A 62247-nucleotide genomic window follows, 5' to 3' on the forward strand; every position below is an offset into this window, starting at 1 on the left:
GTATCATGATGCCTTCAAAAACTTTTTTGCAATGTATAATGACATTAGCAAAAATCTCATACTTTTAATGGCTACCTCACATATACTGCAATCTACCTTGCCTATCAAAATGTTCTGGACACTGCCAAACACACGTGCTTCCAATCTCATCTCTGATCAGACTTCTAATGCCAAACGCCAATTTAATATATTAAAATATCTTCTCAACCTTTCTACACCAGCCCGGCCAACTACCATTAATGCCCAAGATCTTGCTTCCTACTTCAAGGACAAGATTGATAAGGTCCAACATGAAATGGTATCCTTTGCCTCAAAAAACAACCTGTCAATTCCTTATAGAAACACTAAATAACAGCGCTGGTTGCAAAATTACCCCAAATTAAAAAAAGGTAAGAGTTCATGAATATATAAAAACAATATTTATTAAAACATATCAAAAAATGTATAACAACATATCACCTGCCACATAACAGTGAGATGTTAACTCCTAGTAAATACCAATGAGTAAATTAGATATAAATAAACAAAATATGATAGATATCAAGAGTGCTCTAAAATGCAGAATACAGATAATATCCATAAATAGATCCACACATCAATCAATAGAAATCGGAATTGAAAACATATATCATCCGAAATCACTATATATTGAAGATGGGATATACCCAACATATGTGTCCCGATAAAAATGAAATCTGTGGTTAAACCTAAATATGCTCAATTCCAGCTCAAGCCCTCAGAGGTAAGCAATGATGATGAAAATTATCCAATGGAACCTCTGTGAATGGTAAAGAATAAACGTGTTAGTAAATGAAATCAAATGCAGAATTCAAAACAGTCTCGTAATGAACAGGGGTTGATGGAATTTCTGAAGCTTTTGGAAGAGACACTATGATGCACATTTGCCACCACTAGTATCGAGACATGGAGCAAACAAAGAGCTAGAAACCCAAGGAGCAGCGTGCAAAAAAGCCATGGTGAATATAAAGTATCTATGTAAGTCCACACCAAAGGGTTTATGGCATGATATATCTGTAATACCATATGTCAATGTCACTCACAGTTCTGTGGATCATGAATGTAGCGCTCTCCGGAGAAATAATCCAGTACGTAATGCAGGCGGAAAAGCAGAGGTACAAACTTCGAGGACAGAGAAGGAATGAAAACAGTTGCAGCTGTAGTAATTAGACGACACCTGGACTGGCAAGTTTCCCATAAGTGAAAATGAAGGGCGTTGATGAAGAGGGAGACCCGCTGTTATTTATAATTCTATTTAGCAAAACCAGTTTCTTTGGCTTTGAAATATGATCTATACAGACCTGTGCTAGGTTGGTTTTGTTTGGCAGTGGTCAAGTTAATTAACATCTTAAAAGTATACCAAGGCAACGATACAGGGACCGCCCACCTTCAAGAGTATGGGAGAAACACATGTTCATTCTCACATTCACTCTCTTGCAAATAGGAATCAGAAGGAAAAACATCTTTAAACATTATTTGGAGACTTGGCGTGGATTTTATATGGGACCAACCGGCAGCAATAAATTGTTTGAACATGAGGAAATAGACTTAAATATGAGTAATAGTATAACCTGTTTATTGCTAGTGTTTTGATGGTAAAATTATAAATGATAGGAGTTACATTGGGACAGCATGGAGAGCTGATATATATGGAGAGATCACATTTGGTTCCCATCCCCAATGTGTAGGACATTCTCTGAGTACACTGTTTGTGAGAGCATAGATTATCAAGACAATGGGCCTGATTCATCAAGGAATGCATTTTGCGCATCTTGCGGATAATACGATAATCATCTCTGCGCATGCCCAGAAACAGGAGATGCGAAGTAGAAACCATTAGAATGTGATGCGCAAACTGAGTAACTCCGTTGCGTAAGGGAAGCGTCTCTCAAATTTAAGTGAAACATCATCGCAACTGCATTTGCGAAGTTGGCTGCCCACTTGAGAAAAAAAGGGATGGGAATGGGAGGAGAGTGGGCGTGGAGTGGGCGGAGATCGTAAATAAGTTGAGAAGAGTATGCGCTATTTGCTAGGACTTGAGAATAGTAGGCGTTCCCTTCTGTCCGGGTAGGATAGTTAAATAGAATGGTGTCTGAACTCCTTGCTCAAACTTAATGCAGCTCAGGGTCATGTTTAAATCCAAAACAGCTAGCTAAAACAACAATTTAAACTGTTCAAAAAGCTTTGTTTGTTTAAAACACTCACAACTAATTATGCACAATATACAAACATCTTAATATACGTCACATTTTGTTTTTTGGGGTTTTCAACTTTATTTGTGATATATATCAAACATTAAACATTGTCCTACAATTTTTTAAAAACCCACCCTCTTTTAACTCACAACCAACATTGTAACAAATTATAATGTAAAGTGGTTGATGTGTCAACAGGTAAGTGCTGAGATTTGGGGTTTTGGTTAAAGATGGAACTGCGCCAGAATGCCGGAATGAGTCATCTTACTATAGCGCCTTCTGCTGCTTGGTGTGTCTTGAGTAAAGCTTGCTGTGTTTTATATGCCTGTATAGTGCATTTTGTTCTGCTACACAGATATGTTCTTTGGAATATGTGGAACAACTAGGACACATATTATAATATTGCATATATATATATATATATATATATATATATATATATATATATATATTAGGGATGAGCGCATTCGGATTTCTGAAATCCGAACCCACCCGAACGTTGCGGATCCGGGTATTCCCGCCAATTGCAAAACTGAAACCGAGGCTCTGAGTCATAATCCCGCTGTCGGATCTCGCGATACTCGGATCCTATAAATTCCCCGCTAGTCGCCGCCATCTTCACTCGGGCATTGATCAGGGTAGAGGGAGGGGGTGTTAGGTGGTCCTCTGTCCTGCTATATCTCGTGCTGTTCAGTTCTGTGCTGTGCTCTGTGTTCTGCTCAGTCCAGTGGTGCTGTGTCCTGTGCTCTGTCCTTCTGAGTTCAGTGGTGCTGCTGGGTCCTGTGCTGTGTCCTGTTCAGTCCAGTGGTGCTGTGTCCTGTGCTCTGTCCTTCTAAGGGCATTGTTATTTCCCCATTATTCCCAAATTATAAAAAATTTCAAAAAAAGTTATAAATTTTTTTACAAAAAAAGTAATTATAAAAAAAAAAAAATATCCCTAAACAATCCTGCAGTATAAGTCCATTGGTACTGCTATATTACAAAGTTCACTGATTCAGCAGTATAAGTCTAGTGGTACTGCTATATTACAAAGTTCACTGATTTTCAAGTATAAGTCCATTGGTACTGCTATATTACAAAGTTCACTCATTCTGCAGTATAAGTCCATTGGTACTGCAATATTACAAAGTTCACTCATTCTGCAGTATAAGTCCAGTGGTACTGCAATATTACAAAGTTCACACATTCTGCAGTATAAGTCCAGTGGTACTGCAATATTACAAAGTTCACTCATTCTGCAGTATAAGTCCATTGGTACTGCAATATTACAAAGTTCACTAATTTTGCAGTATAAGTCCATTGGTACTGCCATATTACAAAGTTCACTCATTCTGCAGTATAAATCCAGTGGTACTGCAATATTACAAAGTTCACTCATTCTGCAGTATAAGTCCATTGGTACTGCAATATTACAAAGTTCACACATTCTGCAGTATAAGTCCATTGGTACTGCTATATTACAAAGTTCACTCATTCTGCAGTATAAGTCCATTGGTACTGCAATATTACAAAGTTCACTGATTTTGCAGTATAAGTCAATTGTTACTGCCATATTACAAATTTCACTGATTCTGCAGTATAAGTCCAGTGGTACTGCTGTATAACTCCAGTCCAGTGGTACTCTCCTGTGTCGCATATAATTTTTAAAGGCTTTGCCGAGTGTGTGTGGCTTAGGGGTACACTCTCTTGTGCTACATATAATGCAGAACAAAAATTTGGAGTATAAAGTAGGGAAAGACCAAGACCCACTTCCTCCTAATGCTGAAGCTGCTGCCACTAGTCATGACATAGACGATGAAATGCCATCAACGTCGTATGGCAAGCTCGATGCCCAATCTCCTAGTACAGGGCATGTAAAATCCAAAAAGCCCAAGTTCAGTAAAAGTAGCAAAAAGAGAAACTTAAAATCATCTGAGGAGAAACGTAAAGTTGCCAATATGCCATTTACGACACGCAGTGGCAAGGAACGGATTAGGCCCTGGCCCGTGTTCATGACTAGTGGTTCAGCTTCACCCAAGGAACTAAGCCCTCCTCCCCCCCCTACAAAAAATTTAAGAGCGTTATGCTGTCAACAACAACACAGCAAACAACTCTGCCTTCTAAAGTGAAATTATCGCGGAAAGGTGTATCCAGGGATACGACCGTTAATTTAAAATAAAGGATAGTAGTGGATATAGGGTAAAAATTGGATTGCAATTGTGAGTCTGGGGGGATTTTCAAAATTGAAACAGATTGGCGGTTGCTTACTCTGGATTAATTTCAAATATAAGTGCAGGATCACAGGAGATCCAAAATAGGTTGAACTTGATGGACTGGTGTCTTTTTTCAACCTCATCAACTATGTTACTATGTTACAAATCCCCAAGGCGAGTCCAAGGGTGTGGTGGTTGCGAAGCCTGACCTTCCCATCACTGTACGGGAAGAGGTGGCTCCTTCCACCATTTGCAGCACGCCCTCTGCATATGCTGGAAGGATCCCCCACAGTCCAGTTACAGATTTGGCTAATGAAGGTGTGAATGTTGTACACCGGGAGGAGGATATTGATGTAGCTGGCGCTGAGGAGGATGTTGATGATTATGATGCAGACAGATACCAAATTGCCTTTCTCAATTTCTATTTATATTCTAGATTATATAACGGCTGAATAGTTTTCTATTTTACTCCTAGTGGAGAGGGGATCTGATGCAGACAGATACCAAACTGCCTTTGTCCATTTCTTTGTATATTTGAATTTCTAGTTCTACAGTCTATGCAGGCTGCTTTTTTTTATATTCAACTACAAGTGTAGGGCGGGGGGGCATAGATAGCCACCAAAGTAACGTAGTCCATTTAATTTCACTTTCTAGCTCCACAGTCTGTGCAGCCTGCTTTTTTTTATCTTCAAAGTATTTACAAGCCTTGCAATCTAAATTAACAAGAGGTAGTGACGTGCTATAAAAATAAAATAACTGCCATTTCTATTACTACCTTCTTTCTTTCTCTATTTAAAAAAAATAAATAAATAACTGCCATTTCTAGTACTACCTTCTTTCTTTCTATATTTAAAAAAACAAAAAACTGTCATTTCTATTACAACGTTAATTGTTTGTGCAGTCACAAAAAAGAGGAACTGCGCCCTTAACTCCTATGTTGGTTTTAGATGTCCATCTGGTGTCCGCCATCTGTGCACTGGAATTCAGACCAGTTGAGGGTTTTATTATTATATTGTGGCCCCGGTACCAAATTGGGTACCGAAGCCACTCCACTACGCAGTCCAGATACTTGTTTGGTGGAATTCAGAACAATTGAGGTTTTTTTATTATATTGTGGGGACCACTCCACTACGCAGTCCAGATACTTTTTTGGTGGAATTCAGACCAGTTGAGGGATTTTTTATTATATTGTGGGGACCACTCCACTACACAGTCCAGATACTTTTTTGGTGGAATTCAGACCAGTTGAGGGTTTTTTTATTATATTGTGGGGACCACTCCACTACGCAGTCCAGATACTTTTTTGGTGGAATTCAGAACAATTGAGGTTTTTTTTATTATATTGTAGCCCCGGTATCAAATTGGGTACCGGGGCCACTCCACTACGCAGTCTAGATACTTGTTTGGTGGAATTCAGAACAATTGTTTTTTTTTTTATTATATTGTGGGGACCACTCCACTACGCAGTTCAGATACTTTTTTGGTGGAATTCAGACCAGTTGAGGGTTTTTTTATATTGTGGGGACCACTCCACTGCGCAGTCCAGATACTTTTTTGGTGGAATTCAGAACAATTGTTTTTTTTTTATTATATTGTGGGGACCACTCCACTACGCAGTCCAGATACTTTTTTGGTGGAATTGAGACCAGTTGAGGGTGATATATTGTGGCCCCGGTACCAAATTGGGTACCAGGACAACTCCACTATGCAGTCCAGAAAGCTACCTCGGTGAAACGTTTTGGACTAAAAACAATATTGTGAGGTGTGAGGGTGTTCAGAATAGACTGGAAATTAGTGGAAATGATTGTTATTGAATGTTATTGAGGTTAATAATAGCGTAGGAGTGAAAAATAAGCCCAAAAACTTGATTTTGGAACTTTTTATGCTTTTTTCAAAATAAATCCGAATCCAAAACCTTAAATCCGAACCAAAACCTTTCGACAGGTGTTTTGCGAAACAAATCCGAACCCAAAACCTCAAGCAAATCCGAACCCAAAACACAAAACACGAGACACCAAAAGTGGCCGGTGCACATCTCTAATATATATATATATATATATATACATATATATATATATATATATATATATATATATATATATATATATATATATACACACACATATATATATATATATATATATATATATATATATATATATAGATAGATAGATAGTTATATATATATTTTGGACATCCCACCTATGTATTACAGTTATCTGTTCTACTGCCTCAATGTATGCTGGAATAGATTGCTCAGTGCATTCCCTATCCATTCCGGCAGCCAGAATGGATTGCTGAGTGCATTCCCCATCCATTCCAGCTGCCAAAATGGATTGCTGAGTACATTCCCCATCCATTGCGGCAGCCAAAATGGATTGCTGAGTGCCTTTCCCATCCATTCCGGCAGCCAAAATGGATTGCTGAGTACATTCCCCATCCATTCTGGCAGCCAAAATGGATTGCTGAGTGAATTTCCCATCCATTCCAGCAGCCAAACGGGATTGTTGAGTGCATTCCCCATCCATTCGGCAGCCAAAATGGATTGCTGAGTGCATTCCCCATCCATTCTGGCAGCCAAAATAGATTGCCGAGTGCATTCCCCATCCATTTCGGCAGCCAAAATGGATTGCTGAGTACATTCCCCATCCATTCCAGTAGCCGGAATGGATTGCTGAGTGCATTCCCCATCTATTCCGGTAGCCAAAATGGATGGGGAATGCACTCAGTGCTATATTCCGGCTGCAGAATTGGGGCTTAGAATACCCTACCCATCCATTCCGGGTGCCGGAATAAACCCCTCAAAATTCTTATATGGAGCTCCAACATTTTATATTTAGGTATAAACCTAAAAACCCATCTTTTTTTTTTTTTCAACAAAATATTATAATTATTCGCTATCTCAATTGACTGATGTGTCAACAGTTCTTTGCTAGTGTTTGTAACCAAACATCTAACAAACGCTACTAATAATAATCAAAAATAATTTAAATGTTCACGGATGATTGATGCCAACTTACAGCAAGCATACTTTTACACCCGAGACACTTTGGACCTCAATACATATATGGAAAGAATCAGGGGCGGATTGGTAACTTAAAGTGGCCCTGGAAAAAAGTCTGAAAGTGGCCTCATGTGGGTGGGGCCAAAAATGGTAGGCGAGGCCCAATATGAGTGTGTACCCACTGTGTCTGTCCCTCTGTGTGTGTGCGCTCAGTGTCTGTGCGCCCACTGTATGAACCCGAGTATATGTGTTCTGTTCTTGTCGCTTTCCCTACCTGTAGCTGCTGTGTCTTTAGCTCAGTTGCTGCTTGTCTAGATCTTGTAATGTTGAGAGTCCTATCTAGAAAAAAAATGGGTACATTAAATTAAGAAAACTCCAACCAGCCCCGGCGTTAAATCATTCGCATACTAGTTTAATAATTAGGCCTCCCTCCAGCCCCATTCAAATAAGAGTATTCCCATTTAATAAATTAACCAATTTCCCTACCTCCAAACAGGCCAGCAATAAATAGCATTTATGTTTATTAAATATAACCATTTCCCAAAACCACCCCTGTCATTAAATTATTCGTATTCACATTTAATAAATAGCCCTCCTCTCCAAACTCAGCCCCACATTCAGTTAGTAGCCCCAAACCAGCAATAAATGAAAAGTCCTGCCTCCACATCTTAAATTAATAGGCCCCCACTCTTAAACTAAATTGCCCCACCATCACTCTGTAGTCATCACCTACCTCACACCCCCATTCCATTGCCCTAAGCCCCCCTGCCCTCACTTCCATTACAGTGACATAAGCCCCCCTGCCCTCACCCCCAATACAGTGACATAAGCCCCCCTGCCCTCACCCCCATTACAGTGACATAAGCCCCCCTGCCCTCACTCCCATTACAGTGACATAAGCCCCCCTGTGCACACACACACAAACTACTGACATAAGCCCCCCTGTGCACACACACAAACACACACTATACTGACATAAGCCCCCCTGCACACGCAGACACACACACACACTATACTGACATAAGCCCCCCTGCACACGCAAGACACACACACACTATGCTGACATAAGCCCCCCTGCACACACAGACACACACACACACACTATACTGACATAAGCCCCCCTGCACACGCAGACACACACACACACACTATACTGACATAAACCCCCCTGCACACGCAGACACACACACACTATACTGACATAAGTCCCCCTGCACAGACACACTATACTGCCAGAAGTCCCCCTGCACACACACACTATACTGACATAAGCCTCCCTGCACACGCAGACACACACACACACTATACTGACATAAGCCCCCTGCACACGCAGACACACACACACTATACTGACATAAGCCCCCCTGCAAACACACACACACACACACACACACACACTACATTAACCCCCATTACATTGACATAAAACACCGTCACACTTACACTTACATTATTGCAGCCGCGCTTCCAGCACTGTACACATGGGATGGCACCTGTCACATGGTGCGCGTCCCATGTGACCTGTATTTAATACTGGATAGGAGAAGGAGGCCGATAGGAGAAGGAGGCCACGCAAGGAGGGGGGGGGGCGGGGTTCTGCGGCCACAACGATGCTGCCCATCCTATCCGGGGGGCCTCTGCTGCACCCCTTAATTTCCTCCTACTCTGCCAATGTTAGGATGGCCCTGATTGCGGACAGTATCCGCTGAAGGAAAAACAAAAAAGTCATGAAAAAATAAAACCTATCAAGCACCTCACAGTCGGCCTCATTAGACCCCCGGCCTCCCGGTAAAATTCCCGGTAAGCCCAATGGCCAATCCGCCCCTGGGAAGAATATTATTGATCCCACAGAGACAAGAGTGTTGGTGAGGATTAGAAGGTGGATTGTCTAACCGCTACGCCAATGTTCAAGTGGCAAAAACAATATGTGAATCAAATTGCGTAGAATGAAATGCTGAGCAGCAACTTTTCTCATAACAATGTTTATGTTATTTCCTTAATAAGTTTAAATTACTGTCAATAATTGGAAATATTACATACAGAAAGCATTCATACATGCACATTTTATATTTTGGGATATGGAAATGCAGTTATGTATCCTAATAAATAAAAATTTGCTACAAATAAGATTAGGGCCTCAAATTGATTGTCTTTTTTTTTTTTTTTGGGGCCCACTTAGTTTTTTTGGATGTTCATCTGGGGATATTTCCAAAGTGTTTGCAAACGAGTTATTTAGAACAGCTGCTTCTCTGTGTTGTAGCTGCACACAAGTTTAAACCAATTAGCCATAATCCACGAAATGTTGCAAGCATCAAACGCAGGAACCCACTGATGAAAAGTGTATTCTTTAAATACTACGCCAATAGAAGGAAAGCATCAATGTTTCTTATAACAAACAATGCAATATTTGAGCCTCTGCTACATGCACATTTTAAATGTTTGGATATTGAAGTTCCCAACACAACACATCCAGGGCCATCTTAACAACATTATGGGCCCCCGGGCAAAGCAGTGCACCGGGGTCCCTAGATATAGATATAGATATATAGATGTATACAGATACAGATATAGATATATAGAGATAGAGATAGATAGATGTACTTGCTCTGTGACCCTTGTAGGTTTTTTTTCTTTTTTTTTTCTTTTGCAGGATTATTTATTCTCATTAAGAGCCGTGCCTATGGGGCCCCCTTACCCGTGGGGCCCCCGGGCAGCTGCCCATCATGCCCAATGGAAAAGATGGACCTGAACACATCCATTACTGGCAACATGAAGGTTTAAGGAAAAAGTAATAAAGTAAGACAGACACACATTTTCTATTTTACAAACACAACAAAGATGTGATAGAAAAGTAAGATCAGTAAATAAATGCATGCGGATGTAACAGGGAATAATTATCATGCGTACTTTTCTATACATGGTAGAAATTTACTTGGAAGTCATATTAAAGCCAGATTGGGGATTAATAATAAAAGCATACTGGGGAATTGGAACTCATGAGCTTACTATTGCCAGATGAAATGCCTAACCACCACACTACCATCTAGCCTGAATGTTACATATGTTAGATAGAATACATTAAAACCAAAGATTAAGCAATACATCTACAATCAAGCAACCAGGATCTTTACATACCAGAAAAATGTAAGTATATTTGTCAAATATGTAATGAAACAAAACACATACACTGACTTCAATTTGTATCCAATTCAAAAAATATGCATGATGGGTTTCATACGCCAAAATAAACGCACCTGTGTCTGACGGCGGCCTCGGCTTTGGTGAGTACAAGGCAGACAGGCAAATGCTGTTTATAGGAGTTTAGACCACTAGCTTCCACAACCTGAAGTATGTTTTAATTAGGGATGGGCAGGCTCGGTTCCCCGAGAACCGAACCTGCCCGAACTTGAGGTATCCGAGTACCGAGCCGGGCTAGCGCCTATTCGGAATCGAAATGGAGGCAAAACGTCATTGTGACGTCGTCGGATCTCGGAGCTCGGTTCTCGCGATGTTTGAAATACATAAATATCCGCCTCCACAACAATCCAGCGCCATTTGACAGAGGAAGAGAGAAGGGTTAGGTGAAAGGCACGATTAGAGCAGGGTGAGAGCACTTATTAGTCACAGCACTTCTTACAGCAGGAAGAGAGGAGGATAGAGGAGGCATGTTTGCAAACATTACCAACTGTTTGGGGTGTCATATTCCCTCCTCAAGAAACTATTTTCTGCCTGCAGAAATGGTAATATACCAGCAGTATATGTTTTGGAATTTGCACTACAAGTGCTTGGTGTGTGACATATTGCCCAGTACTAAAAAAGCCATTTTCTGGTGTTGAAAATACTATACACCAGCAGTAAATAATTCTGAATTTGCACTACAAGTGTTTGGGGGTGTCAGATATTCCCCTCTGTGAAACACAATGTTTCTGGTGCTGAAAGTATTATCTAGCAGCACTATATATTTCTGAATTTACACTACAAGTGTTTTGGGGTGTAAGATTTCCCCCTCTGTGAAAAACAACTTTTCTGGTGCTGAAAGTATTATCCAGCAGCACTATATATTTCTGAATTTGCACTACAAGTGTTTGGGGGTGTCAGACATTCCCCTCTGTGAAAAACAATTTTTTCTGGTGCTGAAAGTATTATCTAGCAGCACTATATATTTCTGAATTTACACTACAAGTGTTTGGGGGTGTCAGATATTCCCTTCTGTGAAAAACAATTTTTCTGGTGCTGAAAGTGTTATCTAGCAGCACTATATATTTCTCAATTTGCACTACAAGTACTTTGGGTCTCATTTAAATGGATCACAGCAGTCCACATTTGAGCAGGATCAGCAAGCAGCTGCTGGCACTAGTCCTGATGGTAGTCTTCCCTATATGTCATCTGGTAATCCTATGTAAAAGTACATAGTCTTTTTAACTGTGGGAAAAAAACAGACCCAAAAAAAACTTTTACCGTGTAGAAGAGAAAAAGAGCTGTAACTGATGAAGAGTTAACTGCCGATAAAAAAAAAACTGCCAACATGTCATTCTACGCACGCAGTGGCAAAGAAAGAATGATGCCTTCGTCTTTCTCTATTAGTGCGAGATCTATAATTGTTACTGAGCCTTCTTCTTGTAAGGTCACTCGTGACCAAGCAAGACCAAGTAATTTGGAGTCCAAAAGTGGTGCGCAACTACTGTTACGCGTGAAAGCCGAGTTGCAAGAAAACAGTAAGGCATTATAGGAAAATGTATGCTCAGAATCAGAAATGACACCAATCCCTGTGGAGAGTCCATCCACCAGTGGTATGTGTAATCATTAGCATTCTTATAGTGTACCCATAAAGAAGGGCCCTTTCAGCATGTCTGCTGATGTGTGCCTGAACAACCCGAGTGTAGCCGGTGATACACCAATTGAGGATGCACTTTGGAATTGGAAGAGGATGAGGGGGAGATTTGTGTAGCCGACGAGGGCGTTAATGAGGATGTTAATGAGGATGAGGTTGTTTGTGTAAGTCCTGCACCAGTGGCAGCAGTTCTGGCACGTGACAAGAAAAAGGCCATTGTCATACCTGGGCATAAAGCAAAAAATCCACTACTTATGTGTGGAATTATTTCTACCCAAATCCTGATAACAGTTGTAACAGTTGTATAGCCATTTATAGTGTATGTCAAGCCACAGTCAGTCGAGGGAGGGACCTTAACCATCTTGGAACCTCATCCATGTTATGCCATTTGACGAGAGTTCATGGCAAGGTTTTGGGAAAAGCTGAAAGTTATGGCAAAAAAATAACAAGTACTCTGTCATCAGCTAGGACCCTTCTGTCACCTACATCCCGACGGCTGCAATCTACACCCACAACACCGTCCTCATCAATATCCTCAGTAGCGCTTGGAGTTAGCCCTGCATCTCACTTAGTAAGGCTGGATGCACTATAATTGATTCCTCTGAAGAATGTTTAAGCGTTAGTCCCACTGCTGCTGCTGGGGGTGAATTTTCCTCCCATAAGAAGGCCAAGAAAAGAGCAGTCCTACATTACAACAGTTAACTGTGAAACAATCTTTTGCTAGAGGAAGCAAATATGACAGCAGTCACCCAGTCACCAAGCGGATCACAGACGCCATGGCTACTATGCTAGTGTTAGATCTGCATCCAATATCCACAATAAATGCAGCTGCTTTTTCACAGTTAAATGATGTTTTGTGTCCACGTTACAAAATTCCATCGCGACACCATTTTTCCTGTAAAGCTAGTCCGCAACTATACCAAAAAGTTTGTAAAAATGTAGTACTTGGGCTCAAAAATGCCATTCTGTCCACTGTCCACTTAACCACAGATATGTGGACAAGTGGAGGTGGGCAAACCAAAGACTATATGACTGTAACAGCCCACTGGGTTGGTCATTCGCCTGCACCAGCAGGAACAGCAGCAGCATGTACACCACTACGTAATATTTGTCACAGGCAGGCTACTCTTTGTATCACCGGCTTCACTAACAGGCATACAGCTGATAATTTGTTGCAAAAATTAAGGGATGTTATTGATACATGGCTTATACCACTTGGACTCGGCCCAGAATATGTAATTTCTGATAACGCCAAAAATAATGTGCGAGCATTACAGCTCGGTGAATTCCATCCCATTCCCTGTTTTGCTCACACAATAAACTTGGTGGTGCAGAGCTTCCTAAGAAATAACCGTGAGCTGCAGGAGATGCTTTCGGTGGCCCGTAAAATTTCAGGACATTTCAGGCATTCTGCCATAGCATGTAGGAGATTGCAGCTGCTTCAAGAACAATTTTACTTGCCCTGCCACCAACTTAAGCAAGAGGTGTTAACAAGGTGGAATTCCACCCTGTACATGCTTCAGAGGATGGAGGAACAGCGCAAAGCCATACAAGTGTATTGCACAAGCCATGACATTGGGAAAGGAGGGGGATGCATTTCACTCTTGCACAGTGGGGAATCCTTTCTGTGCTGTGCAAGGTGCTGAAACCATTTGAAGTTGTGACATGTGAAGTGAATTCAGACTCTGCTAGTTTGAGCCAAGTCATTCCCTTAATTCGACTATTGGAAAAGCAGCTTGACAAACTGAAGGAGGAGATGAAAGAAAGCAATTCTGCAAAGTATTTTGGCCTTGTAGATCATGTACTTAATTCGCTTTGCAATGATCCAAGAGTCATTAAAAACTTGAACTCGGATCACTACGTTTTGGCGACTGTGCTTGATCCAAGGTTTAAGACCTACATTGATTCTTTGCTTCAAAATGTGCGATATGTGAACCTTTGCAAGGAGCTATTGGTCAGCAAGTTGTCTGCTGAACTTGGCCTTGGCTTGACGACGTCTCCTCCTTCAATTTCTCAGGCAGCTGCTGCTCGTAAAAAATTTAACTTTCCAAAGCGAAGCAGTGATGCCGCAGGGGGCAGACCACAACAGTTTGACTTCTGGGCTTTTTTGAAAGATTTTACCAAAAAATGTGTGATCTTGCCCATAACTCCATCCAAATCAAACTATTAACATGCAAAGGATGGTGGAGGATTATTTTCAAGAATTAATTGATATGGAAATTCCCCTTACTGGGAAGAAAAGCAAGCCATTTGGAAACCCATGTTCAAATTTGCTTTGCAATACCTAAGCTGCCCACCCTCCCGTGTGTACTCTGAACGAGTATTCAGCACAGCCAGGAACCTTTTCAGCGATCGACGTACGAGGTTACTTCAGAAAAATGTGGAAAAGATGATGTTCATCAAAATGAACTACATCTTCCACAAGGAAGGCCTTTATCATCAAAGACATCCAAGCACTGACAGTTCTCTAATGGCCGATTCCAGAGGTGATGAATTAATAGTCTGTGATGATGATGTACACACTGATGAGGGTGAGGATGATGCTGAAGATGATGAAGACAACATCTTTTTAAAACTTTCACTCTAAGTGTAGGGTGTAATCTACCCCCAAACAGGAAAGGGACTGAATGTTATATGCTTCAAAATAAAATTCAACCTTGATAAAGACCTGAGGTGTAGAAGGTCGAAACGCGTTGGCTTCTATAAGAGACGGAACGACATCTTCAGAGTCGCCAGTGTTTGAATATTTTACACGGGGGGAGACGGCTGTTTTTGATATACTACATGCTGACGAACTCCTTGACTCTGGTAGGCGGCTCCGCCACTAGTTTATATGCTGCATCTTCGGATCAATGTTTTTATGTCTATATGTTTGGTCTTATACATTTTATATCCCATTGGGGTGTGAGATAAAACTTTTGTATTAAAGATAACGCACTATGTTACCCATTTTTGTTTCTTTATAATCTCCTTATATTGGAGTGATATTCCGGAATTTATACACATTGGAGGTTGCACCTGTGACACACGATAAGCTGTTACGTTCCAGACATAGAAACAACAGAAGTGCTTAATGAGTTCCTCATTTTTTCTGTAAGTGTTTGTATAAAATCCTGTGAGTTATTGATGAATAATGCTTCTTATTATCTTATTTACTCTCTGATTATCCCTCTGTGGGCTTTAAGGTATTTTTGTATCATCACCGTTCTTTTTCCATACTTTATGTGTTGTAAAGGTTTAGCCACGAAGTGTATTTATTGGAATTGAATGCAATATATTCATCATTGTGTCTTTTTATCTGAGGATATATATGATTATTCGGGATTTTGATCAGCAAAGACCATATACACCATTGTCTGACAATTTTGAGAACAGATAATCTTAAAGAACTTTATGAAGAAACTTCATGATATGTACCGTTAAAGAGGATGATTTTTATTTATTAGTATGTTCAATTTATTTGTCTTGATGAGTACAAATTAGCGCCATTTGTGATACCTTTGTTATCTGTGTGCTTTATGAAGAGGATTGTTTTGGTGGATTCCTCATAGGTATTAACAAGGGCTGTTTTTTTGCTGTGTGCAGCTAGTTTGTTTCTTTGTTTTGTCTAACCAACCAAAATGCCTTTGTCCATTTCTATTTTATTGTACAGTCTATTTAGGTTGATTTTTTTCTATTTAACTACAAGTGGATGGTGTCAGATACAGACAGACACCAAACTGCCTTTGTCCATTTCTATTTTATTGTACAGTCTGTGCAGGCTGATTTTTTTTCTATTTAACTACAAGTGGAGGGTGTCAGATACAGACGGACACCAAACTGCCTTTGTCCATTTCTATTTTATTGTACAGTCTATGCATGTTACGATTTTGATGCCTTAGTCAGTATTAGCACAGGCTTACCTAGGGCGCGGAGTCTAACGGCCTTCCGGTCTTCACCAAGAACCACCACAAGGTAGTGTGGGCTTAGTTGCCGAAGAACCGCAGGTCGCGGCCCCCAGATTAGCCTACTGACGTAAGGGAGAAAGTTCTAAGTGATGGCAGGCAGACAAGAAAATAGACAATGCGGTGCAAGTACAGGCACTAACCGTTAATTCCAGGCGTTGTAGGTCTGGAACAGTAACCGGTAGATGCACGGAGGCAATGGGTGCGTGGCAGGATCCAGAGAATAGTTGGTAACACAGCCGGGTCGGTACACAGAAGGTATCAGGTATACGGTGCCAGAGGGAGATCCAGAGAATAGTTGGTAACACAGCCGGGTCGGTACACAGAAGGTATCAGGTATACGTGCCAGAGGGAGATCCAGAGAATAGTTGGTAACACAGCCGAGTCGGTACACAGAAGGTATCAGGTATGCGGTACCAGAGGGAGATCCAGAGAATAGTTGGTAACACAGCCGAGTCGGTACACAGAAGATAGTCCAGTTGCGTAGTGCCAGGGATAAGCCAAAGAATAGTCAGGTCACAGCCAGGTAGGTACACAGGAGTAGGAGGAATAGAGGGGTTAACAGGGAGCAGGTTCACAGGAGTCAGGACACAGGAACTGTAGCCAGGAACAGGAAACACATTGCTCTGACACAGGCAGCGTGTCAGAGCAGGGGAGATATAGGAGTTTGAATTCCCCGCCCAGGAGTCACATGATCAGCAGCAGAGAGAACCCGGAAGTGCGGCAGCGCTAACAGAAGAAGCGCTGAAGAGATGGACACCGCTGTCAGCTCCCGCTGACAGCGCAGTGGAACGGGAACAAGGTAAGTTCCTAACAATGCAGGCTGCTTCTTCTTCTATTTCAATTTTAATCTATGGGAAACATCGAGACCTAAACAGAACATCTACTCTGGGCATTTCTACTTTATTGTACAGTCTTTGCAGGCTGCTTCTTCTTCTATTTCAATCTCTGGGAATCATCTAGACCAGTGGTTCCCAAACTTTTGCAGTTCGCGGCACCCTTAGACTCTCCAAATTTTTTCAAAGCACCCCTCCAAAATAAATTATTGAGCAGTCCTGTTTTAGAAGTAGTTGGGTCAAAAAATTGTAATAAGTATTTAGGTCAGGACAGAAATACTTATTTAGTTGTATGTAAAAATGCCCCTTCTGCATCCAGACACTCTGCCCTCAGGCATTCTGCCCCCTCTGCATCCAGACACTCTGTCACGCTGTCCCCCCTCCTCTGCCCTCTCTCACAATGTCCCCCTCCTCTGCCCTCTCACACGCTGTCCCCTCCTCTGCCCTCTCATGCTGTGTCCCCCTCCACTGCCCCTCTCATGCTGTGTCCTCCTCCTCTGCCCCGCTGTGCCCCTCCTCTGCTCTCTGTCCCCCTCCTCTTTCCCGCGGTCACCATCCTCTGCCCTGCTATCACAATCCTCTGCCCCGCTGTCCCCATCCTCTGCCCCGCTGTCCCCATCCTCTGCTCTCTGTCCCCATCCTCTGCCCCGCTGTCACCATCCTCTGCCTCGCTGTCACCATCCTCTGTCCCCCTCCTCTGTCCCGCTGTCACCATCCTCTGTCCCGCTGTCACCATCCTCTGCTCTCTGTCCACCTCTTCTGCCCCGCTGTCACCATCCACTGCTCTCCTCCTCTGCCCCGCTGTCACCATCCTCTGCTCTCCTCCTCTGCCCCGCTGTCACCATCCTCTGTCCCCCTCCTCTGTCCCACTGTCACCATCCTCTGTCCCCATCCTCTGTCTCACTGTCACCATCCTCTGCTCTCCTCCTCTGCCCCGCTGTCACCATCCTCTGTCCCCCTCCTCTGCCCCGCTGTCCCCCTCCTCTGTCCCACTGTCACCATCCTCTGTCCCCCTGTCCTGCTGTCACCATCCTCTGTCCCCCTCTTCTGTCCCACTGTCACCATCCTCTGCTCTCCTCCTCTGCCCCGCTGTCACCATCCTCTGTCCCTCTGTCACCATCTTCTGTCCCCCTCCTCTGTCCCGCTGTCACCATCCTCTGCTCTACTCCTCTGCCCCGCTGTCACCATCCTCTGTCCCCATCCTCTGTCCCGCTGTCGCCATCCTCTGCTCTCCTCCTCTGTCCCACTGTCACCATCCTCTGTCCCGCTGTCACTATCCTCTGTCCCCCTCCTCTGTCCCGCTGTCACCATCCTCTGCTCTCCTCTGCCCCGATGTCCCCCTCCTCTGTCCCGCTGTCACCATCCTCTGTCCCCCTCCTCTGCCCCGCTGTCACCATCCTCTGTCCCCCTCCTCTGTCCCACTGTCACCATCCTCTGTCCCCCTGTCCCGCTGTCACCATCCTCTGTCCCGCTGTCACCATCCTCTGCTCTCCTCCTCTACCCCGCTGTCACCATCCTCTGTCCCCCTGTCCTGCTGTCACCATCCTTTGTCCCCCTGTCCCGCTGTCACCATCCTTTGTCCCCCTCCTCTGTCCCGCTGTCACCATCCTCTGCTCTCCTCCTCTGCCCCACTGTCACCATCCTCTGTCCCGCTGTCCCCCTCCTCTGTCCCGATGTCACCATCCTCTGCTCTCCTCCTCTGACCCCTGTCCCGCTGTCACCATCCTCTGTCCCGCTGTCACCATCCTCTGCTCTCCTCCTCTGCCCCGCTGTCACCATCCTCTGTCCCCCTCCTCTGCCCCGCTGTCACCATCCTCTGTCTCGCTGTCACCATCCTCTGTCCCCCTCCTCTGTCCCGCTGTCACTATCCTCTGCTCTCCTCCTCTGCCTCGCTGTCACCATCCTCTGTCCCCCTCATCTGTCCCGCTGTCACCATCCTCTGCTCTCCTCCTCTGCCCCGCTGTCACCATCCTCTGTCCCCCTCCTCTGTCCCGCTGTCACCATCCTCTGTCCCCCTCCTCTGCCACGATCCCTCTCACTCTGCCCCGCGCCAGGCACCAGCCATAAAAAAAAAAAAAAAACACAGAAACTTACCAATCCGTCGGGCGCCGGGACCCAGCAGCCTCCTCTCTCCCGCAGCTTGTTACTGACGTCGATATTCAGTGACAGCTGCAGGAGAGAGGAGGCTGCTGGGTCCCGGCGCCAAACGGATTGGTAAAGTTCTGTGTTTTGGGTTTTTTTATGGCTGGCCCGGCCCGCGGCACCCCAGTGACAGCGCCGCGCCACCCCTGGGAGCCGCGGCGCACAGTTTGGGAGTCGCCGATCTAGACCCAAACAGAACATCTGCAATGGGCATTTCTATTTATAAAATAGTCTTTGCAGGCTGCTCCTTTCTCTATTTAACTAGTACTACTCTAAGTGTAGGGTGTAATATACACCCAAAGACAATGGCTACATTGCCAATAGGCAAAGATGGAGAGGAAGACAAGCAGGCTTGTCTGTATAATTTGCAGACAAGTGTTAGAATTAAGGACGGCCTACCAGGGATTAAACTGTATTTTTCATCATTTGCACTAAGAAGGTTTGGTTGTACACTACAGCCAAACAGAAAAGATGCTTTGGGCATTTCTATTGATCGTACAGTGTTTGCAGGCTGCTTTTTTTCTATTTAACTATAACTGTAGGGTGTAATATACAGATAGACACCAAGCTGCCTTTTATGCTATGAATTTCGATCGCTCTTTTTAGTGCGTTGTCTGGCACCCTGGATTGGTGTGTGTCTGATAAAAGCACACATCCCGGGGGGGCAGCGCTCGTTGACATTTATTAGCTGTAGAATTATTTCACTTATCCAAGAAACAGGTGGAGCACTAAATTATGTTATTTTAGCCCAAAATAATGTAATTTTTAACAAATTGCAAAACAAAACCAAACAAAACCAAAACCAAAACACGCAAGGGTGGTTTTGCCAAAAGCCAAAACACGAAGGTAATACAGATCCAAAACCAAAACACGGGGGTCAGTGACCATCTCTAGTTTACATTACCTTTTGTATAGTGTTTTTTGGAGGGTAGGAGTAAAGTCGTTTAAATTATTTTGAGTTCTGCACATTTTTGTACTGTGCATATTTTGAAGAGGGACTGGCTCATGATTGAATTATTGACTATTTGCATTATTTTGTGTCCCCTTTTCTTGTCTCTATTTGTTACCTGCTCCCGCACCATAACAGATTAGAGTTGTCAAAGACATTAGCTATTAATACTATACTGAAGAAGCGGCTTGGCCTGTGTTTGTGTGGTAAGTATCGTGTGGCACCCACTCTTTGGTCTGTAGTGTTTTGTTTTGACTCTTTATGGTGAGGTGGTCTGTGATGTGGTGTCTTTGCTTTTTCACTATGGCGGGAGTATTGTTGAAATTCTTTTTTTTTATTTCCTCCAAAAATTTAAGACACCATTTTCTTGCCTCTCTTTATTCCCTGCTCCTTCTACCTAACTGTTTTGGGGTTAAAAACTTTTTTGAAATGTTTGAGATTTGCACAAGGTGACCTTTGTGTTTTGGTTTGGTAAGTATCCAATGGCACACGCTCTTCTGTTGGGTTTCTATTTCGTTATCTTTATGGTGATGTGGTCTCTGATATGGTGCCTTTGCTTATTCAATAGGGCTTCAATATTGACTGTCATTTTTTTTTCCTATTTCCAAAATTACTGACTGTACTTGTAAAAACCAAGCTTGAAGATGAATCGTTACTTGCTTGTAAGTATAAGTTTCATATTTGGAGTCTACAGTGAAATTGTCAAGCTGTAAAGGCCTCACCTAATGTTTTGGTTTGTAAACTCAGGCTTTTGTCACACATACAGGCGATCCTGGAGTTGGACGAGAGTCTGGTTCTCGAGGAGGCTGATCCTCCACAACATCCAATACAGCAACTGATACATCGCCGTCCTAGGGAGCGCGTCTTCAGGCCACGTGTCAGCCTCTTTGGGATGTCAGATGCTGAGGTTGTCCATTGCTCTCGGCTTCCTCCGCATGTCATCTTGGACACCCTGCGCATTGTGCAGAGTGACCTTGAGCCAATGCGCAACATCCCGACAGCAGTACCGCCTTTGACCCAACTTTTGGGGTACTGCATTTTTGTGCGTATGGATTATTCCAGACCACAGTGGGGGTCGCGACAGGTATGTCCCAGGCCACCTTCAACCACGTGCTGAAGGTTGTACTAAGGGCGGCTCTCACTGTTTATCCATCTGCCACTCGATGAGGAGTCCCTTGTGCGGATTAAGCAGCAGTTTGCCACCATAGCTGACTTTCCACACATCATAGGGGCAGTAGTTGGGACGCATGTGGCCTTGGATCCTCCGAGTGTGGATGCTTCTGCTTTTTTGAACAGGAAGTATTTCCACTCGATCAACGTACAGGCCCTATTTGACCCTTCTCTCCATATTCGTAACCTGGTTGCCAGGTGGGGTGGGAGTACCCATGACTCCTTTGCGTTTAGGCAATCGGGGATGTGGCGCAGATTGCAACAGAGGCAAGGGGGTGCCAGGCCACATGGAGACGAGTGGCTTCTTGGTAATTAGACTAATGTATTTACTCAATTTATTGCTATGTTTTTTAGACATTCATCAAATTCAAAGTTACTGTACCCTAAAAGTTATCTTTGACCTCAGATTTTCGGTTTCCACATTGTTATATAGTGCATGTGCCTTTTTTATAGTTGTTAAAACTAGACAGTTTAATCTAAAATTGTCCATGTTTCTAAAGATGCCTAGTAGTGTAGGCATCTTTCATAAACAGACTAAACATTTAAGGTTACAAGAAGTTTGTAAAGTGTTAGTAAACTCTACAAGGTCTCGTCCGTAAGTCACGTTGTTTGGAAATGACTCTTTAGAAAATGGTCAATGATATTTGCTTGCATTTTAATTCTTAAAGAGGTGGTTAGTTTACAATGTTTGGTTTCTTTTCGGTTATATTCCTAACTTACCTGTCAATTTGCCGTGGATATAATGTAGTAGACATATTTGACAATGTTAGGCTTTTAACGTGTTGATTTGTTAGTGTTAAAGTGTAGCAATGAATGAGCAGTATGATATTATAGGTATTACTGAGACCTGGTGGGATGATACACATGACTGGGCAGTCAACTTGGAAGGCTATTCTCTCTTCAGGAGGGATAGGGTAAATAAAAGGGGAGGAGGAGTATGTCTTTATATTAAGCCAGAATTAAAACCAAGTATTCAGGAAGTTATATACGAGAATATTGGTGATAATATAGAGGCATTGTGGGTGGAAATATCCAGCGGAGGAAAAAGTTCAGAGAAGTTTCTGATAGGGATATGCTATAAACCGCCAGATATTAGTACGATTGAGGAAGCCCAACTTCTACAGCAAATTGAAAAGGCTACACAACTAGGTCAAATTTTAATTATGGGGGATTTTAATTATCCGGACATTGATTGGAGTACTGAGATCTGCGGTACAGCTAGGGGAAATAGGTTTCTGAGCTTGCTAAAAGACCATTACATGTCCCAATTAGTTGAGGAACCAACTAGGAACCGGACTATACTGGACCTAGTAATAACAAACAATGTAGACGTAATATCAAATATTCAAGTAAAGGAGCACTTGGGAAACAGTGATCATAATATGGTCTCATTTGAAATTAGTTTCCAGAAACAACAGTATAAGGGATCAACTAGGACTTTAAACTTTAAAAAGGCAAATTTAAATATGCTAAAGGAGTCTATAAAGAGCATAGGTTGGGACAAAGCCTTTGAAGGAAAAAATACGGAAGAAATGTGGGCTGTCTTTAAAATGTTGTTGGAAACAAACACGTATAAGTTCATTCCTATGGGAAATAAATGTAAAAGAATTAAGTCTAAACCAATGTGGCTAAATAAAAAGGTAAGGGAAGAAATGCAAAGAAAGAAGCGTGCATTTAAATTGTTTAAGTCTGAAGGGTCAGAGGAGTCCTTCCATAGGTACAAGGAATGTAATAAAACATGCAAAAAGGAAATTAGATTGGCTAAATTAGAAAATGAAAGGCACGTTGCAAAAGAAAGTAAGACAAACCCCAAAAAGTTTTTTAAGTATATAAATGGCAAAAGGATTATAAAAGATAATATAGGACCCCTAAGAAGTGAGATGGGTGAATTGATAAATGATACTAAGGAAAAAGCAGAGATATTAAACACGGTCTTTTCTTCAGTATTTACCAGAGAGGAACAAATGGCAGGAGTAATACATAAAAAATGGAAATGAAACCATGCCATTAATTAATACTTGGTTGTCAGAGGAAGAAGTCCAAAGGCGACTGAAGAATATTAAGATAAATAAAGCTCCAGGTCCAGATGGCATACACCCAAGGGTCCTTATGGAGTTAAACTCGGAAATATCTAGACCGCTATTCTTAATTTTCAGAGATTCAATCTCATCAGGCTCAGTACCAAGGGATTGGCGAATAGCAGATGTGGTGCCGTTGTTTAAAAAGGGGACGAGATCACAACCAGAGAATTATAGACCTGTAAGCCTGACATCAATAGTGGGGAAACTACTGGAAGGTATTTTAAGGGACAGTATTCAGGATTACTTGGTACGCAATAAAATTATTAGTGGGAATCAACATGGATTTGTGAGGGATAGGTCATGTCAAACTAATCTAATTAGTTTCTACGAGAAAGTTAGTGGGAACTTAGACCAGGGCAGGACAGTAGATGTGGTCTACTTAGATTTTGCAAAGGCCTTTGATACAGTGCCACACAAGAGCTTGGTTTACAAAATAAGGGAACTGGGTCTAGAAATCAAAATTTGTACTTGGATCGAAAACTGGTTAGAGAATAGGGAACAGAGAGTTGTGATAAATGGAACATTTTCTAATTGGTCAAAAGTCTTAAGTGGAGTACCTCAAGGTTTCGTGCTGGGACCACTCCTTTTTAATATATTTATTAATGACCTTGGTGATGGTTTAGAGAGTAAAGTTTCTATTTTTGCAGATGACACTAAACTCTGTAAGGTAATAAAATCAGAGCAAGATGTAGCTTCTCTACAGAGGGACTTAAATAAACTGGAGGATTGGGCGGCTAAATGGAATATGAGGTTTAACACAGATAAATGTAAGGTTATGCATTCAGGGATCAAAAACAAGAACGCAATCTATAAATTAAATGGAATTAATTTGGGAGAATCTATAATGGAAAAGGATTTGGGAGTGCTCGTAGACAGTAGACTTAGCAATAGTGCTTAATGTCAAGCAGCAGCTACAAGGGCAAACAAAGTATTGGCATGCATAAAAAGGGGCATAGATGCAAGGGAAGACAATGTAATTTTGCCACTGTATAAATAGTTGGTAAGACCTCATCTTGAATATGCAGTACAGTTCTGGGCACCACTCTATAAAAAAGATAATTTGGGACTTGAAAGGGTTCAAAGAAGGGCGACAAAATTGATAAAGGGTATGGAGTCATTAAGTTATGAGGAAAGGTTAGCCAGTTTAGGCATGTTTACTTTAGAAAAGAGGCGTCTAAGGGGAGATATGATTACTATGTACAAATACATTAGGGGTCAATACGGAGAGCTTTCATGGGAACTTTTTACCCCAAGGACCATACACAGGACACGTGGTCATCCCCTAAGGTTAGAGGAGAGGAAATTTCACAACCAGCAAAGAAAGGGGTTCTTTACAGTAAGGGCAGTCAAGATATGGAATTCATTGCCAGGGAAGGTTGTGATGGCAGATTTAATAGATATGTTTAAGAAAGGGTTAGACAAATTTTTAGCGGAAAGGTGTATCCAGGGATATGACCGTTAATTTAAAATAAAGGATAGTAGTGGATATAGGGTAAAAATTGGATTGCAATATTGAGTCTGGGGGGATTTTCAAAATTGAAACAGATGGGCGGTTGCCTACTCTGGATTAATTTCAAATATAAGTGCAGGATCGCAGGAGATCCAAAATAGGTTGAACTTGATGGACTGGTGTCTTTTTTCAACCTCATCAACTATGTTACTATGTATTAATGTTTGTTTCTTATGTCTTATGCCTCTCTAACCCAGTATGAAACAGACAGATAAGTGACAAATTGCATATGCCACTGTGAGAAAGATATGGGAAGGAGTGCTCAACAATTTGCACTCATAGGAAAGTAAACTCTGAAAATGCTTTTGTGCGGATGCATAACCTCATTGGTAAAGTTGTCAGCAATAATTCATGTTGGATATTGGGAATATTGGCATTAGTAGCAAAGGGTTTGGCAATCCTGTTGATTGTATATGTGATAATGAACTAAATATATGGCTGATTAAGAAGTTACTGACAGGCTACTGTCTCTCCAAAAAGGGAACCACTGAAAATCCCGAACCTCACATGATCACAGAAATTACAGCTGAAATTAGACCTGACGATGAGCGTCATTAATTATTTGGACTAGCAAAGCCAAAGAACTGCACAGTTTGCAACAAGAAACTACTAAAGACTGAACGAAGAGCATGCAAGGCCAGCAGAACTACTATAGACTCAATAACTACCTACTAAGAAACCATCTTTTCAAGTCATGGACATTTGCCAAATCGCATCTCCTCATAAATCAAGTTAGGACAGGGAGGATCACAGGCTTATTGCTAGTGGATGATGGATTGACAACTCCCTAAGAGGAACAACTCTATGCATGTGGCCTTCTACATGTGTATACGCACCTGGTTAATCAACAATAAGAATGTGGTTCTACAGATAGGCAGGATAGGTAGGAGAAGAAAAGGCCAAAAATTGAATAAAAGATGGGAAATGTTAAATATGATTTTTTTGTTAAGGCCTCATAAAGCCTTTGTTCAGTCATTTTTTGTAACTCGCATAGAAATATTATTTGCTAAAAGAGACTATTCATTTTTCTGCTGATATGCAGTTTTACAAGATGTAAGCCCACTGCCTTGAAGTTACGCTGACATAGAGAACTCCTGAACAATGTATCAAGATATGTGAACAATAGGTAGTTTCATCTTCACCTCGTAGTGTGGGAGCTGTGCCCATGATGTTAGACATGGGATACAGGAGATTAATCTCCAGCCCCTTTGAGATAAGAACAATAGACTCATCTGTCCTGAGAAGGGGGAGAAAGTTAAACACCTTAAGAATACCAGAGAAAGTTAATCAGCAGCGCATCCCATAGACTATTGTATGCTTTTGACGTAGGATTCATATATTCAGTAGGCTATAAAAACTTGTATCTTTGTATCAATAAACAGAGAATATTCCTTGTATGCAGAACTTGGCCTGTGTCCATTCTCTCCAGCTGATTGAAGCACTTCCAGATATACATGACACCACAGGCAAACTTGGATCAGAATTTTAGATCTAACAACATCATGGCTCTGTGTGTGGTCTTTCACAATATTGCCATCCAGAGAGGGGCTCCAGGGGTGGTGGACGAGGTTGCTGGGATGGACGAGGAGGGGGATCCGGAAGCCGTCGGGAATCAGAGCAAGGGTCCAACTTCAGGCAGTATGCGGTGGATAGATATTTTTGAGGTAAATCACACTTATTAGTACTGCTTCCTTTAAAGGGCCAATGTCAAAGACACCAATGCTCTCTGCTGTAATAATGAGCAAACTCCCAAAATTTACAAATTTATATTTGAACCAAACAAATGCCTTTCCAAATATACATGTGGTGGTGTCCTAATGAAATGCTTTCCATTTGGCCTGCTTGTAAAATCTATGCCAACCTCTAAGTGTCGTTGAAAATGTTGTAGGAATTCTCCTCAAATGCATCTAAGTTTGGGGTCAATCATTTGTCAACCAACCCACAAAATGTTGTTGATTCCAACTACTGGATAATCTGTAAACATCAACGTCCTTGTGTCAAAATTAAAAGTTTTCTTTGAACTGTCCGCACATTACCCATATGCTGCTTGAATAAGATACTTGATTAAATGGCATAATGGTCTTGTATGGCAAGATATTAATGCCTAACATTGTTAGTAAAAATCTAGGATAACAGTGTTCATCAAGGAATTTAAAGTATATAATCTAATTTGTAAGCATTCGAGTAAAGAAAATGCCACATTTGTATAAATAATGTGTTTCCTTTGTAACCACAGGCTGTTTCACCCAGCAATGGTCTGTTTGCAGGGCTAAGTGCCATAGCACTTGCCTTTGGCGTTGGAGGATGTGCCCATGGTGAAGCCAGTTGAAGAATGTAAGTATCTATAGTGTTCTGATCAATAACATGTTATTGCAAAGTGTGGGTGCTGCGTACAATATTGCTGTTCAAAACCAATAGATTTGTGATGTAGATTTGTGGGTCTGGCTATGCCACATTAGGCAATTCTCAATCTTAATAGCCGATGGTTTTTTTGGTATTTTCCAGACAAAAGCAACACAAACCACACTCCTAAACTAAGATATAGCTACAACACACAAGCCACTATTACAGAGAGTACTGTGTTGAGCCTTTCCAGACACTTTTAAGGTTACATTACAGTGGGCACCTTCATGTGCACCAAGGCATAAACTAAGTACATGCATTAAAGTTAGATGTGAGCTAATATTGCTGTATTAATTTTTGGTTTTACATTAAACAGCCAAAGCTGCCCTGCCTTTTGGAGTTCTGAATTGTGTGTCTTCTTACACGTTGAAGTATTTTGCCAATGCTACAACCCTGCCTATGTGTTTCTTCAAATGGCCCTGATTGTTTACTCATCATCCAAGGAACTTTCTCTCAAAGACCACTGTCTTACTTGCTATGTATTGTGCTGCAAATATCTAATAATGTATGAATAATAAATCTGACCCTGCAATAGTGTCAGCAATTTGTCACAAAGAAGTATCTGCTCCTTACTACACTGCTGTTTTCCTCTTGTCATACACAACAATCACTCTATAGTCCTTTGTGGCCCATTTTGGGACATTTAGACATGTACCTTCAATTGTAACGATCCTTGCTTATTTTGACATTAGCCACATACAGGCCTTCCCCTTAAATGACACGCTCTATTTAGTGCTTTTGAAGTTTATAAGATTAGATAGATTTGTGTGTTTACTATGTATGCTCTCTTTTCATGGTCCCCGTTTTAGGAGTTTGTATTGCTCAAGTTCAAGATGTTATGTGACCTTAATTCTATTTTTAGATTTAGTAACCGTTAGTAAATGTTGTCTAAGTAGGGTCCTTAAATGTTACATTCGTTGCCCACAACATTTCTTAGGTTAGTAGTACATGTTAAAACCATGAAGGCAAAAATACACTCCTGACACAATCACCACTTTGCTTGGATTCGTATGAACAGACAATTGCAAAACACAAAGCCCACACAATTAAGTCCAATGCCTTGATGTCATATGCAAGTTCAGCATCTGTTGGATTCCTTATCAACATTCCCTTTAAATCCGGTTTGGTACTGCAGTGAAACAATGACACTATCCACACTTTCCCGAATTGACCGGCTCCCTAAGTTCATTTTGACATAGTACACAGCAATTTGTTTTTTGTTTTGGGCCCAGGCCTGCAATGTTCCATTCCAGCCACACACATATGCACACTTCGAAACCTACTAAATTCTTGGTGAAGACACAGATTGTTATTCTGCACACACCTGGCATCTAATTTTATTTCTTTTTGGGTTGTCAAATCTGGGAGACAAGCAGTATTGATGTAAACTCACATGTTCATATTGGATCTTGATGTCTGATGTTAACATTAATTTGCAATTGCATTCAGTTTGCGATTGGTTGTGGGAAAAAACAAACATTAGCTTTAATCCAGAATCAGGATGGGAATATCTGCAAGTCTGATCTGTAAGTATGTGTAATTAATATGCGCGGATACTTCATGCCATAGTAAGACCAATGCCTGCTTCAACATGTGTGTACATGTAAGGTATCACAAGTACTTTCAAAGTGTTAGACATACTAGCACTATGAGTCAACGATTCCATTCCCCTCACACAGCAGAGTGACCATCCTCCAGAATTAAAAGCAAGTAGTAAGTAATGACCACTGGCACACAATCCATAGGGAGATGTAAAACCCCATTCCAAACATAGGGGTTTACATCAAGGTGCATGTAAAATTAGCAGCATTCACTAAGCATAGTTTTGTGTGCCTAAGTAGCTACTTGGTGAGGAATATACCATGGCTGCATGGCCAGCCTGGAACCTAGATGGATTGTGTTATAAAGGAAAGGAAAGCACTACCAATATGGCTAATGTGAACTGTGCACAACCATGTCACAATGCGAAGAAAGAGTGGCCATAAATTATAATTTCCATATTAAGCCCAAAAATTACACATCACAATGACCAGGCCAAGCACTCCACCAAAATTTGTACAGTAAGACTTGGAAAAGGCCTAACCATACTAAAAATCTTCTAACTATTCCCGAAAGATTTGGCTGATATATTTTTTACAAAGTTTACTCAAGGCCCAAACTGACCCTATACCGTTTAAGATGTACTTTGTACAACCTAGAGTGTCTGCACTAGCACACATTAGCCCTGTGAATTTGTAATGTCTGCTTTCAATTCAATCGCATGTCTGTGCTCAGCACCATACTGTGTTTGGATATGAGCCTTAAGAATGGTCAAATAAGAGACTGTGTATCAATAACTAATACACTGTAGGTAATGTTTTCATGTTAGTATGAGGCTTCCTATTGTTCACTTATGGAAAATGGGTAAGTGTAAGTGTATTATTGATCTGTAAAAATATACATCAATAAATCTTTTTTCGCGTTTGACACATTTTCCCTTCACAATACCTAGCTTTGTTTAAAAAAACAACTGTAGATCAGGCTATGGCTAATCATCATCATCATCATTTATTTATATAGCGCCAACATATTCCGTAGCGCTTTACAATTGGGGACAAACGTAATAAACTAATAAACAAACTGGGTAAAACAGACAAAGAGGTGAGAAGGCCCTGCTCGCAAGCTTACAATCTATGGGACAATGGGAGATTGACACATGAGGTTAAGTATACATTTTGCATCTTGGCCCAGCCAGACTGCAAAGGTAAGGTGACTCATAAGCTAAATGATCCTGTCACACAACAATGTTGGTCCGGGCGTAGTTGTCTTGTGTGAAATTGTGTAACAGGCTAAAGGTAGTGAGGTTAAGATGGCTAATGACCTGGGGCCCGATTCATCAAAGTTCGCAAACGCATACGCATCTGCCTTGCATACTTTGAGTGACGTAAACCGAAATAAGCACCTCAAACAGCAAAAACACACCCCCATGTGGTCTAAGTGACGGAAATAAGCAGCGCAAACATTAGAAAACACACCCACCTGCGGATCTTTAAACATGCTACACGCATAAGCGACGGCTCTCAACTGATTGACGACAAGCCAAGCAATGCAAACCTCACGCCCACTGTGGGAGGGACCAACAGTTTGTTTACACACAACACAACATAAATGCCTGGGGCTTATTTTTACGACATAGCTCTCTACTCATTAATCACTGACAAATAACAATGATGTGCAACACTCTGGACGGTTGTTTTTCCTTTGCTACTAATTAACCTAATACACACTTGTAAAAAACACATTGCTCACGATCTGTGTTTAGGATTTCTTCGATTTCAAGTCGCCGTATAGTATGCAAAATGCATGCACATGGCTACATTAAAAACACATGAATAACGAATGTATTAAAATGTATGTGGTGTGAATACATCTTTGCCTTTTCAGCAAAATGAATGCATAGCATACTCTTCCATAAAGGATACACACAAGAGTGTATACAACCTCCACACAGAGGAAGGGTTTCTGTCTGGATTACAACTCAGGAATGACTGTATGGAAAGTGGGACAGCTACCCACTAGGCCAACCTGATATTTGAAAAACCCAGACAACACCAACCATACAGCATGCGTGCTACACAGGAAACTGACACTTAATACTACTCTTCATTATTCACACAAATTACTCACACAAATTACTCACAAAAATATCCATCTCACAGGTAGCTCACTGGTTAGCACTTTGGACTCACAACTCACAAGACATGAGTTCAAATACAAAGCTTACCCACAACTATTGTGTGTAGTGGAAACATTATGCTAACAATAAACGCAGGAATTTCACACAATTGGTTTTATTTTGTAGATTTGATTTGTACTACATTGTTAGAAATGCCCTCCTAATTATCCTGTATTGTAATAAAATTTATTCTTGGTGGGAATTTTCAACAATGGCTCAGGACCCACAGTTCACAGGCACATTATTATGTGCATGCTGACATTTATTACTATGAATGGACTAAGAGGAGGAAGGGGGGTATTTGTAGGGGACAGCCTTCTTTGGGTTAAATGCTACATTGGCTGCCATCCGACTTTCATCTGGATCCACGCCGTACACGTTATGTCATGTACTCAGCTGTTTCAATACACAACAGACCGCTTACCACACTCCAGTACCATGGAGATTAGCTTCACTTGCACTTCTGCCTTACACCACTTCTGGGTACAGTTTCCATATGTTCTCTTCAATGTGTGACTGCCTTTGCTCTGACACTGGAACGTAACCTTGGACTATCACTACAATGACACATGATTTGGGGAAGTTGTGAAATAGCTAGGGCATTTGACCTTTTGGAATGTCTTGCACACAGGGCCTACAGATGGCATACCTCTTACAGGGGTGGCTTGTTGGTGGAGGGCACATGTTCCCTTTGGATGACATGCAAACAGCAAATCTAAACCTTTTCTGCTACAGCAATGATGTTAGAAACAATCTATCTTGCTGAAATATTGCACATTTAGGATTTTAAATACATTCTCTTGTAGCCTTACACCCACATGTTGTGTAATGAGATGAATAAAGACACACACACCAAGGTTTTTTGGAAAATTAGTTATATAATGTGACAAGGATTCAAAATGAACAACATATTTACAAGGAAAAACTATAATATTTACATATAATACAACAATTACAATAAAGAGGACCAGTAGTCCAATGTAGCCTTCCAGTTGGCAACCAATCGCACCAGTTGCTGGCAGGTGGCCTCGAGATTGCCGAGTAAGTGGCCCATTTGGGCCAACAATTGGGCCGGAGTGGGTGGTGGTGTGGCCAATCTCCGACCTTCCTCCTCAGGTGCTGAAAGGAAACAAACGAAAACAATAAATATACAGCTCAACCTAATTTGGCAAACAGACTGGACTTACTAGAGATGTGTACTGTTACATTACTTTCAAATGTTAGCCTTCTGGCAACAAAACCATTTGGACGCACATTAGACATTGCTAAGGCATTTGGATCAATGTCCTACATTCTGGTGAGCCACAAGTAGAGGGCCATGGACAGGGTTGTCTTATCCAGCATTATAGGCCCCAGGGCAAAGCACTACCATGGGCCACTACCTACACAATAACTCACAGGAATTAAAAATATGTTGGTTGATATTGGAATTTAAAATCAAGTGATTAATATGCTGACAAGTTCACCAGGCTAGCAGCCACATTTTTTAGGGCCCTGCCCTGCGTGGCCATGTGTTAAGATGGCTCTGGCTGTGGTTTGAGTGTTTAATGTACATCAAAATTGTAGCCAGATATTATGTGTAAAACCTGTGGCATTTATGTCACCATTTAATCAACATGTGTCACAGCAGGGATTATGTACAAGTATAATGGACATCCTCAATCTTATCAAATTAGGTCCATCATTTTTCCAAAATACTTACTATCATCAAAGGCCACTGCCTCTTGGCTGCCCGATGCTGCCTCCTCCAATCGTTGCTCCTCCGGGTCAGCCTCCTCTTCCACTGCAGCTGCTGCCACTAGCACCGGCACAGGCTCCTCCTCCTCCAATGACACAGCCACTGCCACCGGCTGCACCTCCTCCTCCTCCTGTGGCTGCGGCTGGCGCTGCTGGTTGTCCCCCTCCTCCTCTGCCTCCTCCCCCGCCTGCGCCTCCACCACAGCCCGACGGCGTTGCCGGCGTTCCCAGCGTGCCCGGTCTGTTTGAGAAAAGGAAATATAAACAAAAGGACATGTTAACACAATCACCATTTGAAAAAACTGATAGTATTATGACAATCAGGTGATCATACATATTTAATAAACTTTACATTGTCAGCAGGCAGAAATATTAGCTACTTACAATGCAAGGAGCAAAACATGATGAACACAAAGCATTTCACATAACTTGTCGGCCCGGTACAGGGGTCTAGTGGTTAGCACATCTGCCTCACAGCACTGATGTAATGAGTTCAATTCCTGACCATGGCCTTATCTGTGTGGAGTTTGTATATTCTCCATGTGTTTGCATGGGTTTCCTCCAGGTGCTCCGGTTTCCTCCCACACTCCAAAAACATACCGGTAGGTTAATTGGCTGCTATCAAAATTCACCCTAGTCTCTCCCTCTCTGTGTGTACATGTCTATATTAGGCAATTTAGACTGTAAGCTCCAATGGGGCAGGGACTGATGTGAATGAAATCTCTGTGCATTGCTGCGGATTTAGTGGCGCTATATAAATAAATGATGATGATGACCTGGCACAATTTTTGGTATTTTACATAGAGATGTGGAATATCGCAGTGGCCTAGTGGTCAGCACTTTGCTCTCATAGCACTGGGGTCAGGAATTCAACTCCCTGATTATTGTTTCATATGTGTGGAGTTTGGAGGCTTGCTCCATATTTGCATGTGTTGTCTGCCACACTCCCCAAACATACTACTGGCCGGCTAATTAGGTTTTGTACAAATTTGCCCGTAGTATGTTTTTTCATGTAGGTGAATTTAAGTCTGCAAACTCCCTTGGCCCTGGTAATGATGTCAATTAGTTCTCTCTTTACAGGACCACAGAATTAGTGGATGGAGGTCAAAATCTTAGAATGTTGAGTATACTTTGGAAATCACCCTTTGTTGGGACTACCTCACAGTCTAAAAGAGTCTAAATAGGCAGTTAAGTAATGATTGATTAGCTATATCTAGTACACTCTGTAATCTGTTTGCATCTTATGGGAGCTTGCAAAAATGTGTCTAAACACTAAGGTGTTTTGTATTTGAAATGTGCCTTTTAAATCTTGGCCCAATAATGACAACACATCTTCCACTCCAAAATGTTTTTAAGGTTAGACTAGCAAGTTACAGCACTCGGGTCAAGACTTAGAATGCCTGATTTCCACAACCACACTTAATGGTGAGAATTGTCACACAAAAACATTTAGGTCAGTAAATGGATAGCAGACAAATTTAGGACACAGGAGCCAAAGCTTTTTGGGTGCACTGGAAGGGGCATGACCTTTATAGTGTGCTTGCACATTGTTATGTAGGCCATGTCAGGTGTTTAGGGTGAACATATTTACAAACATAGGGCCTGATTCATTAAGGATCTTAACTAGAGAAACTTCTTATTTCAGTCTCCTGGACAAAACCATGTTACAATGCAAGGGGTGCAAATTAGTATTCTGTTTTGCACATAAGTTAAATACTGACTGTTTTTACATGTAGCACACAAATATCAACTTTAAACTTCAGTGTACAAATAATCTATCAAGTATCTGTGTGCTAAATGAAAAAACAGTCAGTATTTTTTAACTTATGTGCAAAACAGAATACTAATTTGCACCCCTTGCATTGTAACATGGTTTTGTCCAGGAGACTGAAATAAGAAGTTTCTCAAGTTAAGGATCCTTCATGAATCAGGGCCATAGAGCAAATATATATATATATGTTGACTTTTTGTTTTGCGATTAGTAGAGAACTCACTTATTCTGATCTCCCTACGGAGCTCCTCCAGAAGCTGGGGCTGGCGGCGCCGGAGATCGCTCCACCGCCGTTGTAGCTCAACGGTGCTCCGCCGAATATTATATCGGAGGCGGAGGTGTCTGCGGACCCTTTGATAGGCCCGCACCTTCACCTCGTTGAACACATACCTTTCAGAGGGTACATTGTCCATACCCTCTGCAAGAACTCTCAACTCACGCCTGGTGAAAATTGCAGCCCTCATTTTGGTATAATGTCTATAACACAAAATGGGGGCCTCTGCGTTCTGATTGGTTCGCTGAGCACGTATGGGTGTGCTCACGTCACACGCGGAGCTTTCACACACCTGTGTTGTGACTCTGATTGTCTCTCCCACCAAGAACATGGCGGGCGCCTGCACTGAGACGAGTACAGTGTGCTCCGCAATTAGGAAGAAGAGTGTACACCTGGTTTATTAATTCAACACTCCATTTAAACCCACCTGTGCTTTGGTCTAGTGCCTGTTCATTCGCTTTTTAGCCTGGATACAGCACAATCAAGATTTCATTACATTTGGATGATTGGTCTAAGAAGCCAACAACAAACAGTAAGTACCAAACTAAATCAGAGATTGTAAGATTTTAGTATTTTTTGTGTTCTCATAATGTAGCAAACTGTTTGCTCTGCAATAAAGTTTTCAGCCTACAGTATGCTAAGTTCTTTTGAACCTTATCCATAATCAAATTAGGAGGTTAGTTTGGTTTACCACATGACCTTTCCTTGCTTATAAAAATTAATTTGTTTTTTTTATTGCAGGCCATACCACGCATTACCCAGTTGACTATCAAAATATTTTTTGTATTTTGTGCCAAACTTTGGAGACAAGTAAGTATAATAATTTATCTGAAATTTCTGGATAGTGCAAAAATATTTTTATCTCCTAATGTAGCAAACTGTTTGCTCTGCAATATGTGTGGCCGGAATGTAAAAAAAACTGGTAAGCAAAGGGCCCCTGCCCTCACATTTAACATGTAAAGTTTTCAATAGTAGCCTACAGTATGCTAAGTTCTTTTGAAACTTATCCATGTTCAACGGCATAATAACTAGCTCATTGCATTGATGGACACATGGGTCCAAATGTATACACTTATTTTGCCCACATACCTCCACAATTGCATTTGGAGTACACACTTAAGTGTGTTGCTGGCTGATTTGTAACCAAATATTAATAATAATTACACAATATAGGGTTTGCAACTGAGTGATATCCTTCATTTTGGTGTGTTGCTAACCTGTAAACCAATTTTATGGTTTGAAAAGTGAAGAGTAGTAGTAGTAGTAGGAGAATGTTGCTATAGTATTTGACTAATATGTCAGTCAAAATGCAGTGGTCAAACTAAATGGCCGTTAAATAGACAAACCACAATGTTTATTATAATAAGGGGCATGTGTTTTAGACCTAGTTAGAAGTTTGTGAAATTGTACCTTATGTAGGGGGTGAATGTGCTTAGATTCTGTATCACCACCTGACTGTGTGCATTGCCTATAAAGACACAACTTATCTTTGAAATAGGAATATGTCTGATGCTGGCCCAAGTAATGTGGAGGCACCAGGGCTGCCAACTAGGCGTAAAAACAATTTCATAGAGGAGGAGCTGGTAGAAGAGGTTCTGGCGAGGTTCCACAGTGGGAACCGGCAAATAACCGGACGCGAGCGCCAAACGCATTGGCAGGAAATCACAAGGCTCATAAATGAAATATCTCCGTATGAGCGTACAAAGGTTGAAGTACAGAAAAGGTACGAATTTAATTTAAAAATAATAGCCCTATTTAACTTTACTGACTGTGTCTATTTGTCAAATAATATATATAGATATCGCTAGAGATAAATATGGATATTGTGACATAGTAGCATTAGTCACCTGTGAGGTGAAACCACCTTGTGACTCCAATGCATTTGTTGATCAGGCCCTTTGTTTTCAGAAACTAACACCATGGCCATTGGTCACATTGACATAATATGTTTACCACATTATACGCGCTTCAAAAGAGCAAAATCTGTATTACTGTATGTGAAGGTTAAATTGGTGTGATTAGCAAACGTGCAATGTATTTTATTGAAAAATGTGTCATTTTGAGTTGAAGGTACTATGTGAGGCAATAATGTTTGTCTATTCCACAGATGGGCAGACTATAAAGGACGCCTGAAAGCGAAGCTTGTTGAGATTCACAGGCATGCTCAAGGCACTGGTGGGGGGCCTCGACTACGTACTATTTTAACACCCCTCGAGGAGCGGGCGAGGGCTGCAATAGCCCTGGTGGAGATAGTTGGGGTGGGCGACATAGACACTGGCTCTAGCCCATCCCGAACAGGAGAGGCCGCTCCACTAGGTACATGATGAGTTTGCTTACTTAATGTCTGTAAAGCTTTGTATCTGTCTGAGTAAAAGTGTCAACTCTCAAGATGTGTGTGTGAAGGTAAACTTCAATTGCACAATGTGTTTGCCTATCACATAGTAGGAAATTAAATTTACACACTGAAGACAAATGGTCTCAATATGTAGGGCTCATCCTAAAATGTCAGACCATAAGTGGCAATGTTTGTATTTGGGGAGCGGAAAGGGCTGCTAGCACATTCAAGGGAAGCTGACACTTTACCAATGCTAGATCACGCGTTGTAAGATGTTTTTGCCAATATAATATCGCACCTTACTCATTGATTCTAATTACTTTATTTTACTTATTATCTCTCTACAGCATGTGAGCAGCAGGCGCCTGCTTCACCAGTGGATGATGAAGTTGCCCGTGATGTGGAGGAGCCTCAGCTGCCTCCAGCTGAATATGTAAGGCAGCGGACACTCGCACACGCAGCCCAAAATCTTAAAGACGTCACTCTTGCACAGAATGTTCACCTGTCACAAATATCAAGCACTGTTTAACACACGGATCAGCAAATCACCAGTCTCACTAACACACTCTCCGATTTCATGAGCACACACACCTCTTTACTGATGACACTCGCCACCAAAATGGATAATTTAAATACTTCAGTGACAAATATTGCAACACTCCTGGGTGATATCTTGCATGCCCACTCCCAACGCACCTCCGGCACAATCCCTTCACCCAGCTCAGATTATTTGTTCGGCAGCCCCCATACCCAGTTGTCTGTCGCGTCCGCACTCCCTGATGTGTCTGTCGCCTCCGCCCTCCCTGATGTGTCTGTCGCCTCCGCCCTCCCTGACCCATGTCGTTTGATGTGTTTAGCCTTTGCTCGTGGCTATGGCCAATCCCCTGTTGTGCCCACTTCCCCCTCGCCTGTCGTGGCCCCATCCCCATCCCCTGATCCTGCACCTTCACCTCGTCGGACACAACCCCCTTGCCTTGCCCCATTGCCTGGTTCCTCTGACTCCTCTACATCACGGGTGACAAGAAGTCGGAGTAGGGGAGCCTCCCTTCCAACCCCCTTTAAAAAGACCTGGAAAAAATAATTTGTATTGTTTTAACCTAATAAATATAGTTTAATATATGACGAAAATATGTATATATTTTTTTTTTTTGTAATAAAAAAATTCCTACTACTGAAATGTGTATTTATTTTGTACGGCAGATTCCATAATGTTTTTTTTAATAACAATACTTGTTATCAAGTCTAACCAAAGTATAATCTCCAAACAAACTGGCTGATTCATTAACGTATTCAAACAAATATGTATCTAATATCAGTGTGCTGACCAAAACCATGCCATGGCCCTGATTGAGTAATGAACCTAGATGTCAAGGATACATATTTCTGAATGCTGCTCAAAAGCCTTTTAAAATGCAAGTGGTGCAAATTAGCAATAGGTTTAGAGCACGAAAAAAAATAAATGTCTGTATCCTAATGTACCGCACAAATACTTGATAGCTTATTTGTACACTGAAATTGTCAGGTAGGACCTCTCCTACCCCAAAATTACATCTCCAATGACATTTTTGGTTTACATCCCCCTCCAAACTCACATGCTTTGCCCTTGCTTAGTTACTTTGCATTACCTTTCCAGAATGATTCTGGCCCATGGTTTGCTGAAGAAGACTTAAACAAGAAGTGTATCAAGGAAAGCTTCTTAATGCTTTTGCCACAGTGTTTCTTTATTTGCCTGACTAAATAATTGCAAACACAACGTGCAACTACAGTGCCCCTTTAGAGGTAGGGCAAATCATTCTGTCAAGAAAGTAATGCATTTGCAAACTGTAACCTGACAAAGGAGCCACAAAAGACAGGTGTTAAGGTAACCAAAATAAATTTAATTTTTTTTTTCCCCATGATGGCACAGGACAAATATTGTTAACTACTATTTTGTACAGGTAATAATCTGTGCTAATTCTAAAAATCTAATAAGGGATTTGTATTTAAGAATAGTGCTAATGCACAGTGTGTGGTACACTGGACGTCATTTACCATAACAGTTGTTTACATGTAACCTCATGACCTTATTGCCCTAAGCACATATAGGTTGGGTCTCACATTTGGATCTTAGGTGCACTTACCCCATCAGCCACTGTCATATCACGGCTACCTGGGTGCCTTCTGGTCGTCAGCAACATTCCCGTCCTCCACAGCTCCGTTTGTAATCAAACACACACTGTTTGTTCTGCTGCATGTGCACAGGCATCTTGGATGCAGTCAGGTGATCATTCCAGATCAACCAGATTCAGCACCTGTGATCCCATTAAGTGCTCAGCCAATAGTTGCTTGGGACAAACTATTTAAAGCTGCTGCTGTGATCTGTTCACTGCCTGAACAACACACTTCTCTCCAGTGGATAGTTATTGGCCCCAGTGTTTCTGGCTGCATTACAAAATCAGTGTTTGTGTCCACATTCTCAGACTGCTCATTCCCCTGCTAGATTGGACAATCAGCAAGAACGTGAGCAGGAAGATCATCCAGGCTGCTCTGTTCAGATTCAGACCTGCTGCAGGTAATCCCAAGGGTCCCTGATTCGGATCAAGAAATACAGACTAACGTGACAGTTTGACACACTATAAGGGTGTATGTAGTGCTGTGTGTCTGACTAATCATGTAAGATGCAAATGAAAAAGCTTGGAGTATAGATATGGTTTGGTCAGGCAAAGAAGCACACTCTGTAATACAAGTAAGTAGACTCCAAGAGGTAGTTTATCCACCAAACTCCTCTATCCTGTAAAGACTTTTCCAAACTCTATGATCTGATCCCCCCAATCCATGATAGTTTAAACCAATCTGGAACCTTGAATACATTATTATAACACAGACCCTAGAGTTTCTTACGTAATGTACACTGATACATTCATTGTTAAAGTGGGCACGTCACTTGGATTTGGCTCCCTTCCAGTTTTGGAAAACATTTATGCAAGGCCAAGCAATTTTATATAACGGGCAACATATCATTTGAAGCTTGGTATGTTGTGATTTCTTGCCAATACAGACACAGGTACCCATTGCACACGTTCACCCTCTATAGGCCAAAAAAAACTGGATGCCTCACCTAACAATGTAAACATCAACAATATCTACCAGACATTAATCCCTCAAAATACTGTGTGCTCGGCCCAACACTCTTGCATTAGATCAGGGGTGGGCAAACCTGTCCTCAAGGGCCATATCCAGTTCATGTTTTGAGGATTTCTGTCTGTAGAAACAGGTGGGATAATTACTGACCCAGTCAAATAGAGTAACTCAGCTGTACATGATTAAAGAAATCCTAAAAACATGAACTGGATATGGGCCTTGAGGACAGGTTTGCCCACCCCTGGATTAGATGGTGGTAAAGGAATTTGAACATGGAGCCATAATGCTAAAGGGAGGATATCTGTACATTAAGGCTTTGTACTTCCCTTGCCCAAGGCATGGACAAATGCTGCAAATTATTGTTAACATTGACTAGCATGTTTAAACAGACATAGGTGGTATTACGACACACACTTTGAAGAGAAACAAAGGTGGAATGTGAATTTGTCACTACTTTCCACTTTCAGAGGGCAATCTACATGAAAATGGTATTGAGAATAAGTTTCACATTTCTACACCACAATAACATTGGAGACCTACATTATCAGGTTCAGCAAACATGTCAAGTGACTGCTGCCTAACAATGTGTAATCAGACTAATGTAACTAGTTCTCATGTGGAGTATCTATGTTGGCTGTAAGTTTACATATAGCTGCCTTGACCAATTAGCAAACTAGGGGCCTGATTCATTAAGGATCTTATGTCATTTTTTGCTTATCTTAAGCTAATCCACTCTGTTCATGCTCAGAAAAGGGAGATAAGAAGCAAAATCCACTGCATAAGTGAAGAATTTCTTACGTTAGGATGAAAATCCATCTTTGCTTCACTCTTATCTCCCTGTTTCTTCGTAACAATAAGCATCTTACCTTTTGCACAAGATAAGAAGATTACTAATGATTCAGGCCCTAGGTGATGGTATTATGGCCTTGTAGCAAAACTCCACTAGCTTAGTGCCCTAATGCATTCCCCATAATTGTTAGTGTGGGGTTTGTGTCTGGCATGTGGGTGTTGGACCACTTTGAAACAAAGTGCCACTAGCACAAGCAAAAAATATTGTTATCCCATTTGGCCAAGGGCCAAAAGTTGGTAGTGTGTGACCTGACACTGCTAACATTTTTGCTTTCTTTATATACATTTACCTGTAATGTGATGCCTATATTCCTACGCACATCACATGTTCGCTCTAAAAGCTGAAAGTGTCCAAACAATTTACTACTAAGCACCAAACACACATACAAACCTCCACACTATAGACATTTTCTAAAACTATACATTTACCCCATTGAGCGTGTTTGTAGGCTATGGTGTATCTGTGGCAAAGGAGAAAATAACCACACCTAGATTTCATATATTCATTTAAAATAAAACCTGTTTCACAATAGTTTTGAAAGCACTACACATGGATTTATGGGTATTAAAATATTAATCAGTGCACTGTAGTAATGTTACAAAATGGCATGACAACTGATTGCTGACACATTTGCAGCATAGGCTAGATTTATTACATATATGAATTCAAACGTGCTGACAAAAACAAAGCAAACAAGGTAATGGTCTGTGTGTGTAAAAGTTCCTTGGATTAAGAGATGACAATCTGGCCAGACTGAAGAGAGACATAAGCAGGCTTGGAGCTCTGGAAAAATTCAACAACATGTAGTGAGACATGAATTGCACAAATCCAAAATCCACGCCAACACACCCTGTTGAATGAAAGGCAACAAATTAATATGGCAATATTAGCTCAGACAACTTGCATTTTGATATCAAGAGATTGAGCAATGTATTGGCATGTGTAAAAAAGCCGGTATTATAGTGTATAATAATGGCTTGTGTGTTTGGACTATACCTAGGATTCTGAATGCACTATTTGACTTAATTTGAAACACCAAACCCATGTTACATAGCTAGCATCTGCCCATATGTTTTGTTTGTGCAACCACACATTGCAGGCTTAGTAACGACGACATTATTGTATGGAGCACACTCACTGGCCAATCACATTTTAGTGCAGATAGCACTATACTACTTACATTTGACAACACCCTTCACCATGGCAACATCCACCAACTCCAAAAGGAAGTGCAATGGCAGAAAAGCCAGCACTGCAGGCCAAGTGTAATCTAAAGGCTGTAGATATAAGAAAAACAAAAAGTGTCAATAATGTGCACTCCTCAACACTATATGTGCTGATCAATAAACTGTAGAAAAACCAAACATCAATTATGTTGCCACATTAGGCTGTAGATTTAAACTACCCCATTAACGTGCATTTAGCTAAAGACATTAAGGCTAAAATTAGAGGCATGAAGCTATACTTTCTACACACATTGTAAAGGTAAAATACAGGTAGACATGGTTTTTCCACTATTATTACACATATAAACCATTTCACTAACACCAGACCATGTCTATTCATATTCCCATTTTGAATTACCATACCTTAGATAATCAACCCTTGACTAAGCTTGCACATGATTTGACCACTGATCTTTTAAATGTGAAGATATTTATGTTTTGTTCCAAAAATAACCAAAAAATACATTGACCCATTACATTGTAACATGCTTTGTCCACTAGAACATTTACCTATTTTTTTATCCTTTGCTCTCCTTAATGACTCAAGCACAGAGTGTTAATGTGTTTTTAAGGTAGGGTCTGAAAAACCACACTTCAAATAAAGGTATTAGAAAAAGAAAAAAAAAAATATAACAGCATGGACATTCTTAATGCAAAGTGTTTTAACAAGGGGTATGTAATAAAACAATATCTGGTTTCTACTTACCACACACACAGACAAATGTGGAATGTCAATAAGCAAGCACTAGACACCCAAAAAACACAATCCAGGACCAAGATCTGTGGGGGGAGGGTAAACAGGTACAAAATAAGTCAATATAGATGGATAATCTTTATGTGTGTCACTACAGTCGAGAGGTATCTATGCAGAGACACATCCCAGGTCTACACAGTTGCCTCAATATTCAAACTCTGCAGCTAATTAAAGACTTTTCCACTAACCTGCAACATAAAATTCTTTACCATTTCAGCATAATTTTCTCTCTGTATCTCACCAATATCTTTTCCTACAAATAAACATGAGTGTTGAGCAAGGTACAGCAATAAACTGCAGCGATTATGAAACATTTCACCATTAAGGGCTACTTACCCAGAATTGTGAATCTCCCAACACAGAAGGCCAAGCAAGGTCTTTTTAAGTAGCACTGTAATTAGTGAATTAAATGCAGGTGAGTAGGCCGGAGAGTATGCCGGACACGTCATTAGGAGCACGCAGGTGCGTTCTAATTAGCCAAGTGTGGTTTTGTGTAAAAGTGACCTGACATGTGAGCAACGTTTATTTTCTGTAGGGTAAGTACAGATTATAACGATTATTACAGATGTCATTAATGAGCTAAGCTGTTAGTGTTGTGGCAATAGTATGGGTAAAATAGTTTTAAGTACAATTATATGACGTATGATTCATTTGCATGTGCTACATTTAGATGTGCCACAATAGTGTAGTGGTTATGTATTTCACCCACCAATACTAAGTGCAGAAGTTCAAGGCCCCAGGTCAACCCTAAGCACCAAGTGAGTTAATAAAACACATTATTAAGCATACTCCTAAAATTAAAAAAATATATGCAACTGCTTGTATTTAGCATAGGATTTGCAAACGCACTTAATTCGCATTTGTTTGGTGATGTTTTTGCAGCTCCTGCTGCTTTAGTAAAACAGTGTTTTTATTCATGTGTGTGTTTATCTAGGGTTAATATTTTAATACCACGTTATCCATCATGCTGTTCATATTAATTGCAACATGGGCAATTTATCAGGTGTAAGACAGTCATTCAGCTGTGCTAACTAGTTAATGTGCAGTTTGGTGTTGGTGTTATATGTGCTATATATGTGGTTCAACAGTGTTATCAGCTACAACACAGCAAAGCAAATGTTGGCAAAGACTTTGGATTTCAAAGACATAGGAATTCTGTACTGGCAACAGTGGAAAAAGCTAAGTGCTCCACCAAATCAAATTGTAGAAATGGGAGCAATAAATGTTCTATTTGAGATTTGTATTTATCAACATGGATATATTTCGATATGCATACATTGTGACTCTGCATGCACCAAATCTTTCTGGGTATAATATTTCCAAGTATTGCCATCTTTCCCCATGTTTTAAGGGAAACAACTTATGCTAGAAGTTGCTGGTCATCTTTAATTTGTATTCTATTCCCTTGACATCACCTCTTGTACAGTGGTGTAGCAGTTAGGCAATCCACCTTGCAAGCTTGCTACGTGGGTTCGAGTCCTCACCAATTCTCTCGGCTCTTAGGGGTCATTAATATCCTTACACTATTTGTGTTGCTGTTAAAAGTGTCCCTGTGGTAATAGTAAACTTGTTTTAAATTTGCATAAATCATGTGTGTAAAACCCTAAAATATCGTTTCGAGTTATTATATGTCTATTAATATTATTTGTTATTGCAAACGCACCATCACCAACTGTCAAATCAGGCATGGAACATATTGAGACTAATGATATTGGTAATTGTTCAGAATGGTTGGAGATTTATCATAAATATTTATGACAAAGTCTATTGTTTAGGAGACATTTTACATAAAATGAAATAATTACCCATGCAGTGTGCACAACAATTCCGGCAGTGGAATGAATGTGGAATGCACTGAGGCAACCATTCCGGCAGCCGGAATGAATGTGGAATGCACTTAGGCAACCATTCCGGCAGTGGAATGAATGTGGAATGCACTGAGGCAACCATTCCGGCAGTGGAATGAATGTGGAATGCACTGAGGCAACCATTCCGGCAGCCGGAATGAATGTGGAATGCACTGAGGCAACCATTCCGGCAGTGGAATGAATGTGGAATGCACTGAGGCAACCATTCCGGCAGTGGAATGAATGTGGAATGCACTGAGGCAACCATTCCGGCAGCCGGAATGAATGTGGAATGCACTGAGGCAACCATTCCGGCAGCCGGAATGAATGTGGAATGCACTGAGGCAACCATTCCGGCAGCCGGAATGAATGTGGAATGCACTGAGGCAACCATTCCGGCAGTGGAATGAATGGAGAATGCACTGAGGCAACCATTCCGGCAGTGGAATGAATGTGGAATGCACTGAGGCAACCATTCCGGCAGCCGGAATGCACTGTGACCTGGATTCTCCCCATAATGCTGAGAAGATATGTGGCTAGCAGTGTACAGGCCTATAAAAGCCAGTCCTCTTTACTGAAGAGGCAGTAAGCAGCAGAGGGCGCTATTTCCAGCTAACTAATTCCGGCATTCCGGCAGTTCCGGATTGAGGCCAAAGGGCCAAAATAACATCAAACATGTTGCACTTGCAAATTGCATTGATTAGAACGGGGTATGTAAAGCAAAAAAAGCTTAATTTACACAAACATACTAATGGAACATTTGTAAGATATGTAAAAGCTCAATAAAAAAAAAAAATGCCACAGGCAGTCTGTATTGATATGTATGTGTGTTGTGCATATTTCGTTTTGCATTTTAAACGCAAAAGATGCTCCTAAAGGCGTTTAATAGTGGTTTTAGCTAGCTGTATTGGAGTTAAACATGACCCTGGCCTTCCTTAACTTTTGTGAAAGATTTGAGACAGGAGTGACGTCAGTTTCACGCATCTGGGCAGAGGGAACGCCTACTATTCTCAAGTGAAAAAGCATAACGCCTACTTTACTCAAGTACTATCTCATCTCCGCCCAGTCCGCGCCTACTCTCCGCCCATTCCCACCCATATGTTCTCAAGTGGTCAGCAGTCATCTCAAATCTATTTGCGTTGGAGTTTGAGATTGAGTCGCCTTTTGAGAGCTGTATCTGCCGTGCTTGAGTAGCGTATGTAGTGTTTTGCGCTGCTTAAGTGTTGTTTCGCGCATGCGCAGAGCCATTTAGCAGATGCGTATGCGTTTGCGAACTTTGATGAATTGGGCCCCTGGCCTCTGTAAAAATCTAGTCATGCAAGTGTTCAGTTTCAACCACAATGGACTGAATAGGCAAAATTCCATTATGCTTGAACCATTTTTACAGATTGTGTATTTTTAGGTCTGCTAATTGCATTGCTAAGTATTAACACATTACAGGCTATGCAAGTTATTTACAAATATTGTGCTTGGACATACATCACTAGGCTAACTAGATAATGTGTTGTCGTGTATTTACAAGCACAACATGGTATTGTTCTGTCTTTGATGCAATAATTTGAGTTATGAACTGTGTCTTGTATTCCTAGGACTTAATATCCAGAGACACAGCAGACAGTCCACACACCCCTACAGCCTGAGGCTCTGTGCACAAATATCTGGAGATTGGAAGAAGGACTGCGATGATCCTTGATATTATTTCTTTGGCTAAAGTTAGGCCATGTCTGCTGATTAAGTGTGCTTGCCAACAACATGGTGACTGTGAATGCAGAACAGTGGCCAGCTGGCAGGCACTGGGCCTTCGCACTACTAGGAAAGGATAAGTCTTTAGTTGACTTTTTAAAGATGCCCATAATAAAACCAGTACTGTATTGTAGGTACAACTCTCATGTCCATTGTGCATACCTGCAATTGATTTTACTATACCATTAGTTGATTTAGAGCATGTTGTTGGTGTTACATTAATTAAAGATAACATTTAAAAAGTAGGATATCTGCCTTGGTGGAAGTATTTCCATACGTACCGAGGAACACTGCAAAATATGTCTGAATTTAGAAGCTAAGTCCCAGTATAACACCTTTTCCACAATCCACTAAATGTCTCTGGCATTCCCAAGACACAATTTTCTAAAAAAACACACTACGGCCTTGATTCGTTAAGGAACTTAGTGAAGACATTTTGAAATTAAGTCTCCTGGACCAAACCATGTTAAAATAAAAGGGTTGCTAATTTTTTCTCCATGTTGTACAAAAGTTAAAGCCTGGCTGCTTTCTCATGTAGGGCACAAATAATTGATAGTTTACTTGTACAATCAAATTTATAGTTAAGATTTGTGTGCTACATGAAAAACAGACAGTATTTAACTAAGGTGCAAAATAGGAAACTCATTTTACACCTTTGCATTTTAACATGGTTTAGTCCAGGAGACTTAAGTAAGAAATGTCTTCACTAAGTTCCTTAACGAATCAGGCCCTACCAGGAAAACTTTGTAGGCCTAATTGCCTAATGGATTATTTCTCAAAGTACTACATTATGGCCCTAAGGGTGGAAACTAAACATGTACATGCAACACAGAGCACAGGACAATGAAACCTTAGCTTGCACTACAGTTAAGTAGTACACACATCTCGGGAACACGCCATAAGGAGCAGACAGGTCTAAATGTGTGGATATTGGTCTAAAATGTGTAAATTAAGCAGCCATGATACTCACTTTAAAATGTTGTATTGTACTCTGACATTACACACTTGTTCCTGTGGATCAAACTATTGGAGTGTCCTCAAGTATGGCTCGTAGTTTACTCAGTACCTTGGAGTTTGGGGGTATTGTCTTGTTGTGGTCGAATGCTTGGGTATGTGTATTATTTCCTTCCACCCAAACTTTGGCAAAATTAGACATAGGATTAGAGTTTGCAAACACTTTGCCAGCCCATGACACTTGCAAATATGTATGATTTTGACCATCAGGACTCATATTTGTACAATAACTATCAACCAAATAGTTTTAACTGAAAATGTAATTTAATTCAGATTACACTCAGTTCACTATTAAAAATGTAAACAATTGTTTAGACAAATCAAACACTATTTTTTTTTTTCATTTTGACCCACGCCGTGACCCCCGTTGGGTCGCTTTAAGTCAGGCCTGATTATGAGTTAACCGTGATGTGGACGGCTCAGAGGAAGCTTCCAAACTCTCTTAGTCTGCAGGTTGTGACCAAGGGTGTGACGAAGGGCCAGGGGGATAGCCAAGGGGATAGTACGGGGGATAGTATGAGGGATAGTCAAATTTATGGGGATGGGGATAGTGATGGGGATGGGCATGGGCAGGGGTGGCAGACACAGAAGGGGCAGGAGACGTAGAGTTGAAAAGGCCAAAAATTGCATGAGGGAGCTGGTGGTCTGTGGGAGAGAAGGAAGCAGGTGTGGAATGGGGTGCAATGGGTGAAGGAGTGACAGTTGGTGGAGGGTGTGTGGAGATGTCATTATAAATTTGTTGCAGAAGGGTGGCAATAATGGTGAGTGTGGTATTTACTGAGGACATTTGGGTGCCAAAATTTGAAAGTGTATCATTGAACGTGGTAAGTTCATTGTCAAATTGGTGCTCCATACAGGTGAGGGTGTTTGAAATTGAAGCTAAATGTGTCTCTTGTGCTTCGATGGCGGACTCATAATGTTGCCTGATGTGCGCAAGTGACTGCAGCCTCAAGAGTCGGGAAGCCTCCATCTGAGTGGCATCCACATCACGGGCAGGCACCCCCACTTCGGCCATGGCCTCAGACTCCTACTCTGCATGTGGGCCTTCATCCGTCTCACATTCTGTATATAGAGCAAAAGAAAAAAACAAAAATAAGCTTCTAAACTAAGCAACCTAAAAGATAAAGCATTGGCAAAATATTATTTTGGACAAAGTGTGATGCATCCATTTTGACGAGGATAACTACAGGGAATTTAGCCCCAAACATGACTTGGTAGTCCCAAATAGCAACCATGTCTATTAAGTGCATGTGGTTTGGACATTCTCAACTATATATATTTAGGTTTGGATTTAGATAGGAACAACAGATCTACACATGTTAAAAACAGTGTGTACATTTCATTCCCTATTATGTGGTTCACAAACAGTATGACTGGAAAGGTTGCATTATGGCACATACTGATAGAGGTGCCACATGTTTCTAAACACAACATGAACATTAACAGACAGATATATTAAAATATTTATAATTTACCTAGGGGAGATAGCGCCCGTTTTAGGGGTGGGTCACAGCCTGTATCAATGCGGCTCACCCCAACAAGTTCCATCTCGGATATTGCCACACTTGCACGCTCCTCTAGTGCTGCAATGTGTAGCTCCTGGGAAGGCCCCCCTCCAGTTTGTTCTGCGTGCCTCCCTACGGACGCCAATTTAAGTCTGCCCATCTGTCGGAATGTGAAATAATAAAATGCCTTTAAGTGGTTGGATCGTCAAAGACATGCAACATAATAGTGTCCTTTTTATATAAACACACAAAATAACACTACAACTACACAGTGAAATGTGTGTGGCTTTTCAAGCGTGGGTAATGTAGAAAATGTTACTTTTAAAATTGTATAAATACACTTGGAGGCAGCCATGGCCATTTTCTAGTTTAACTAAGGCCTTGACAGACAAATGACTTACACAGACACAATATGTGTCAAGCTCACAGTCGCCAGACTTGGATTATGTTTTGAGTCATCAAACAGAAATTGTGGTTTGGAACAAGCATTTGAATTGCACCATTTCTGCTCTTCGTGCGTGAGACCCTGACAGGGAGCGCTAGCATTTATTTCTCGTGTGATCTAATCCCATTTGCTTGCTTTGTCCATTGCACTCAGCCGTCTTCCCCCTGAATGAAAATGTTCGATAACTTCGTTCATGAGTATTTCAGCTTCACGGTCAGAAAAATTGAGTCGCCGCCGGGTTCTCACACCCGGAGTGGCCTCCGAGCTTGGCCCTGCGTCAGACATAGTTATCTAGAATAAAAATGGAGTGTGTTCATTGCCAAATCAAACAGTCATGTTAAAGTTTGAAAATTTGACAACCCCACCCCCTTAATTGACTTTATTGCATGCTTAAACTAAAGAATGCATTCCTCAAACTCCAACCTAGCTTGCAAGCACATGCACCTTAATATTGAAATGCTGATTCTTTCTAAATATACACCTGTCACTTCGAAAACTGACCGAAAAAGTGGGTTATGTCAAGTCACCGAATCATCATTTGGAATACTCTTCCATTACTCATTTTTGTCTATATTACATTGATATTCCCGTGCTAGGTTTTGCAAACAAATTATTTTAAAAATGACCAAATGCAACAGCAGAAAAGAGGAAAGGAGGGCGTATCCCAAACAGCAGCAATTTAAAAGTCCACACAATAAAGTTGTGCAACTTTAAAGATACAAGTGTCTGTCATTTACATTCTCCGTAGACACTTCACATACAAGTGTAATGAGTCTACATCCCCTTCTGAGGCCCAGATAAATGAAGGCAAATTTGTCAGTTTCCATTCTTATCACTAAGTAATCACCAGTGTTTGAAGCACAGAGAACTCAATTATCTCCAAGTCAGATTCCTGAGCTGTATCCAACTGTAACCCACAAATTTGATGGGAAATCTAAGGGCACAAGAGAGGCATAAGAATGATTGTGAGTGTTGACAATATTGTACATAAATGCTTTTTGGGCACCAAATATACGGCCCGATTCATCAAGGTACGCAAACGCATACGCATCTGCTAGTCGACTCTGCGCATGCGCGAAACGACACTTGAGCTGCGTAAAACACCACATACGCTACACAATCACAGCAGATACGGCACTTAAAGTCAACTCAATCTCAAAGTCCAACGGAAATATATTTGAGGTGGAGGCTGACCACTTGAGAAGGGGTGGGAATGGGAGGAGAGTAGGCACGGACTGGGCGGAGGTGAGACATCATTTGAGTAAAGTAGGCGTTATGCTTTTTTACTTGAGAACAGTAAGCGTTCCCTCTGTGCAGTTAAGTGAAACTGACGTCACTCCTGTCTCAAATCCTTGACAAAGGTTAAGGAAGGCCAGGGTCACGTTTAAATCCAAAACACCTAGCGCAAACAAACTATTAAAAGCCTTGAGAAGCATACTTTGCGTGTAAAAACACAGCTTACAACTCTTCAATCAATTGTCATCAAAGGACAGGAATGTACAGGAGGTGTATAGAATAATGCTGTTCATCAGTTAATAATTACAAATCAATAGATGAAGGCGTACCAGAGAGTAATATAAAACCAGCTTATCTGTATCGGGATCTCCAGGAGGGAATCACAGCTCCGCCTAGTGAATCAGAGTGGAATTCTGCACGTTCATGTTTGATATGACTGGTCACTCTGTCTTGCATTTGGATTAAGACTGGATTATTTGTATATCTTGTTGAATACCAACCCAGAGATTGAACTGAATCCATCTGTTTATTTATATTTTACCCACCTTGTTCAGTATTATCTGTCAATATCACCATTGCGCCTTCGTTCTGTTGTACCTATGATATTTCATTTTCAGCCTTACCAGCCAGAGTTTTGAAGGAAGGCTGCCTCCTCACATGGAAAAGGTGTATATGTGGGATTGAATCCGATTACTTTACTCATACAATACTGTCTTGAGTGCCAGTGTTTACATATATATATGTGTGTCTCCAATGTTCCATTACTGTGATTGTGTTTAAAAAAATCCTCTTTGCTTTACACACACCTTTCTACTAAATGCCACTGCCAGGTCTAACATGTATAATGATATTTAGGCCCTAAGGGTTAAAATTGGAACTGCCGGAATGTCAGAATGCCGGATTTAATTAGCTTCATATAGCGCACTATGCTGCTTGCTGGCTCTTCAGTAAAGAGGCCTGTCTTTTATAGGCCTCTACACTGCAGTTTGGTATGCTAGGCAGATATATTTTCTACTATCACTCCCTATCCATTCCGGCTGCTGAAATGGAGTGCGCACTTCATTCCCCATTCATTACAGTTGCCGGAATGGAGTGCACACTCCATTCCCCATTCATTGTGGCTGATGGAATGGAGTGCACACTCCATTCCCCATTCATTACAGTTGCCTGAATGGAGTGCACACTCCATTCCCCATTCACTACAGTTCCCGGAATGGAGTGCACACTCCATTCCCCATTCATTGTGGCTGTCGGAATGGAGTGCACACTCCATTCCCCATTCATTACAGTTGCCGGAATGGAGTGCACACTCCATTCCCCATTCATTACAGTTGCCGGAATGGAGTGCACACTCCATTCCAATTCATTACAGTTGTCGGAATGGAGTGCACACTCCATTCCCCATTCATTACAGTTGCCGGAATGGAGTGCACACTCCATTCCCCATTCATTGTGGCTTCCGGAATGGAGTGCACATTCCATTCCCCATTCATTACAGTTGCCGGAATGGAGTGCACACTCCATTCCCCATTCATTGTGGCTTCCGGAATGGAGTGCACATTCCATTCCCCATTCATTACAGTTGCCGGAATGGAGTGCAGAGTGCATGATAAAAAAAAAAAATTATTTTTATTGTATTCAACGTTGGCATAAAAATTGATGTTAATTCTCTTTACAATCACCACAACCAGCATTCAAATTACTGTCAATGTGAAATGGATAATGGGACACTTGTTGATGGTGCTTTTGCAAAACTACTATGAATCGAAAGAATTTTTTTTACTAATTAAACGCATGATATATGCACCTTTAATCAGAGCGTATTATGGCCCCAGGAACACTTTTAACATCAACAGAAATATGGCAAGCATATTAATGATCCCTCAGAGACAAGAGCATTGGTGAGGACTTGAACTCACGCATGCAGGCTTGCAAGGTAGAATAGGTTACTGCTACGCCAATGTACAAGTGATAAAAACAACATGTCAAGCAAATGTCATAGAACTACAAGCTGACCACCTACTTCAATCATAAGTTGTTTTTCATAAAACTTTGTTAAAAGGCCAATACTTAGAAATATTAAACACATACAGATTTGGTACATGCAGAGTGAAAATGTCTGCATATTGAAATGTAGCCATGTATATTAATACAAACTCAAAGTATACTAATATTGCTAGCACTTCCAATTATTCATTTTTCTCTAAGGTTATTTTGGACACTTAGGTTTTTTCACTTTTGCCAGAAGAGATTTCCTATATCTTTGCAATCAAGTAATTTGGACCAACTGCTTTTCTCTGTTGTAGCTGACCACACTGTTCAACATGCCATATTACACAACAAAACATACTAAAGCACTCTTAGATAAATGGCAGAGTGTAATACATAAACTAACACATGGAAATAGACAAAGTTAAGCCACGTACAGGTATCATTCGGGATTCAAACTCTTTACCTTGTCATTGGCAACTTGTTTCTTTAGCCACTAAGGTATACTTCAGATGGAAACACCCACACCAAACTGCACATGAACTAATTGCACACAAAAATATCCTTCAACAGAATTAATTGAACACTTGAACACACCTTCTTAGTAACAGTCAGAAAGGATCATGTTTGGTGATTTCAAAATCAAGAAAGCAATGTGTAGTCTAATGAATATCAGATATTTTTACTATAAGAACTAAACACAAGCTTGTTTTAATCAGTATAAAATAAAAGAGAGTTACTCATAACCACCATTGCATAGACCCAGCATCAGATCTCGTCAGCTGATACCTGGCCTATACACCTGCATATACTTAGCTCATTACAATCACCTATAAAATACCCCCTTATGCACATTTACGTTTGTTAGAAAGCAATAGGTAGTACTGTGTTTTGCTGCTGGTGGTTTCCTTAACTGCATTTTATTTGTATTGAGTGTTATTTAAAGTTACTGTGTTATAGGCACTTTAAATGTTTTCAAGATGTTTGATGTGACACAATAACAGTGCATTTTTTTTGCAGATTTAATGAGCATTTTAATGCGTTTTATTTGACTATTGAATTGTAACCTTTTTTTAGGGGTGTGGTGTTGTGAAGCATTTCAATCTTCTACCTATTATTTAAACTCTTATATGGTATAGCAAAATTTCCATGGTGCAGATCACCATCTCTCACGAAAATGTGGAGCCTGGACACCTAACCTTCAACATTGATTTGCAAGGTAAAAAAAACAATCAAATATGGTTTCACACTTGGGGTAGTATCTGTCAGTCCACCCAAACTATTGTATTGGGATTTGTGTTAATGGCTTTTTCTTTTTAAGAAATAAATACAAATGTTGGGACCAGATACTTGGGAGGGAATCAAAAGTGTACCTTTGATTTCTGCAAAATAGAAATGCTGCTGGAAGGCCTGTGTCTGGAGTTATGGCGCTTATCAGTTTGAACAATAATGTTGATTGTTTGGTAGAGATTGGTGTTTATTGCAAAACTAAAGGCTTTTCTTTGTACTAACAGGCCTTGGCTGGGACATGTCTGGCTCACCTGAAAATAATCATTATTCAAGGTGGATTGTAAATGTCCATTGCATCCAGAAGGAAACTGACAGACTTGTAGCCTTTTTTCAGCTTGTAAGTATATAGTTATGGTCCTATTATGTCATTTGTGGACTTGTGTTACAGTTAAGATAACATATTGTAGATTTGAATGCTTGAAAGTACAGATGTGTACAAAGAACACAGGCAAAGACTTCGTTAGTTTAAATTGGCCAAAGTTTGTTGGCTTTCTATATGATATTTGAAACATAGAATATGGGCATTATGGCTTCCTGCATGAGCTGCCTTGCAACACTTCTAAGCAATGTTTAGAAAGGATTTGTTATGTTGTTTTTTGTTTCAGTTGCTTACTGTAAATGTGTTAGCCCAAATTATGATGTAGAATGTTTTGGAGATACTAATTAAATTGTAACTCTCTGCTGCTTTGGACACTGATTAACACCCTATACATCCTTCACTCCATTGTCCATCTAGACACAGGTCTCTTCTGGGTCACTTGCTACCTAGATAACTGCTCTTGTACTATAGGCACCTGTTGCAAAATCTCCCTTCCAATATCTCTTGAGGTATGGCAAGAAATTTGTGTACAAATGATATAGATTAATATGGAACACCAGCTGTCGCCAATGTTTGGCAGGATGTGCCCATGGGGTATGCTGTGGAGGAATGAAAGTCTCTGGTGTTTTGCATAATATGTAACAGTAAAGTGGTGTTGCTGGTTTAAATTTTAGTGTCACAAAAACAGTACATTTGTGAGGTTCATTTGGTGCTCTGGCTTGTGGACAATAGGCATTTTGCACATTCTGAAACTATATATTGTGGGAGGACTTTCAAGGCACAAATGATGCAAAACACACAGCTAAATCAAGCTTTCCAGGTTACATTGCAGGGGACACCTTCATGTGCACCAAGGCATATACTAAGTACATTCTTTAATGTAATATGTGAGCAAATCTTGCAGAAGTAGTGTTTTGTTTTTCCATTCAACAGGCCAAGCTGGTGTGCCTTTTGGAGTTCAGCAGTTCGTGTCTCACTAGACGTTGAAGTATTTCTCAAATGCTCCTAGGCTGCTTATGTTTCTTGACTTTGCCCAGATTGTCTACTCTTGATGCAAGTAACTTTGGCAGACAGACCACTGTCTTATTTGCTATGTATTGTGCTGAAACTATAGATTCATGTTTGTTTACAATAAATGTGACCATGCATTAGTGTCATCAAGCAGTCCCAATCAAGTATCTGCTGACTACTCTACTGCTGTTCTTTCTATTGTCATACCCAATAATCCATACATAGTCCTTTGGGGCATGTTTAGGGACAGGTTTACTTGTCCAATATATTGAGGGAATGTTTGGTTTTTGGCCCCTTAGCCACATACTGGTCCTCCCCTGAATTCACACTATGGGGCATATTCAATTAGATTTTGGATTTGCGGTAATGAAAAGTGTGCGTTCTTGCGGGTATTACAGTACCGCATTAACGCAGATTTTCGTTCGCAACCCTATGGGCTGCGAACAAAAATCCACGTTATTGCGGTAACGTGTATTACGTTTTGTGGCTGTTCTGGCGCGTTACCGCGAATCCGAAAGCTAATTGAATATACCCATATATGTAGTGTTTCCCTTTAATATTACATATATTTGTGTATTTTTATAGTCTCTATGGTTGTGGTGCATTTTAAAATGTGATATTGCGCACGTTCAATATGGTCTGTGCACATATAGAGATTTGCAAAACACCTCTGGCAAAGTGTTTCTTAAATGTTGATGGTATTGACTGGCACACTTCCTAGGCTAGGACCTGTTGAAGCCAACAGGGCCAAAAACACTTGCAACTCAAATGCAGCTTTGTTTGGAATCGTGGCCACAGACAAATGCTGCACACAAAGTCCACATATTCAAGACCAAGGTCTTTGAGTCAGATGCAAGTTAGGCATCTGTTGGAGTTGGTCATAACATATTTTCAAATGTATCTTTTAGACCGCACTGTTGACACAAAGGTGCATTTGGATATAAATCTAATCAATAAGCAGAGTTTGCAGTGGCTACATAGCTAATAGTCTAGGAATATGCCATGTCTGCATAGTGACCAACTGCCACTGTGGTTTTTGCTAAAGGGAAGCAATACCAAGAGGCCTAATGGTAACTGTGCACAACCATGACACAACTTGTTGTAGAGTCCAAAAATTGCATGCACCAAATAAAAGACAGATATTTCAATCAAAATGACAGGTAGCCAAAACCCTCCCCAAACATTTGTACTGTTCTACATTGAAAAGCCATTACTCTAATACAAATGTATACTCCATTTCAAATGCCTTCTGATGACAGCATCAAAACCAAGCTAACACAAGGCCAAAACTGACACTACATGGTGTAAGATTTACTTACTATCCCCATGTCCCCCCTAGAGTGTCTGGACTAGCCTAGCACACACTAACACTAGTAATTAATTCTGTTGGTACTCATTCCCATAGCATCTCTGTGCTCAGTTCTACACTGGGGTGGGATTTTTTGCTTACAATTGGTCAGCTACACTGTATGCTATTATTTTTGTTGGTATGAGACTTCCTACTGGTCACTTATGCCTAATGGGTAATTGTATGTGTATTCTCAATAAAACACATCAACAGCATGCAATTCCAGGTAGGCCCATTTGGTATTAACAATGTTTACACATATTGGGCAAATTTCTGGCCCAAAAAGCTATCATGTCCACAGTATGCCAGAGCCTGCTCAGTGAAGTTTCAAATTTGCAGGAGAAAAGAAAGGGACAAGTGGGATTAAATAACTGATTTAATTGAGAAGCCAGGTGTACATTAATGTTTTCTCACTGCAACACAGAGTACTCGTCTCATCGGCGACGGGCGCCATGTTCTTGGTGGGAGAGGCAACCATTACACACACAGGTGTCTGAAAGAGCCGTGTGTGACGTGAGCACGCCCATACGTGCTCTAAGAACCAATCGGCCTGCAGAGCCCTCCATTTTGAGTGAGCGAGAGCATTCCAAAATGAGGGCTACTATTTTCAGCAGGAGAGAATTGAGAGTACTCACAGCGGGTATGGACAACGTACCTTTTGGGAGCTTTATTTCTAACGAAGTAAAACTGCGGGCCTATGAAAGGGTCCGCAGACACCTCCGCCTGCGGTATAATATTCATAGGACCATCGTCCAGCTCCAGCGGCGCTGGAGCGATCTTAGGCGCCGTCAGCCCCAGCTCCTGGAGGAACTCCACCAGGAGATAAGAAGTGAGTTCTCTATTATTCACCAAAAACATGTGTATACACGTATATATCTGCTATATGTTTGAATATATGTTCACTCTAAACACCTAGCATGGCCTACATAACAATGTGCAAGCATACTATAAAGTGATATCCACTTCCAGTGCACCAAAAATGCTTTGCCTCCTGTCTCCTACATTTGTCTGGTGACAATGTACTGTCCAAAATGGTTTTGTGATAAACCTCAGAACATTAAGGGGGATTTTTGGAAATAGGCTTTCAAACTCTTGATCCGAGTGCTGTAACTTGCTGGTCTAACCTTAAAAACAGTTTGGAGTGGCAGATGTGTTGTCAATATTGGCCCAACATTTAAAAGGCAGGTTAGAAAACCCAAACACCTTAGCATTTTCACAAATTTACTGAAGGTCCCATAAGGTGCAACGCTGCCGGGCAGTGGTGGAGGCGGAGAAGGAGGTGGTGGAAGCAGAGGAGGAGAAAGCTGAGGATGACCAGCACCAGCACCAGCAGGTGGCAGCCCAGCGGGAGGCCTAGGCCGAAGCCTCACCAGAGGCGGAGGAGCAGGGCGAGGGCCAGGAGGAAGTGGAGGAGGGCTCCCAGCCTGTGGACCAATTTTCCCCCTGCGCCTCTGGGGCTGCTGACTGGTCGGTTGAGGAGCTGGAGCCACACCCACACCCAGAGGTTTTTCAGGATGAGGAGGCTGACAGGCAGCTGGTGTTGGCTCAAGCTGCTGAGGCCATAGGAGATAGTAAGTGTTTACAATAAAGGTTTCTTTGAATTTGATACCACTTCAATGTAGTTAAACATTGGAACTAATCCCTGCTGGAACACGTGTTGAATAAAAGATGACATTTATGACACAGGTTGCAATGATAATGGACATCCAATTGTGAGCTTGTGTAAACCAAAAAAGAACAGCCAGAGCCATCTTAACACATAGGCACGCAGGCCAGGGGCAACACAAATGGGCCCTAGAACCTGGTCAACTTGTCAGTATAATTTTTTTTTGTCTGGGGAAATCCAATCAAAAACAACATATTGTTACTTCCTGTGAGTGGTTTTGTAGGTAGTGGCTGACGTAGTGCTTTGCCCTGGGGCCTATAATGCTGGTAAGACAACCCCGTCCACGCCCCTCTCCCCGGGGAACACCAGAATGTAGTACATCTATCAAAATGCTACTCCAAAGCCTTAGCAACGTCTAATGTGCGTCCAAATGTTTTTGTAAGCCAGAGGCCTAACACTTTAAAGTAATGTAAGAGTACACATCTCTAGTAATTCCTGTTTGTTTGGCAAAATAGATTTACATGTCTTTAATGCATTTTTTTTTCTGTTTTCTTTCAGCACACATGCAAGAAGGGGACAATTGTCCTTTCCCCCCCCCCACCAACATTAATTGAGATGGCAAAATATGTCCGTAAATTAAGAAAACAAAAAAAATAAAAAATAAATTATAAAAGAAATGGAGAAAAAAATTGGCAGCCTGGTCTTTACTCTCGGAGTGATTTATTTTTTATATATTTTTTTTTGTAATTAGTTTACTTACATTATGTAAATACGTTTGAATTATTGAAGAGTGTTCTAATAATATATTTTTTATAAACAGATTCATTGGTGTGTGTGCTTTTATTAATATAGTGTAATTTTCCAACTTGTGGGTCTAATGACAAGAGACTGTATATAATAATTCCAAAAGCGTAACATTTAAGGGAGATGGTTTTTTTTAAAAACTCAATCAACATTTCTCTAACAGAAAAGGTTGTGATTTGCTGTTTACATGTCAACCAAAAGGAATATGTGCCCTCCACGAACAAGCCACCCCTGTAAGAGGTATGGCATCTGTAGGCCCTGTGTGCAAGATAAATTGCCCTAGCTAGTTTTCACATTCACCAAACCATGTGTCATTGTAGTGATATTCCAATGTGAAGTTAAAGTATCAGAGCTAAGGCAATCACACATTGAAGAGAACATGGAAACTGTACCCAGAAGTGGTGTCAGAGGTGCAAGCGTTGCAAAGCTCCATGGTACTGGAGTGTGGTAAGCGTTCTGTTTGGATAAAGCTAAGTACATGACCTAACCTGTACGACGTCGATCCAGATGAAAATCTGTTTGCAGACAATGTTGCATTTAACTCCAAGGAGGCTGACCCCCTACAACCCCAGCCCAATCTTAGTCCATTTGTAGTAATAAATGTCAGCATGGACATAATAATCTGCATGTGAAGTGTGGGCCCTGAGGCTTTTCTAAAGTACCCTCCCAAAAATGAACTTCTTCTTACAATACAGGATAAATATGAGGGCATATTTTACAATGTGGTTGAGCGTTTAAAACAAAACCCAATTCAAAAATGAAACCATTGTGTGAAGTTCCTGTGTTTCTTGTTAGCATAATGAATCAAGTCTACACAATACTTGTGGGTATGTTTGGTATTTGAACTCATGGCTGTTGTGAGTCCAAAGTGCTAACCAGTGAGCTACCTGTGAGACTGGTATTTTATCAGTAATTTGAGTGAATAATGAAGAGTACTATTAAGTGTGAGTTGCCTGTGTAGATCGCATGCTCTATTGTTGGTGTTCTCTGTGTTTTACCACATTTCAGGTTGGCCTAGTGGGTAGCTCTCCCTCTTTCCATAAAGACAGTCATGAGTTCAAATCCAGACAAATCCTTTATCTGTATTGAGTTTGTAAACTTCCTTTATGGAAGAGTATGCTAGGCATTTTACTGAAAAGACAGATATGGGTTTACATAACATATAAACATATACATTTTGTTATATTCATGATGTATGTGCTTGTAATGTATTCATGTCCATGCATTTGGCGTACTATACAGCGACTTAAAATCCTAAACACAGATCTTCAGCAATGTGTTTGATTAAAATGTGTAGTCTGAAAAATATTAGCAAACCAGAAACATCTTTCAGAGTGTACCACATCATTGTTCGTTGCCACTGATTAATGAATACAGGGTTATCCCGTGAAAATAAGCCACTGGCAATTATGTTTAGTTATGTATGTAAACAAGCTATTCTATTTGTCCCTCCCATATTGGGCGTGACGTATGCATTGCTAAGCTTCCCGTCAATCACTTCCCGTTAATCCGTTGCTTGTGCCTTGTTTACAGATCCGCAGGTGGGTGTGTTATTGCGTATGCGCTGCTTAATTCCGTCCCTTAAGTGTTAGAGGACCACAGGAAGGTGTGTTTTTGCTATATGAGGGGCTTATTTGGCTCGCATGAGAGCTTACGTTACTCAAAGTATGCAACGCAGATGCGTATGCGTTTGCGTACCTTGATGAATCGGGCCCATAGTGCCTAGATACATTGCAATTAATCTGAGCAACAATGCTATAGTCTGCTTACTCTTAGATTTTGTTTGGTAAACCCATTAGCAGAGTATGGCACTAAATGTGATACTTTGCCTGTACATTTTAAGCCCAAGTCCACTCTTTGAAAGTTGCAAGCACAGTAACATTGATTTAGGCCTAACAAGTTTGGCTCCTATTCTGAAGCAAACATGTTGTATCTATTGAAACATATCACATCAAATAGTATTTACTTTAACAATGATTGTCAAATCACAGGATAAATCACCTCTAATTTTCGCGTTATGCCAGAGCCTGCCCTGCAAAATTGCAAATGAGCAGGAGTGAAGGAAGAGGCCAGGTGGGTTTAAATATAAATATAAAATAACAGTTAAAATAGACTAAACAAAATTAAAAGGTGGACGGATAAATTAGCGCTTCCTTTCCACAGAAATATATAGGATTTAAAATTAAACCAATAGGTGTAATTAAAAAATCGAACTTATCTAGTCCTTATAACAAAAGTCCTTTCCAAAGTGGTGTTCCTGCAAAAAGAAGTGCATAATCAATCGATTCCTCCGTTCTTTATTCTCTGTATTGATGTATATAGAGATTGCAAAGTAACTCTTCCTCTTGCCACATCTTTATTTGGAATCTTTGAGAGATTTTTCAATACAGCTTCTATTATGGAACAGATGAATAGAAGGTTCTCGTATAAGTCCAAAGCTTGATGATTACATGAAAAATAGGAAGAGAGGATGAACATAGTGTAATGCCGTTTAAATGAATGAAGCAAATCGTGAGTGACAATATATAAACTCACATTTAAATCTGAGAATTATGTCGATGTCCCAATATTTATGGACTTCACTGTATATCACAAAAATATGAGAATGACAGTGCGAATGTCCTTTAAAAAAAATCAACATAAAAAGAGAAAATCAATAAGTCTGTAATCACCAACAAGTTTCAATAACAAAGTATATTACTTAAGGTGGGAGAAGTGACAGTCTCTGCCATCCAATCATCACTGGCTATACATATTTAATAAAAGTTCATAAAAACATATATAAACTGTTCAAAGGTCTGAATTTATAGTTCATGTGCAGTAATCCTTACTAAATCTACCAAATAACATCAAAATTACACAAAATATATATATATATATATATATAAAATGGTATGTTACACTGTCACACTGTGTCTCTTACTACGTACATAAAACGAAGTAAATCACAAAAACATAATTAGCACCAAAATAAACAAAGTTAATTCCTCAAATGATCTACCTAATTAAATATGTGGGGGTATTATTTTTTAT

At 40.9% G+C, this 62247-nt stretch overlaps 2 long non-coding RNA genes across 2 annotated transcripts; one reads left to right on the forward strand and one right to left on the reverse strand.

Moving 5' to 3' along the window:
• Nucleotides 1–25930: 25930 nt before the first annotated feature.
• Nucleotides 25931–46824, forward strand: LOC142107203 (uncharacterized). Its single transcript, XR_012679901.1, has 3 exons — nt 25931–26536; nt 27109–27206; nt 46494–46824. It is a non-coding gene; the product is annotated as an uncharacterized LOC142107203 (long non-coding RNA).
• Nucleotides 46825–48019: 1195 nt separating this feature from the next.
• Nucleotides 48020–50637, reverse strand: LOC142106918 (uncharacterized). The gene is made up of 4 exons (XR_012679814.1): nt 50459–50637; nt 49667–49902; nt 49137–49326; nt 48020–48723 (listed from the first exon to the last, which is right to left on the reverse strand). It is a non-coding gene; the product is annotated as an uncharacterized LOC142106918 (long non-coding RNA).
• Nucleotides 50638–62247: the final 11610 nt, after the last annotated feature.

This window comes from Mixophyes fleayi, chromosome 11, assembly GCF_038048845.1.
Source record: "Mixophyes fleayi isolate aMixFle1 chromosome 11, aMixFle1.hap1, whole genome shotgun sequence".
Taxonomy (NCBI): Eukaryota; Metazoa; Chordata; class Amphibia; order Anura; family Limnodynastidae; genus Mixophyes; species Mixophyes fleayi.